Source organism: Callionymus lyra, chromosome 12 (genome assembly GCF_982586985.1).
Source record: "Callionymus lyra chromosome 12, fCalLyr1.hap1.1, whole genome shotgun sequence".
Taxonomy (NCBI): Eukaryota; Metazoa; Chordata; class Actinopteri; order Syngnathiformes; family Callionymidae; genus Callionymus; species Callionymus lyra.
The window spans coordinates 23775741-23847829 of NC_141829.1; the positions used below are offsets into that span (position 1 = coordinate 23775741).

At 38.0% G+C, this 72089-nt stretch overlaps 1 protein-coding gene across 1 annotated transcript; it reads right to left on the reverse strand.

The window, feature by feature from the left end:
• Positions 1-11605: 11605 nt before the first annotated feature.
• LOC148068732 (protocadherin-17-like) lies at positions 11606-34506 on the reverse strand. The gene is made up of 4 exons (XM_087804104.1): positions 30907-34506; positions 29626-29684; positions 29323-29492; positions 11606-12891 (listed from the first exon to the last, which is right to left on the reverse strand). Exons 1-4 carry the CDS (start codon positions 33373-33375, stop codon positions 12308-12310), a joined length of 3282 nt encoding a protein of 1093 aa, XP_087660230.1. The 5' UTR covers positions 33376-34506; the 3' UTR covers positions 11606-12307.
• Between the last annotated feature and the right edge of the window lie 37583 nt (positions 34507-72089).

A 72089-nucleotide genomic window follows, 5' to 3' on the forward strand; every position in this document is an offset into this window, starting at 1 on the left:
CTCATGCTATGAAGCCATTTGTCTATCTGTTCCAGTGAGGAGGAGTTCTATTAAAATGGGCTCTGAACATATTTTCTGTCACCAAATTAGACAAATGGAAATTAACATCCCTTTTTTTTCCCCTCCCCTCGGGCAGCGCTTGTCCCAACGTGAGTGACACCAGCTGCCTTCCCACGCACAAATATTCATAAATATATACAATCAGAAGGAAAATGGCAAGCCATGATTTGGCAATGTGTCTTCACGAGATGGATTTGAAAGTGATTTTCAGATGGTCAGAATTTTTTGACATCTTTTTAATGGCTCAAATTATAAGGCAGTCTGACTTAATGCAGCTCGTGAAATATGACCCCTTGAGATGTCTGTCACAGGCGGTCGGAGATTAGGCTAAAAACCATGAGACAATTATTCTTATTTTAAAGTCAAGATGTTATGCAATTAGTTTTCCGATTTATTTTTATTTTCCTAGACTCATTTGTTCGCATTTGAGTTGTTTTGAACTTACCAATTGACTTTTAAAACCTTGATTTATTACATTTAATTAACTTCATCAAATATAGCAAATATATTTTAACACATTTATTTTGGATTTCCCAGTTTATTCATGACTTCGAAGACTGTTAGTATTTTTATTATTATTTATATGTATTTGCTTCTTACTAATTATTCTGGTTTATCTTTGTAGTCCCTTTCTTCCCTTATCATTTACCATTTTTGGATCTTAGTAGATTTATGACTTGCAGACATTTAAGTTTATCATCTTTATTGAGAAATTCGTATTTATCGTTTTAAATGTAGTCCCATCATGTAATCTGGTTATTTTATCTTGGTTGATTAAAATAAAAAAATTTAAATCACTTTTCCAGAATTTGTCGATTTCTCTTTTAGCCAGTCGAGGTACATCCTTTACTCTGCAGCGTTTTTGAAGGTCCTGTAAGAACTGTGGCATTGTAAAGCTGCGCGAAATCCAGCAAACCAAAATATCCCGGGGTTATCCAAGCTCTCACTTTCATCGTGGCCACATAAATCTTGCTCAGAGGCTCCGGAAAAATCTCACAAGGTCAATTATTCTGGACAGTTTGTGTTGATATTTTTTGTCACCACATTGTTGTTGTTCAGAGTCCGCAGCTTCATCAGCTGTTTGGGGGTAACATTCTCTCCCCACGGAAACTGGTTCAACCAGGCCAATTTCCTTAATCCCATTTTCCCTCCAGCAGACGAAAACTGATTTAGTTGTAAATTGAATCCAATATTTTCTGGTGTTGCTGCTGACTCAGTCGACTCAGTCGTAGGCATCACTTTGATGTGATTGGGTAAAAATATATCCACTATGATTCGTCAGGCAGAAACCAGTGATGAGCCCTCATAGAGCAGCCTCGGGTCACATGCTTGCCTGACGTTTTAGCACATACATAGACTTCTATTTGTATAGATCATTGTGGAATAAAAAGGGAGGAAAAATGTACGAAAAGGATAATCCCTCTCTTCCCCCTTCCCACTGATAGAAGAAAAGCAAACCGTGTTTGTTGTAAGATCTGCTATCCACTGAAACACTATGAGCTAAGATTGACGTCAACAGTGTGTTTCGTTTGGATGACTTTTTCCCCAAAAAACAATAACTTCATTTCTTACATCTTGCGCCATGCTGCCTCTGGCAAAATATCAGTTTTATTTTTCTACAGATCAGACTTTGACCCTGGTGTGAAGAAAAGATGGTAATCTATTTGTTCTAGTTCTGTTTTCATAAATGCCAACAAATATAAAAACACAACTCTTCTGACTCACAGACATGTTTCAAATGTTGAAGTCTTTCTCTCCAAGATGCAGTAAGTCCCTCATCATGACAATGTTTTGAAGTCATTACTTTATAAAGTTCTCCCCCATCTGAAATATCGGCAAACGAGAGGTTACGAGAGCGGATTACATTATGATGTAATAATGGTCTCCATTCCTCCTCCAGCCAGCTGTAATCACGCCCACTTTGTTTATACATTGAGTCCTCTGAAGATGGAGATGTCAGGGACTAATGACGCGCTGTGAAAAACATGGATGCTTGACCATTCACAGCAGAGTGGGTGTGTGATTTGATCTCCAGTGGGCGGGGCTTAAGCATGTTTTCTAATGTAAATATTTAAATGAAAAGAGAGTTTTGTACAAACACATACATACTGATGAGTACGGTAGAGGTCCAAGATCTATTTAAGAGGCACTTAAATCAACACATAAGTTGACCTTTAGGAAACAGAGTTAAGTTAAGATAATCAAGGAACTTCTATCTGACTGTGGTGCCAAAATGTGCTGCCGTTGTTCACTCGACAATGTTTGAAGGTCACAAGATGTTTCAAATCATTGACGGTCTGCTGGTTTGGATCCTGTGCTTTCTCTGCTGTGGCTTGGGTTCAATTGCCGGTCAGGGGGAATCATCTTTGCTTTATGCACACAAAAACAAATTCAGAGCTCAATGAGAACACAATTCTTGAATCATAGTAACAGTTTTATGGATAGAATCCTGTTTTTAGAAGTCATGTGAAATGAGCTTCTTGGGGGAGGTATGTGTGAGTGTTGGCGCCACAGGTCAACAGGATCAACTGTGGACAGGTGGTTCTGTGTCGGAGTCTGGCCTGGACAGACTGCAGACTGTTGATCGTAAAAATATATTATCTTCCTGCTACGTCTCTGGCTCATTTTTGTTTTTTCAAAAATGATCTTTATCAAGACAAGTGTGCCTGTAACCTTCTATAATCTGTCTGTCATAAAGCCAGCTTTTTAAATTCACTATTTCATCCAATACAGGGTGATAAGTTGTCCTCAAAGATAACAGCCAAATATAAAAGATAACGTCCACATCTAAAACTGTTAAAATGCTATATATACATGTGCATCTGATTCGTGATCTGAAGATTTCATGAGCTGACTAATCGTTGTGAGAAGAGAGAAAAAATAGCCGCTGCTTTAATAGGTGTCTTGGGCTGACAACAGCACCGTGAGGCTAACAAAAATTAACACCTCTAAATTAGTGTTAGCTTGGATGTGAAGTAGCAGCTGTACCTGTGGGAGAACCAAATGTCAGGCTCGGAATTATCTGAAGGTTGTTGATGATGCTCTCCACCGTGCAGCATCCAGTCATTTGATCGCAGCTCAACTTCATACATATCTATTTGTGTATACTGACAGTGTAAAGTGGATCAGATTTAACACGAGCCCTGGTGGCTCCTGTGTCCAGATGACACTCTCATATCAGGTTTGTTTCCCGAGCTGTGCAAGTCGGTGTCAAACTCAAAACCCTGGAGTGCATGGGTCTGGCCCACCATGTCATTTTAAGTGGCCCGTCGAGGTTTAAAAACCCACCGTAAGCTTAAAAAACAATTAAAGGGCACAAGAAACATGTCTTAGCTTCCCAGGCTGGTGTTTAGCAAGCAGAGAGTAAACGTCAATATTTAATCTGGAATCTTTCAAAAACTAGATGGAAGGAAATTCAATAGTAAAGCAGATGTTTTTGCAACAAGGGAAAAAAAAGGGTTTTGAGGCAGAGTTGGAAACGCTTTTAATAAAAAATATGTTTGGCCAAATTGGCCAGCGATTGAGCCTTGGACCCTTTTCTTAGCTTTTATTGCGTTTATAATTCATAGAATGCTTAACCAATCTCTGACAGTATAGTCAAGAGTGTGTGATAACTATTGTTGTAGTTGAGACCAGTCTTGTTCATTGTCTGGGTCTTTTCTACGTCTAGATGGTAAATTGTCTTGGTATTGTCTCGTGTTCTCATCCCTGGATGTAATAGGAGTATCGACCAATATTTCTTTTGTTTCTTCCTGTTAAAATATTAATGAATAATATTGTTATGAACAAGCCATGTGACAAAAAAAGACAATACGCATGGTATTTTGCTGGTCATGTGATGATAACTAGTCAATAATTGAGCATTTAATGCATAATTGAAGACTAATTTAAATCGAATTTAAACGCCTCTTTATTGACCGAGACAAGACATGATTAAATATAAATATCTGGATTTCTTGTCCATTATTTAACATGTGATTATGGAGCGTTCAATGGCTACGGTGCATTCATGAGTGTGGAGCAAAGATACATTTTATAATTTTACAAAAAATAATGAAGTAAACAAACAAGACCATGATGTGGAATTTTATCGGTGTTTGTTAACGTCAATAAATTATAATTAAAAAAACTATTATTTATTGGATTTTGCCAAGAAAAAATCAGTTCCATTAAATTAAATACGACTCAAATGTCGTGACCTTTAGTTGAAACTAAAGTTCATTAAAAAGACAATGCATGGATACTAATAAGACAGCTGATAAGACAAAACTAGACTTAAACTTAACCCCCCACCCAAAAAAAAAACAAAAAACAAAAAAACAATAGTGTATTGATCTCAATCTTTTGGTTTTGCCTTGTCTTGGTTTAAACTCTCTGGTCTTGGTCGTTTCTTGGTACAGCTGATGTGTCCAGTGGTGACAATAACATGTTAACACTTTACCCCCTAAACAACTTCCAGTATTAAACTTAACTGAACAAACATATAAACATGACACTTTTGTTTTTGCTCCCATTTTTTATGAGATGAACTCAAAGAACGAAAATATTTTCTACATACACACGATGTATGGAACAACAACTGGCCTCAGGATATCTTCAGGGTATCTCTGTGCATTCACAATGGCATAAATAAAATTAACATGTGTTCTTCGCCCATAACATACGCCTGCCCATACAATAATCCCACCGTAACCATGGCCCACTTAATACATAACACTGACATAAAAAAAAACTGCTCACCGACACGACGCCACACACGCTGCCATCTGCCCTGGACAGTGAAAATTGGGATTCGTCTGTGAAGAGAACACCTCTCCAACATGCCAGACGCCATCGAACGTGAACATTTGCCCACTCAAGACGGTCAAGACGACGAACTGGAGTCAGGTCGAGACCCCGATGAGGGCGACAAGCATGCAGATGAGCTTCCGTGAGATGGTTTCTGACCATTTGTGCAGAGATGATTTGGTTATGCAAACCGATTGTTGCAGCAGCTGTCCGAGTGGCTGGTCTCAGACCATCTTGGAGATGAACATGCTGGATGTGGAGGTCCTGGGCTGGTGTGGTTACTCATTTTCCAAAACCACTCTGTGAACTCAACACTGCGAATACTTGCCCTTAGCTTAGATAAAACCACCTTTGAAATAAATGAAATTCCTCTTTCAGAAACTGTCTGAATATTTTTATTCATACCTTTATCGCGGAAATCTGCAAATTATTATACATGTTTTAAAGACGTAAAAGCCCTAACCTCTTTTATACTTTTATACACTTTTCTCAGAGAGGCATTAACATTTTCTCACAGTTTTCTCTTATTTAAACACTCTAAACTCTTTCAAACTTTCACAGATAAAAAAATATATAATATTAGTAAATGAAACCAAAGATAAAACCCTGTTTTCAAGCCCAAACATAAAAATAAAATAAAAATAAAATTAATATTCAATCTACAAGGTTTGACTTAATTACAGACAGAAACGACATACATTATTAGCAGTAACTCACGCATATTTCACAGTTCCTCTGATGATGCCTCTTTGTCCTGGCGCCGCTCCGTTGTAACTTCTTTTTCCTCTGAACTTTTAAAAGTTAAAATGCACCTACGTTTCATTCAATATTGTGAATAATATACTTGAAATACATACATTTTCATACTTGAAACAAGTGTTCCTAATAAAAACACCATGATAGAAGGATTTGCCATTTAAAGAATTAACTAGAGAAATTGTTTCACTGCCCAGGACCGGGAAAATTATTTGGAACAGACTCTGTTCTGTTTAATACTGGAAAAGTCAACAAAATGCAAGGACGCCCACATTTTTAAAAAATACGTAATTGATCTACTGTTGATGATCTGTTGATCATGTCTGGCTTGGTGACGTCACTCACTTGTAGAATTTATGTTATGATTGAGGAAAAAGGAAAAGGAAAAAAAAGGTGCGATAGGACGCTCGGATCTCAGTCGAATGAGAGAGGTCGAAGTGTCGACTCAGGGGCAGGTGAGTCATCATGTGCACTTTAGCTTCCACAACATCATGTTTTACATCCTACGTTAGCCTTTTTACCCTTGCTGTTTGTGTTTCTGCACTTCGAGTTCACTGTGTGTGCTCTCATGCTTTATGTGCTACCATAGCCATGGTGCAGGTGTTTTTTTCCAAGTGCAGAACAAAGTTATGGGTACTGTATTTTCCGCACTATTAGGCGCACCGGATTATAAGGCACACCTTCAATGAAAGGCCTATTTTAGAACTGTTTCCATAAAATGGGCGCACCGGATTATAAGGCGCATAGAATAAAATATATAGTCAAAAGTTTGACTGGGGTTGCGATATGCACCCACTAGATAAAGCTGTGCTAAAGGGAATGTCAACAAAACAGTCAGATAAAGTCAAACATTATTAAGCGTTAAGCGTATGACTAGTTGAGCGTGCAGCACAGTGATTATGAGTGTACAACAACCAAGACACACTCGCTAAAACCGATGGCAGTAATATCACTCCAGAGCCGTCCGCCATGATGTGACGTGCGTCGTAAATCCCACCCCGTGATGACGCAATGACGTAATCCCGCCCATGGCTTATCGGCTCAGCCGGCGCAGAGTCATGAAAGTGTTGTAATCAAGTCACCCACCAGGTAATATACATATATAAGGGGCACCGGATTATGTAGTTTTTGAGAAAATTAAAGGGTTTTAAGCGCGCCTTATATTGCAGAAAATACGGTAGTTGTTTATGTAAATCTGGCTAGCCGAACTCGTTCTGTACTCCCTTAGCTAGTCACAACGCAGAACACAATGCGCGTTCATACTGTACGCTGTAAAAATAGCATGCAAAATTACACTAAAAAAATCTGTGAAACAGCGAGCCCTCGACAGGTGAACCGCGTTGTAGCAAAGGGATCACTGTAACTCTTATCTCATGTGCAGGGGAATCTGTTCTATGTTTGGAAGGTTCTGCCGCAGAAGTGACATTTGTGTGTGTTGCAGTTTGCCACTCACATTGAAGTCTTCCATCCAAAGTTTAAGCATGATGGGTTATTACAGTGTGCGCTAAACATAATGATGTTCAACAATAATCCCACAGCCGTTTTATTTACCTCAACTGATTGGATTCGACAAAACGCACGATTGTTCCTCCGTTCATTTGCAGCAAATATGCAAATAAACATCCACATTTTCATTCCCGCGACGCCTAAAGGCACATGTGCAGCGTTCAATGACATCCCTCCGTCAAAATGAAACTCCCAACTGTTTATGTGTTTGTTATTTGTTTGCAGCTTCCAGCCGAGCGGAACCGTCTCCCGTAACATTTGACGAAGGTGGAAGACGAGCTCTTAATCGGATGTGTTATTGAATTAAAAGCTTAAGTACTCGGGTGAGCAAGTACATTTTTCACAAGTGAACGGAACAGTGCTCTCGCCTCTTTCGTCTGAAAGGAACATTTGTGTTAGTCAAACGTAGAAGAATGGAGGTATTACCAAGAATGGGTGTCATTGTGTGTAATTCCCTTCAGTGTGACAGTAATCATTCTGAAAGACATGTGCGCCGTATTCATCCGACGCTTAATCTGCACTCCTCAAAAGACTGTACATTTTTTTCATAAAGATGCTCTAAAGCAGCACAGAGTCAATTAGGCAAACATTTGCTTCAAAGCCTCATAATTATGTCGGGAATATTAGCGGCGCTGGTATCTTTAAGTGATGTGGAGTTAAAGGAAATTGAAGTGCTGCAGCAAATGGTTCAGCCCTTTTTCTACTTGACATTCCTCTCACCTGTCTTCATTCCAGCCTGTTCCCAAACCGCAGGACTGATGGAGATAAAATGATGTGCTGTTTCTGTCTGTATTTCAATGGGATGAGTTGCTGTGACCCACGCAATCTCCCTCTCAAAGACTATTTCAACTTATGCAGATGAGCCCATCAGAGCCGCACGCTGAGATGAGACATCTAGGTCTGGAATTGTGTCAATACCAGCATCAAAACAAATGCAAATCAAAATCCAAATTAATGTGTTTTCCCCTGAGGAGGAAGTGAGTCGTACTTATAGTCAGCCCTCTGTAGATGACAGGGATCTGTTATCCGGAGCTCATGAAAAACAAGGCACTCTCAAGCTTCTCGCTGAGCCGGGGCGCAGGAGTCGGCGTCTCCTGGTGCAGGAAAGTAAAAAAAAAGGCTGTTGTGAGACTTTGAAAGATAAAATTAGAAGCAAAAACCCAGTGTCTCCTCTTTGTCTCAGCCCGACGTTTATGTGTAAGCGCTTCCGCAAAGATGGGGAAGAGCAACAGCCAGCCGGCTGCACACGTCTGTCCACTGGAGCTAATAATGAGCAGCAGGTTATATCTGAAAGGAAATTAAGCCGCGGGTGGACTGCGGCTCCGCAGCCTCTTCTAATATGTCTGCAGGCCGTGGCCTTTTGTCACAGCGTTTTATTAAATAGCGACGAGTGCATCTAAACCGCAAATTAAACGCCTATTTCACCAGGAAGTGAGCAAATGAGGAACACGTTGTACCCTCGCTGGAAAAGGAATGCAGCTCATATCCATGCCGACGTGTCATAATTATGACGCCTCATTAACAACGTTGTTTATTTTTTACTTTTTTTATGCGAACATATGTTAAGTTTAAATGAGCTGTTTGTTCAGCGGGTGCTGCGTGAAAAACCCCCACTGGGACCGTTCAAATGTAATATTATCTCATTTAAGAATTCGGTGCTGCCGCAATTAATTCTGCCTCATTTAGATTTTTTTTCTTTTTCAAATCAGATCGCTATCATGTCGCTCAAGGTTGATGTGTACATTTCTAAATCGATGAGTGGATTAGTCAGATGTGGAGTTGTCCATGTGCAAGAGAAAAAAGATGAAACGATTAGAAGATGTTTGAATTCTGTATTTGATCGTGTATTAATATTCCTCCCCCTTGTTTTTTTTCAACTCTCTCTCTCTCTTTCAGTATGCTGTCTCATTAGCTGTGTCACTTATTCTGTTACTTAATTGCCATACGCTTTAATTATTTCAATTTCTCTATATAAACAAAGCATGTTTTCATGGCATGTTGTTTTCAGTAATTGAAGCATAGATGTTTTTAGCTGAGAATCATAGATTTTAAAAAGGATTACAACGCAATTTTTCATACAGTTAACACTGATTTCAATTTCTTAAAGTTTGCCACTTGTTTATCTTTACTTAGCTCATTGGTTCTTTCCATAAAATGAATTATAAAGAGGTCCAATAGGGCTGTATCAACCTGATTTTCTCCACAACACATCTAATGGTCCCAACCCCATTAATAAGGCAGATAAAAATCCTCTATGACCCTAAAGAAAGTCACACCTGAGAAGTAAAAACCGTTTTAGGTGACTATATTTTGAATATCATAATACAAATGACAAAGGTCTGCATAGCAAAAAAGGTGCCTACTTTCAAGAAACTAGAATATAAGACTATATTCAGGGATTTTACACCTTTGTTGTTAAGAACCAAATTCTGCATTTGTTCATTCATAGTTGAATGCCTTCAGTGAGAATCAATTATGTAAATGAACATGGAAAAAAAGGAAAAGCATTGAATGTGAAGGTGTGTCAACCTTTGGCCTGTACTGTATATATATATATATACAATTGCCAATAAGGGGGTAAAAATAGTAGTTAAAAGGCAACTAATGTGTTGATTTAAGTGTCTCTTAGATAGATCTTGAACCTCTATTGTACTCATCAGTATGAAAGGTATCAGTATCTAATATTTACATTAGAAAATGTGACTAAGCCCCGCCCACTGAAAACACACGTTTTTTCAGGTGATTGGTCAAGCATCAAGGTTTGTCACGCAGCTTCATCAATCCAGGAAGTCCGAACCTCCATATAAAGAAAGAGTATAAAGAAAGGAGGAGTGAAGACCATTATTGCATCATAATAGAATCCGCTCTTGTAACCTTCGCTAGGATTACAGACGGTGAAGAACTTTATAAAGTAATAACTTAAATATCGTCATGATGAGAGACTATTGCATCTTGGAGAAAAAATAGAAATATGTGAGTAAGTCAGGAGAGTTGGGTTCTCACTTTAAGTGGAGGTCTGCACTCTGAGTGCAATCCTAGTTTTCATTTATAACAGTTCAACCTTAATTTTATTCTATAACTCCTGTAGTTCCGTCTGGATTTAGGAAAGGCTTTAAGGTTTCACCCTTTACTTTTTATAGCGTCTAATGGCTGCTGACAACCATTTCCAGAAAACATGGAAAAAAAGAGAAAATTTAGCATTTATAAAAATCTGACATTCAAATCAATCTCTTATGACTGTGGTGACGGGTTGTTATTCGAGTTGCTTGAAAATCCATGAACACAACCGACTGAGACTCACATGGTGGTGTAGTGGTTAATTTAGAGGTGAATTAAACTCTTTATTTATGAAATAAGTTTCTATAGATTTGATATATGGGGTGTTTTTTAACCCTTGTGTTCCGGGGGCCATATGCGACCCTTTGACTGTATTTATGCGGCCCTTGTAATGTCAAAGTATGATCATGTATAAATGGTTCTAATGCATTAAAAAGTGTATTTTGTATTCATTATTCATTTACATTTTCACATAACACTTATTTACTTTTGCCCCTCCTTTTTGTGTTTAAATTTGAGTATATATTAATCCCTCAAAATATATATTTTTAAAGTTAGTTGAAGAAATGTTTTGAAAAAAACTCATATATACGAGAATAAAATTGCAGCTTATTTAGCTTAATAAATGTCACGGCCTAATGACGAATGTTATTTTTTTAAGGGATTTTCTCATCTTTCTTTTTGCTCTACGGCTCCTAAAAACATTTACAAAATTGAATGTGGCCCTTGAAGAATTTTAATTGCCTACCCCTGCTTAAACACTTTGTTTTCAGGCTACCGGGTCATATTGAACTTGAAATAACACAAGGGTAAAGTAGTGTGAGAACAAATCTTTCCAAAAGTTTATGCTTTTTCAAATAAATAAAAAAGTTCAAGGCAAAATCTTGTCGTTATATGTGTCATTATTTTATTTATTATGTATTTTTTTAAACATCTGTACTTTATGTTTAATCTAATGTTTATGTATGTTTAATCTTTGAGAACTTGCTGTTGGGGCAAATAATATTTAGAATAAAGGGGTGAATTATCTTATCTTTCATAGCAAACATGAGGCTCCCTTGACAGAACCACTCAGACGGATCTAACCAGCCTAACCATTGAGACATAAACGAATACATACACATATGCGTGTTGAATTGAGTTCTTAAAAAACAGTCCACTCCTCTGATTGGTGCACTAATGGAAAGTGCTTGTTTTTATTTATCATAGTTTCCATGTTTGTGTAAAATGTTGACTGCGATGTCACTTAAAGGTCAATCTTGATCCAGTCGACTGCTCGATGTGCTGGTGTACACACTGAAATTAAGAGTTGGCACATTAGTAGGCTCTACCGGGCACATTATTATAACCACCTTAAGCACCTCATGGACACAAATGCTCGTCGCACACATGACAACAAGACAGCTTCCGCAGGTAGAAAATAACCGCTGTCCGTGCACACAGTGTATACAAATTTAATAAAATACACAACAAGTACAGTAGCCCACATTCACGTGTAAGCTCAGCTTATTTTCACATAAACCGCAGAGAGGACAACGATAAAATACAAATACATTCTTAAAAAACTGTTTTATAGGAACCTTAAACGGTTTCATGGAGAGGGACTCGTTCCCTGTTGCACCACCATTAACAGTTCATAAGACACTTCACTGTAGTAGTCGACGTCACTGATATGTATCTCGGTAGTCTGTGAGTTCCAAACATGGTTCTTATTAACACACTCAGATGGGGACAGAAAGCTTCACTGTACAAAAGCAGACAGGACTCAGTAGCTCAACAGTAGCAAGTTGTTCTTCAGCCTCACAAAAATCGGAAATATGGTAAAATACAGACATCTAGTTGGACAGGTACGGTACACCATGAAAACACATGAAGTCGGGTCAGCACTTGATTGCCCTGCAAACCTTCACATAAGTCAAAGACAGGAATTTTTGTTCTCTTTTTTTTTTTCACCAAAACACTACAAGTCACATAAAAAAAAAAGAAAAATCAAAAACATACAAAGGACGTGATTTTTTTTTTTTTGGTTATACAATGTGTGTCTGGACACTGATGTGGGTCAAAAGAAACCGCCTCGTGGTCATTATTCTCCGACGGCGTCGTCACATTGCTGACGGGCGAGAGGATTTTTTTTTTTTTGTCAGTTTCCGGAGTCCCGGGGGTCCAGGGTGTACTCAGAGCCGCCGCCGCCGCACTCCTGGCTGATGACGGAGCTGTGAATGAGGCTGCTCGACAGGGACTTGGGCCTGAGCTCACAGGTCATGTAGGAGGGCTCCCCTAATTCAGTGTGCAATGGGGAGCACTGGCCGTCCGGAGGGCCGTAGGCACTGCTGTCTGAGGCCCCCTCCCTCTCCTTTTTGGCCTCTTGGCTGGCCGAGTCCTGGGGCGCGCCACTCTTGGTGGGGCTACCGGATGCAGACGGGCTCTCCTGTAGCGGTGGGCTCAGCGCACGCTGCGACTTTAAGTAAGGTTTGACGTTGGCCACTAGGATTGTACTTTCCCGCTGCTCCTTCCCAAACGTGCTGAGGGTTTTTCTGCTGCCGCGGCTGATGGTGCCATAAATCTCTGTCTCAACCATGGCGTCCATTCCCACAGGGATGAAAAGGTTGGTGCGATTATCGCCGCTGTCTGCTTGGCTTCCTACCCGTAACTTTGGCATCCAGCATCTGTCAGAGTGTCCCAGTGCACGACACTCATCTGTGCAGTGGACTGATTTGTCTTGCTCTGCAAGAGAACAGCCGAACATTTGTTACTGGACTCGGGACAGAATAAACAACTCAGGATGTATAAATAAGACATTTTGAAGGATGGACAACGTTAATAAAACACTCAAACACAATTTCCCTTCATATTCTAGGAATAAATTCGGCCTCTCTGCCAGTGTCAGTGCTTGATTATGTATTTATTAAAATGTTCAGAATCACAATGAGATGCATCGACTGGAACTGTGCCAGAGTTCAGAATTAGCAAAGTCATCCTCTGAATGATGAGATTTTTGCATTTCAGAAAAGCTATCATGGAGAATACTCGAAGCACTGACACACTCACACACATCACGCATCAGCCAGCAACATTTTTCTTCCCATTATCGAAACGCATGAGTGACTCAAAGTCTTCATGAAACATTTTCTCGCTGCAAACCAACAACCTGTGTAGGTGTTTCCTGGAAAACATCATCTGGTGCAGAGGAAGTAATGTGTTTTTCATTTACATTTGCAGCGGCAACAAAATAGCTGTGTGATTTACACAAGCACAGACGTTCGCTGGTTCTGATCCGAAGGAAGGTGAGAAGCGCCCAACAAGAATTGTCAGATGATTTACCGTGACTCAAGGCTATTCACTCGCCTTTTCTGATATTGTTTTGGCTTTTATGTTTTGGGTCACTCGTGTGATCATCTTCTAATTCATCCTTTTAATTCCCAGCACTCTAGGGTAGCAGGGTCTGAGGACCGCAACGATTTGTAGATCAAAAAGCAAAAGATAATGCAGTGTTTTCTGTCAAAGCTTAAAAGAAAAAACATGTTTTCATGCAGTCCTCCCACCTCTTTTTAAATCACAAAAAAAGTGTTCTAAAAAAAAAAAAAACATTTCATGGAATCTTTTCTCAACATAAACCTCACAATCTTGTCTGATCATCATCTTAACCCTTGTGTTGTCTCTGGGTCAAAGTTGTTCGGGTCGAGGTGACCCAATGGTAATTATATGGATTTGTTATATAACCATTATTCTCCAATTCAAATGTTGAAAATGTTGTTTCACATACACTTTACTTCTTTTCAGATCACTTTGCTTCTTACACCCCAGCTCGGGCTCTGAGGTCTGTGGATCAGAATCTACTGATGGTCCCTGAACACGGCTCAGGACCAGAGGAGAGAAATCTTTTCAGGCTGTTGCTCCTAAGCTTTGGAACGATCTTCCTCTCTTTGCGCTTGATGGATCTACTGACTCCTTTAAGAAACATCTTAAGACTTTTCTATTTGTTCAGGCTTTTCCTTGATTTTCTGGAACTCCTGTGTTGTTGTCAGTATTATCTTGATCTTTAAAGTATATACTTTTTTGAGTATTGTTTTAATTGATTAAGCGCTTTGTGACCCTGGTCTGGAAAAGCGCTATATAAATAAAAATTACTTACTTACTTCTTTATTTCTACATAGCATTTTCCGTCTAGTCAATACTATTAGGATTTCAATTCTTTCTCTTGTAATATATTATGTATTTTAAGTTTGAAGACAACTTTATAAAGGAAGGGGGCAATAGTTTAGACCTTAAACAAGTAAGGGGCCGCAGGTTGTTAACATTATATTATTTCAGTCTATAACTATCGACACTATCATAACTATCATAACAAGAAAATAAAAACTACATTTTCCCCAATGACTCAAGAAAAAATAGTCTATTAAACCTAATGGTAACATCAATATTTGTTGAAAGCTCTTGCTGGCCACATACGATGACTCCAATTTTGTCCCCGAGCCAGGGTTCGACACTTATGTCTTAAACATAAACATACATTGCCATTTCCATCTCTGGCCCTCCTTCTCTGATAAATAATAATTTTTGATTGTCGAGGGGAAAGAGCTCCTTGGCGCAGGTATGGCCTGCCTTAAGGCTTTTCTAGATATGAAAGAATACACGGCGGAAAGGGAAGTATAAGATCTGCCTCCTCCCCTCCCCGGGTGATGCAATCGACCTTCAGTTAGCGAATCAAGACGTACTTGAGTATAAACATTAACATACAGGCTTTAGAGCCCAGCTTTATCTTTGATTATCTGCCGCTGCCGAGCTACTGTGAGGACGACTCTGAAGTCAAATTAACTTTCGAGTGGTCCAGGCGGCAGATGTGGAATAACAAAACTCAATCACAACATTAGATTTCACTCCTTTAAGCGACGCATTTACCAACTGATTATACACATATGAAGGAAAGAAAACAACTCCTCGGCCTGGATGACAAGTACAACATTTCTGGACTACATCAGAGCCGTGAAAAAAAAAGTGGAGCGCCGTCTTGACACATACATAGAGCTAGATGAGTGACATGTGGAGTAAGCTGTTCGAAATAGACGTGTTATTCCATTGGAAGCCATTAAATGACCCTTCACACATACAGTTGACAGTGATGTGTAACCGCGCCATGATGACAGTCCAAGAGTCACTGGCAACATTTATTTGTCTAATTATAGATGTCACAATCACAGAAAAGTCTTCTTTTTCAATGGGAAATCTTTTTTTTTTAAAATAATTTTATGCGCTTTGTTTAAAAGATGCTGCGTTAAAGTGAGACCCTGACCCTGAAATGACTACGGATGCTGTTCGCAAGGTTGCTAATGCTACCTTGAATAAAAATTAAACCCAAGCGATGAGAGACAAATGGAGCTTTATGAATCACCCAATCCTACGCCGTCTCATCTGTATCATGCGACCGCAATCAGGTGCTGTTCTCTTGTCCACGGACACCCACACCTACTTGCATCAATTTGGATAAAATGTGATAATTATTCCATTACTTTAGAGAGATGTAGCGTGGGATCAACAACATTGTCCTGCCGTTTGTTCGAGGGGATTTTATTCAGCAGCTGCATGACATGCCTTCTTTCGAACAACAGGACAGAGGGAGCGAGAGAGGACGAAATAAAAAAACATTTACTAAGAATGGGACAAGATGATCATGCCCGAGGCAGAGTTTGTTCATAATGTGTTATAACAACAGTGAGGGGGCAACAATTAAAGGACCTCCAGCCACAGTCGGATTGTGTCGGTTTGTTTGCTTATGATTCTTTAATTAGTGGAGTCCCAAATGAAGATTCAAATGCAGACATTAACTCCCAACGAAGGCGTTGTGACCCACTTTTGTTGTCGCCCGAGTCTCACCTACCATCGTGATCCACAGATCTGTTGAAGGATTTGTTTCTTCTTTGGTTGACAGAGCTAGTTTTACCACTTTACTCTTTCCTACACTTTACCAGGAAACTGTATCAGATACAAGTGTAAATGCTTAAAGATTAACGCTTAATCAATCAAACATCAAAATTGAAGTTTCATTGACAAGAGGTCTTGGCGTTAAATCAGTATTGTAAAATAACTTTTCCTCTAGAGACAGATGACACAGGATCAATAGAGACTTCAATGGTTTTGATTAATGCACAATTTCTGACAGAAAAATGTACGTATTGATACCGAAATCAACATTTTAATTGTTTTTTCATGATGATTTACCAAATGTAGTTCACAAATGTAATGATATCCTTTTGTTGTGCCTTCTTGTAATTGCAAAAACATGACAATTTCGGATCACCTCGATCATGGGAAAACACAAGGGGGGTTATCTCAGGGTCATGGTAACCCGTAGGCCCAGAAAAAAAAGGTAATTGTTTTATCCCTTGTGTTGCTTTTTGGTCATGATGAATTACTTCCATCCCAACATTTCCATCAGCTTGAGCTTTTTTCTTTGGGTCACCTTGACCCTGAGATAACACAAGACTAAAAAAAGTCAGATTCCGAATTTATTGTGAAGTCAAGTATACCTGTTAGATTAAGCTTTTTTTTTCCAGTTTTTGTCGAAACAATTGTAAGAAAAAATAATGAATCCAAGGACATCGCCTTTTAACAACAAAGTCTCTTTCGAAGTGGAATTTTGTACTATCTTGAAATTATTTACCCAGCAAAAAAATCGTTATATTTAGTTGCAGTTATATAATTAAATCATCAATATTCTGATATGTTCGGATGTCATTCATGGGAAGCAGGACAAAATGAATTCATATTGATATTGGCTGATATGAAAAAGTATATATATTGATAGGATTAGGGGGGATTGGTAGCTTGGCTGAGGTCTGTACTCTCTGTGAGTGCTTTTCTAGCTCATGATTTTGATTACAGTCTTTTAATGCTCGCTGTAAAATCTCAGACCAGAGCTGTTGTTAAAGCAAGTGTTCATGATGCCTATAGAAATTGATGTGGCAAAATCGTCTTATTTGTTAACATGAAATTGGCCCTTACAAGAAAACGATCTATGTACAGGGAAAATTCTTTGTAGTGTGAAAGCAGGGGGCATGTTCTTATTTCTGGAGAGGCCGCCGACTGAACTATATGTACATGAAAATATGTTGCTCATACCAACTGTATACGTTCATTCGGAAATCCATACACAAATCTGTACGTTAACACTAAATGAATGGTGGCCATTTAGCAATAATTTGTTCATCATCCGAGTTTGAACTTGTGTTTAACACCATCAGTAATGCTGGTCAGTATAGTATGAATGTATTTCAGGACAACTGCTCCATTAAATGTATTATAAAATGATTTGTCAGAGTTAATGACTGTCTCTATAGAACCTATTTATGACATTTTAATAACGGCTGTCAAATGGCAGGGATTCGCGATTCTGCTTTGACTCTGTTACACGATCATCTGACAGTGTCATTACTCTCCATTAAAACTCAATTATTGGTTATCGTTTGACTGCTGAAGAGGACACCTATGCTGTTTATCACCAAGTAAAAACCAATCATTTGACAGAGTAATGATCCTTAATTACACCTGTGTGATGATTTGATTACCTATTGTAGCCTTGGTTTGCAGTGTAAGCCCTCACAGAAAACTGTAATTACATTTACTACATCTTTGCTTAATTGGCGTCAGTTTATTCGTTTTTGAGTTATTTTGCTAATGAAGTAGAAAGATGACCTTGTATTCCATTTGCTCAAGACTGTTAAGGGTTGCTAATATCTTGTTTTTTTGGATGAATTCTGACGTAGGTTGTTGAAATTAGTTCATAAAAGGGTTAGAATGTCATTTACCAGAGGGTTTGGTAATTTTTTGTAGGAATGTTGCAGATAATAACAGCGTAGAGCTTCAGCCACGCCATCTTTCACACCTTGTCTTCGAATGGAGAGTTTGTACTTCAGACGCCCACTCTGATGTCTGTCTGACATTAGTCTGGAACTTCAGCTTGTAAATGATACTTGAGTTTGCTCCAAATCATGTCATTACCCTTGAGGGACACTAGCGTGAAGATCCTACATCGCACAGACCCTCTTCACCTTATATGAGACGGACCACTGCAGCATTGCCACTGACCACTGCAGCATTGCCACTGACCACTGCAGCAGTGCTACTGACCTCTTCAGCAGTGCCACTGTCCACAACATCAATGCCACTTCACACCACAGCAATGTTAGTGACCTCTGTTAGCCTCTGTTAATGAACCACGGTTGTCGTGCCAATCTATGGTCTCTGCCATCTTAAAAAATGTTGTCTTGTAATCGGGTGTTGAAAACCATCTATTTATTCGAGGTTGTGGCCGCTAACACATGCTGAATTTTGCAAGTTCATGGTAAAAAACAGACTTTGTATTTTAGATCCTTGCCCTTAAAGATGATGATGCCACTCATTTAAATTCTTTATTAGCTATTAAATGCTTTAGTTTTCTTAAAGTATTTTAAAACGATGTGCCCCTGTGTAAAAGAGGCAAAGCTACAGCAATGTTAGCGACCTCTACAGCAGTGCCATTAACCTCTACAGCAGTGCCACTGACAACTAAAGTTGCACAGAGGCACGTGGGGGAACCAGGAGCTCAAAGCAAGAGTCAAAGCTGTCTGGCAGAGAAAAGTTGGCAAGTGGATACGGTGCTACCCACATTCTCGCCTTTGCCGCTCGATCCACAAATGTTTCTGACAGACATGGCATCCTTTAAAAGCCAAATAAATAGATGCATACCAAGTTCTGCCAAGGTGAACTGACTGAAGTGTTTATTCCAATGAAAATGTATCTTCTTTTAGTCTTAAGTTTGTTGAAAAACTGTATCACCCATTTTAGACATGTAGTAAAGCACATTAAAGCAGCTTTATGCGATTTTAAGTCGAGCGACGCCAGTGGACTAAAGTGGTAGTGTTTCGCCCGACAGGAGACCACATTTCCCATGAGCACTCGGATCCAGCCTTACACCCCAGCTTGGTCTCTTAGGTCTGTGGATCAGAATCTGCTGATGGTTCCGTGCACACGCATATGGACGAGAGGAGAGAAATTCTTCAAGGCTGGTGCTCCTAAGCTTTGGAATGATCTTCCTCTCCCTCTGTGTTTGATGATCTACTGACTCCATAAGAAAAGAAACATCTTAAGACATTCTTATTTGTGCAGGCTATTCCCTGGTTTTCTGGGACACCTGTGTTTGTCTTATGTGTCTTGGCCTTTTGAAATATATCATTTAACTGTGTATTGTTTTTGATTGTTAAAGCGCTTTGTGACCCTGGTCTAGAAAGGCGCTTTAGAAATAATCACTACTTACTTACTTACAATCTAACCTGATTTCAATAAACACATTACGTTCCTTCAACATCAGTCTTACACTTATTGGAAGTCTCTAGTCTGAAGTCTTTCATTTTTGGCATGAATAGTCTATGCATCCTTATCTTATCTTAAATAGTAGCATCTTTTTTAGGTCACCCACACGAACATTAATCTACTTTGATTTCGGGCCCACAATCCGGCGGGCTACATTAAATCACACAAATCTGGGTAGGCAGCACATGTCAACTGTTAAAGAACCACCGTTTTCATGCCAATCTGTGGTCTTGGCAACCTTGAAAATGCTGTTCTTTAGAGGTTGCAGAACAGACTTTGTTTATAAAATGTTAAAGGTCACTAGGCCACTAATCATAGTTATTTGAATTTCAATTAGTTGTATGGTTTTCTGAAACTTCCATTTTTTTTTTTTTTTTTTTATCCATTAAAAAACTGTCTGTCATTTTGGCAACAACAAAATGCTTGGAACATTGCAAATGCAATTAAAAACTGTTATCAATGTACAATGAATTTTGGTAAAAATCATGATATTCTTGAAAAACAAAATGTAATAGTTCAGCCCAGCCGCCCACCCAACCTTTCACTAGATTCACTATAAACTATCTATTATTGGAGATTCTATTTAGACGGCTGCAAGGTTTCCATCGGACAACACTGTGACGGCCAAGGACAGGTTTAAACCCACATAGTGTGTAAGAAATAGCATTTCATAAAACATTATTCTTGTGTACATCGACATGGACACCAGACATTTGCAAGTGATTCAATCTATTTTATTGAAACCAGGAATAAAACTTGATAAATGAAGTAACTTTATAAATCCGAGGAACATTATAGTCTATAAAACTATATGATAAAGTATCACCTGCAGTCTAAAATCTATACACCATTAAAAAGTGTCCTAAATTTAAGTAATATAAAGGTGCTCTACATAAAGCTTTCAAACCCCACTGAGGAAAACTATTATTAATAAACTTGAATCATGTTTTGAGAGCTTAGGCGAAAAGCACTATTTCTGAATCCATTCAGGAGTACAAAGAGTTCGCCACGTGACTATTAATCTAGTTTGCAGGGCCACGATCTAAGATTATCTCTTCCTGTCATGTTACATGTAATAGGATTTTGATTGTTACATTCTTTGCATAACAACGTTCATGTGGAAGCTGTTCCACGATGAAGATCAAGAGAGAAATATGCATTTGAGTTCAAAATGCATTGTACATCAAAAGGAAGGACTAAAAGGTAGCTTTGATTTGGTAGAAACTCAACTCACATCCCACATCTCCACGTACATTTTCTTTTGAAGCATCGACAACCCAGATTACAGCTCTTTGCCCCCCTGCATTTGTCATCCACAAATGTCATCTCTGCTGCCCGTGTTTCGACAAACACAGAAAGAGGCGCAAAGAGGAAGCAGGAAACGCTGAATTCATTTCCGTGGCACCCATCAGCACCGCGGAGCAACTGCCCTCTGATGCTGATGCATTTGGATGTTTGGGCTTTCGCTAAAATCACGCAGGCTTTCGTCATCGTTCTACTTTTTTCTCACATTTATAACAAAGCTCACAGTCAGTACAAATCAGCACAAGGTCAACATCACCTGACTGAATACGCGCCCCGAAATTTGTTGAAGACCACAGCTTTTGACAATTAATCCAAATAACCGCAGGCTTCCATCATAAGCCGTCTTGCAAATTTGAAGGCTGAAGAATTATTAAAATATTAACATAAATAGGAAGAGCTCTCGTTTCAATATATACAGAGCATGCATTCTAATTTCTATCTTTTCCCCATCAATTCTCTTTTCCGACTCCCTTCAGGGGTCCCCAAAACTAATTAATCTTCTCAACCTCTCAGATCTTTCACACCAACTCCTTGAATGTTCTTTCCACAGTTTCCATATTATGTACACTTTATTTAATCACGTTCAATTGAAAAGTATACAAGGGCAATCCAAGCGTTTTGACACTTTTTAAGGTGCGTCTGTGAACTTTTCACTCACTGGTCCGGCTGGAAACATCTCAACATTAAGGAGCCTACTTCAATTAGGATCCACTGATGTTGTGCCTTTTACACAAGTGCAGTTCCTCAAATCTTGAGAATACCCTCAAGATCACTTGGAAGGTGCGTTCAAAGCAAACGTGATTTGGCAACACTTGTGTTAGTTGCACCTGGGCAGTCGTTTCATTCTGGAGACAAAATCACTTTAATCTCTTTCAAGTTGCTAAAGAAAAGTATGTCATTCAGCCAAGAAGGCTGATCAGAAAACCAGAACTGTACTTTTAGCTAATGACAAGATTTTTGCTCGAGGTGCAATCGCCTCACAGCAAGAAGGTTGCCGGTTTACTTCCATGTCTAGATGGAAGGAACTTGTGACCTTTCTGTGTGGAGGTTGATTGGGAACTTGGGGAAATTGTCCATAGATATGAGTGTGTGTGTAAATGGTTGTATGTCCTGGTGTCCTGTCCAGGGTGTCCCCTGTCTCTCACTCGTAGAAACTTGGATAGGCTCCAGCCCCCCCGCAACCCCCATAAGAGAATAAGCGGCATAAAGTGAACAAATATTTGGAAGTTGTCGTTCCTAAAATATTCTTCAGAAGAGCTTAAAGGTGACTGTATTCCTTTGTCTTTTTATTGAACAACTGTCCTTCTTTACATACAGTATGTCAATCAAAAAATAGTGTTGTTTATTTTCCCCAAAGTTTATACAACCTAATACAACAGAAACGCCAGGAACTAGTTGTGGACATTATGGTCAGAGTCCACTAGATGGCGGTCTCTGCACTATTTTCCATTGTTTTGAACAACTGTAATGAAACATCACATCATTGTTAAACTGATGGCGCCACCTACTGACCTCTAAATGACATGACACTGTTTCATGAAGCTTCTTCAGCCCATCCCTACTAGGAACCCTCGCTGATGGCTGAAAGTCCCGAAGAAATGCAACAGTTGTAAAAACTAAAATGGAAAAAGAAGTATGTGATAAAGTGATAAATGCTTAGTTAAATCTGAAAAAGGAAAAGACTGTCTGGATCCCACCAAATTATTCTACAATTCCACAAAGTTCTGCTTGAACAAAACAGAGCAGAACATAAATAAAAAATTAAAAAATCAAATGAATAAATAAAAAGTAAATCCATAAAAAAATGAATAACATAAAGATCCATATCAAAAACGCATCAATATCCGTCTGTAAACATTATTGAATTTTCTTAAAATGTTCCAGAAGGTTGTTTTCTGGTAAATTAACTTATTATCTCCAGAGCGAAATTGGCTGTCATTCCATTCAACCCTTTAGAGATTGCATAGATATATTTTTTTCCCATGACTGAACTCTGAGCAACTCTTAACCGCCGACAGACAAACGTAACAATAAATAAATAATATATTAGGTTTCAAGATGCGTAAGATGGATGTGATCAACAAGTTCCACTCTGCCTAATCTAAATCTAAATCTCCAAAAGTGTAAGAAAATAATGCAAAAGTGAATGAAGTTAAAGCTCTGCTGGGCCACAAAGAATGAATTAGATCCCAGAACAGTTGAGAACCACTGGTCTAGATGCATGTGAGCCAATAAAAGATGGACAGATTAGTAGCTGGATGGATGGTAGATTGATGGTCGAAAAGATAAAACAGTGTTTCAATCGTAAGCTGTTTTTTTTATATTTTTATCTCAATCTCTACGTGACGCGATATAAATGTGTTAAATATCAGCTGCAGAACGCCAGCGTTATACATTTCTTTGATAAAGTCAATTGCATTTATACGTTACACATCCACCAAGCCATGACAGTGTCAAAATAACTGTGATCTTCCTCCCGGGGAACAATGAGATGTTGTCAAAGACAAAGAATCTGCCCGCCATTATAAATAGAATGAGAAAAAGCCTAGCAACAAACTCAGTGCATCTGGTGCCTGTAAGAGGATAAATATTCAGAGTGCATGGCAGCGGAGGGTGCACAGGTGCATATATTACCTGTATCAAAGCAGGCAGCAGACTAAAGGGATGGTAAAGGTAAAGACATAAAAGCAATATTGCTTAACCCAGCAGCTTTTGTGTTGGTGCATTAGGAGCCCGGCAAATTCTGCTATTCTCTAATGTAGATATCCATTTTACCTTGTTAAAATATCCGCCGAGCCCAGACTCTGCCAACGATAGTGTCTTATGTATATTTATACGGGTGTGAGCGGAGAGAGGGAGCACTCATTTCTCTAATTAAAATGCAGATTATGTCACCATTCCGGTGACCATCGCTAAAACACCAGCTAATTGAGTCCCCCACATATACATCTCTCCGACGTAAAGGCTTTAGTCCTCTTCATTAATATTTAAGGCGGCTCCCCACTTCTTTAGTATTTCCCTCATCTTACACAGCTCTGTGAATTAACCGACATCCCTGTCAAGCAGCCGTCAGCCCTACAGATGTAAATATTCTGTCTGCATCTGCCATCTCTTTTAATATTTCTTCTCGTGATTGGCCTCAGAACTCCAACTGAATCAGATTCTGAAATGTGCTGCAGAAAAGAAAGTGATTGAATTTACACCTCCCACGGAGTCAAGTGTGGTCTGCCTCGGAGTGCGCACACACGTGCGCGCGCACACGCACGCCCGCCGAGGAAGAAAGAGAGACAGTCACAACCGAGGTGCCATCCCTGCCCTCCTGAGTGAGCCACAAACAAACAGTTCACAGCAATGTAAATGGCGTGGAAAGTAGTGTGCGGGGACCCGATGACCAGAAGCAGTTTCTTCTCCAGCTTACACCAGGAAATGAAAGACATCAACACTCCACTCTCGTCCACCATTATCTTTTATCTCACCTGTGAGAGAAGATCTCATATTTTCTGTTTGTCTCCGCAAGAGCTAAATATACCAACCCCTACCAGGTCGGCCAGGTTTCAGCAGTCATCCACGATTATGCTCCTGCTGGTGCTGACGCTCCGACAATGAATTAGATTGAAAAAAAAAATGTTTTAAACTATTTTTAGTTCGACCCTAAAATACGACAATAGATGAATGACTGAGAGACGCAGAAATACCTTATTTACTGCTGTTAATGTCAGTCCGCCTGTCTGTCTCTGTCACGCTTTTAAACGTGCAGGAATTCAGTGTTTCAATAACGATGTGATAAAAAAAGAAAAAAAAGAAGTGCATGCTGGTACACTTTGCGATGCATGAGTTTTGTTTGATGACTAAATCAGCAAGGAGATGTTTGAACGTTCTACCTTCAGCCGGTGGACCCTTTCATCCTCTCAGACTACCATTTACCATCCAGTGCTGCAGTCGTGTCATCTTTGCGACAGGGTTGGAGGTGTGAAAAAATGTACTACACAGCCATCCTAGTAGCAGCTGCAGCTTATATTGATTCATCTGTCCATCCTTAACATTTGCCCGTGTCGAGTGTAACCCCAGGCTGCTGTACCTCCACTTAAAGTGACCATCGAGTGAGAGAGTACTTTTTCGTTTTCCTTCTGTAAGCCGCAGAATGTTTGGCTCAAAATCGTACACATAGTGTGACCTATAGGGCCAGCGTTTAAAATAAGGAACTGAATATTGAATAATATAAACAATAATATCAACAATTATACCGAGACATCCAATATGAGGAAAAACTGATGTCAAAAGAATTGAAAATGAAAAGATAAGATGCTTGGTAAATATATATTTGGTAAAAAAAACATGCTAAAATTATTCACACCTGTGTGACCGAGTTTGACACACTTGTTTTAGGACACTATTTCATTTTTAACGATAGAATGCAAGGAAGTCTTGGATGAAAATGGAGTGCATTTTCGGCTTTTCGCTGAAAAACAAGTTGATGTCACAACACAAAACCAGATAAGTTATTCAGCTCCGAGAATGCAGATGCAGATGTCTTCTTGCATTTACACACAATAATAAATCAACCCAAGAGTGTAAAATATATTTGAACAAAATGCAAAACCCTCTGTAAATGAACAGTACTCACTTCTATGAACAAAATAACTAAAATAAAACACATTTCTAACACCTGTTTTATTTTTTCATTTGTAATTTTTTTATTTGTTTTAATTTATTTTTGTGTTATCTCACTAATTATTATTTAGAAAATGTCTTCTTTTTTTTTTTTACTTATCAAACCCCTCAAAACGTTCCCACAGCAATTTATATTGTGCATTGTTGAAATGTAAATGGAAAATATATATTTTCAGAATGTTGGGTTTGAACTATTGAAACACTTGAAGCAATTGCATTGCCTTGATTTTTGTGAGTTAAGTACACAGTAATAGCCATAAATAGAATAGTACCAATTAATACCGCAATGATAATAAAAATACAGTTGTTTTTTTTTTGATTGCATCCCCCATTTTTAGAGATATGGACGTCCGTTGGTCCTGAGTTACAGGTCAGTAATGGTTAAAAAAAAAAGACTCAGAGAGTTAAATAAAGCTGAGATGTCGGACAAAGAATGTTTTGGAGAGGATTGAAATACTGAGAGTTGGTGAGTCATTAGAGGACTAAGATTGGTCAGGCAGGAAAAACGGAAGAGGAATTGGTTTTGCAACCCCTGATAGGAAATAACGAAAGACAAAAAAAAAGAAGAAAGGCTTCTAATGTGGATAATAAGTACACAGCAATGTCGATAAATTAATACACAATACAGTGAATGGTTCCTAGTTACAACATAAGCCTTTTCCACCGAATTTTCTTTTTCTTCTCTCACTTTATCCCCCCAAAAAAGTAAAAATAAAAAAATGAATCAAACATTATCACAAAATATACCTTCAACAAGAAGTTAAGTGGTGTTTGCAAGGTGAAAACTATTCACTACACACTTCACTCCAAATGGTCTACGAAAAGAGTTTGGTTGTGTACTAACACACAGGTGAACCAGCCATTTTAAAACTGTTCGCTCTAGGGGCCGGTTTCAAAAAGAGGCCAAAAATCTATGCAGGAATTGATCAGCTGTGTTGTGGGTTAAGATTCCACAAATCTAATCTTTGTCCAATAGAACCTTTCACGACTGGTCTTGAAAGCAGAAAGAGGTGCTAATAACACAACACACACGTATGCTAGGCCTGAACGATTTCAAGACACATTTTAATTCCCTGGCAGATTTTGTCACTTTCTTCAAATCAATTGCAAAGTTCAAAATAAAAAGTAACCTTTAGATGTGTACTGTCCACTGTTAGTTTGATACAAAATAAAATGTAAGAATTAATTTAAAAAGAGTTAAGTAGAAACATGCAGGTATATTTTATAAAACTGAAGAACTGAAAGTGCCTCTTTCATAACCAAACCATAGGTGATGTGTTATTTACTAGCTGAATAAATACAACTATCAACATCTGTCAAATTACAAATGCACTTTAAAAAAGTATATAAGTGATTTTAGTAGCAACACACAGAAAACACATTTTGGGAAAAATAAAAGTTGGCATGACGTCAAATACTCTACGTATTGATTTACGACTATAGCGTACATAAATAGTTATACCTGTTTCTTGAAATTCCTATTAGAATATTTTAGTTGTAAATATTTCATTTAATAAAAGTGTTTGGATCAAATCCCTCGAAGAAACCACACCATAATAACAAAATTCAATAGTGGAGAAATGGTATTGCCTCTGACTTCACGCAGAAACAATTTAAATAGGAAGGTAATTTAACGCTTGTGTTATCTCAGGGTCAAGGTGACGCGGAGGCCTCAACACAAATGTGTTTGTGGTATCCCTTGTGTTGTCTCTGGGTCAAGGTTCACCTCCCTGGATTCCATAAATACATATGTAGTGATGGAGGTTGTTCACCTTGACCCACAGACAACATAAGGGATACCTCAAACATATCCGGCCTTCGGGTCACCTTGACCCTGACATAACACTAGGGTTAAACTTAGTAGCGTATTATCTATGAGAGAAGCTACACAGTCTGATGTCATGATAAGACAGCCACGTTAATTGTTGTAAAATAAAAAATCACTGTTAAAAAAAGGTACCGTTGAAGATGGAATTATTGTCGATCGGAATACAATAAATCTTTCAGCCTTAACGTATTCCAAGACACAGTTTAAATCAGCTACCACTGTAAAAGCAGATGCAGTTCTCGGTTAGTGTGAGGTAGAAAATCTATCCCGCATTCCTCAAGTTGAAAAAACGTGCGCTGATGCATTCTCAAACCATCAAGAAGATACACACTTAAACGACGAGCGAGGCACTTTGATTAAATTTCCTTAATTAGCCATTTATCAATTATCTCCATGGCTTCACCCACTGTATCTTTAAACCAGTGTCGCAGGTGAATTCAACATGCGCTAATATTAGCAGACATTAAACATTACTTAAAGATGTAAAACTACATGTTGCCTAAAGATATAATTACACACCGTTCGAATGGTAAATGATGATCCGCCATGATTAGCATTCACCGCGAATTAATGAAAAGCACAAAGAATTCACAATACAATTATCCGTCTCGTAATTAGGTGACCAACTCTGACAACAATTTTATGCTTCACCGACCACATGAACGCCACGGCTGTTCATCAGGAATCCCAAAATCACTTCGATTAGAGAAGGTTGGTGGATTAGAAAATTGTGAGAAAATACAGGATGCGGGTCTTGGTTTTAAGGTAAGTTTAAATGTTTGCACGTTCGGAACAAGCATAATAAAAACTAAAATAGCTGTGATGTGATGATTACGTTTGGCCTGTACACCAGCTAAATCTCTACAGAGGTTAATTGATGACTCTATATTGTCCACAGCTATAAATGATCTTGTCCTACCTACAGGCTCCACCCACATGTACGCTGGTCCGTGCGTCATTCATATACAACCCAACCATGTGCTTCATTTTCAGCTGTACGTGTCAGTGACTATAATAAACCAGCATTAAAAGAACATCTTGAGGGAGACTTTAATAAGAAGCATCAAAGAGGGTAACAATGGGAACACTTAAGAGATACCTAAAGGATTTCCTCCTTAGATATCAGATTGTTTTCATTATAAAAAAACATTCTTTGTAAAGCAGTTGCGACACAGTTGGTGCGCACAATGATGTCTCAGCTCTTGATTGTAGAAGAAGGATAAACATGCACTTGTAAGCTGTTGAACATGCATCAAGAGAGTGAGTTCTGCTTCTATGTAATGTGCCAGAACTACATCACACATTTAAATTGCAAGATTTTAGACATATTGAAAGGCTTACAACTGGCAGTAGATATTAATAACATCACAGAAAACACATTTTTTATACTTTAATCCAAACACACATCTAGCTTGCCATCTTTCCTTGGGTTCTTTTTTTTTCAGTTTACTAAATGAGTCCTTCAATTAATCAGTTAAATTGATTTCCTAAAAAGCCTTGTGAGCAACATTTATGCATTTCAAAACACTACTGCCACACTCCAGTTAGTCTTTTCAAATTTAGTTTTGAGGAATTTATTGACAGTTGAACCTATTTTTAATTCATTTTTTAATGAAAATGTGCCATTGCATTGCAAAGCATGAGTCTTGCTATTGATACATGTTGATCAATATAAAGCTAAAAAAACTTTCTGTTAATTAAACTTGAGCAGGCCCCACAAGATGATCCCAAGGGCCAGATCTGGCACACATCATTATAACAGTATTTTAGCTGTTAATGTTAGTAAGCGTGTGATTAGTATGTTGCATTACAAACATTATTGTTTTAACGCTCTTGCTTATCTTACTTGCCAGGTTTATTAACTCAGCGTTCATGTTAATAAACACAACACGCTGCATTCAGCAGCCACTTTAAAACAACAATGAGGCATAAACTATTAACATGGTGTGGTGGCCGGAATCATTTAGGCATCTCCAGGATGTCAGCGAAAGAGTGCGTCCACTCACCCTGCTCAAAAGGCTGCCCATTAACTGCTGTTGCTTTCATCTTGAGGGCCTCTCTGGCAGATGTGTCGCAGTGTGAGCCTTTATTAGTATCCTGGTCACTATCAGCCTGGTCACTATCACCATGGCCACTGTCTCGGAGGCTGGCTCGTTCTGCATCCTTAAATGTGGAGCTGCAGCAGAAACAGAGAGAGAGAAAAAAAAAGAAGCGCAAGATGCCGTTACTGCTGTGTTTCGACAGTCACGGTGCTTGGAACCGTGGAAGTTAAGTGCAGTGGTCAGGACGATTTTGAATCAGGCTCTTACCTTTGAGCAAACGGCTGCTTGTTGCCGGCATAATTGGGCTCGGAGGAAAAATTTTCAGTCTGAAATTTTAAAAAGAAGAGTTGTTTTTAGAAAAACAAGAAGTTATTACTCAGAGTTCAACAGTTTCATCCAGAATCATCGAGAGTTTCACAACTTTAATCATGACACCTGAAGTTATGAGATTTTTTCATTAAACACCTGCCGTCCACATCAGGGCAGACACAAAAGGCGAAAAACCATTGACTGCCTAAGTGACCTTCTTCTCCTAGCACCTTGAGAACAACCTGTTGTGACCTTTCAAATCTCAGGCTTCAGGTCAAAATTTGGCCTTCAACGCTATTAAATGTGGCAAAAGAGCTTTACATGTATAAATTTAACTCAGCATTTAATTTCATTTAAATCATCTTAAATCCAGTACAAGTAGAGATTAATCATGTTTAGAAACAACCAGAAAAACAAGTTGAGTCAGAAAGAAGTCGGTGTATGGGTTTCCAGGGAAGTTGAATTAATTAAAATATAATTCCAAAAATCCAAAGAAATCCTTGTGTAGTAGAAGCTTGATTTCTTTTTTGCATTTCAATTAACTATGTGGTGTAAACCAACAAAGAACAAAATCAGTTTCTGCTGCACATTCTGTACTGGAGCCATCATCTGAGTCATCATCACCAAATGATGCTGTTGTTTGACTGCCCTACATATTTACATCAGACCTAAACAAACAAGCACTCCAGTGCTGTCAAATTAACATTGTAAGCTGACTTGAGCAATCATCCATTAAATGTCTCTAAGCAAGGCTGATCGCTATGAACAGCCTGGAATGGTTGGCCATATTTGTGGGGAGTGGAAATTGTAAGGATACACTGTGTGCATCTCGCGCTGTGGTGTGCATTGGTTCGGTAATGTGATCGGACAAGCTGCTCAAACACCTGTCCAATCCCACATTTCAGCCACGGTTTTGTTTTCACTGCATCGCAGTGGCCTGGTGGGGTCACACCAGCTCTGCTCAAGACTCACACTGTTCTAACTGAGAGGACTCTCTGCCCATGTGAACCACCTGTTTCTCTTTGAAAGAATAGCACGTCTGACACAAACCTGGCTCGGCTCTTCTATTGTGCAGATCACACGGGAGTATTACTTAGAGGAAGAGAAATGGCCCACGCTGACAGCGTGTTTTATATTCACCTTAAAGATTATTTTTTAGATTTGGCCCGGGCAAAGCAGCGGCAGCAGATAAGCAGGAATGCAGGTCAGATAAAGAATGCAGAGCAACATCCTCCTTACCTGAATCACTGACATCCGATTCGCGGGAGTGTCTGTGCTTAGCCCGCCGAAGCTGGAGTGGCAGCCAGCCCGGGGGACTGTCAAGCTGTTTGGGGTGGTTTTCAGGTACATGACCTCTGACCTGGGCAGTGTGAGCGGAAGAGGGCTCTGGTAGTCAAAACAAATTGGTGATGTGATGAGTGAGGGGCTGCTCACCACATTCATCCGGCTGGCAGAATCTCTTTCCTCCATCTCACTTTGTACCAGCATGATGTCACTCTTGTTGATCCTTTTCTTTTTACCCTTCCCCACAGGAGGATTAGAGTACTCAGCCATGCGGCAGTTATAATTCCCATTCTCCTTATCTTGATGCTTGGACTTGACAGCGATGGCGGCCATAACTGCTAAGAGCATGACAGAGATAATGCAGAGGGTAACTATGAGGGGCAGGGAAACATCCCAGTGCTGCTGCTCCCCGCTCACACTGGAGCCCCCGCCTGCCGCCACTTCGGAGTTCGCCTTAATGATCAGCTTAGCCACGGCAGATAAGGGCGGCTTTCCATGGTCAGTTACCTTAACCACCAGCTCAACCACGGGGTTGACCTCCTCCCATAGAGCATGGGTGGTTCTGACCTCTCCTCCCACCGGATCCATCTCAAACAGGTGGTCATCGTTCCCCTCTGAGATCTCGTAAGTCAAGTGTCCACTTTCCCCGTGATCGTGATCAACTGCCTTCACCGTCGCCACTATGTATCCGATTCCTACGTTCCTAGGCACCGGGATTTCCGCAGTATCATTCAGCAGGAGTGGCAAAATAATTACCGGGAGATTGTCGTTGACGTCCAGGATGTTGACCCTGACGGTCGAGGTGCTCTCCATATGAGGGGAGCCGCCATCTTTCGCCTGAACTCTGAACTCGAATGATTTCGTCTGCTCGTAGTTGAAGGAGCGCGAGGCGTATATGGCTCCGTTGGTAGGATTGACAGACACATACGTGTACACGGAAACGTCACCTACATGTGAAGGCAGAATGGAGTACGACACTGTTCCATTTCTGCCTACATCTGGGTCATGCGCAAGAACGGAGCCCATGTACTCTCCTGGGATGTTGTTCTCAGGCACCTGTAGGACATACACTGCCTTTGCAAAACGAGGCGCATTGTCATTCTCGTCCAGGATTTTCACAGTAAACGACTTTGTGTAGTTCAAAGAAGGGACACCATTGTCTCTGGCGACAATGGTCACATTGTACTCATCCTTCACTTCTCTGTCCAGGGGTCTGTCCGTGAGCAACGTGTAAAAATTATCGTTATTCTCCTGCAGTCTGAACGGTACGTTTCCTATGACTCTGCACTGGATTTGACCATTCCGTCCAGAATCTTTATCAGTCACTCTGACAAGTGCTATGACAGATTCTGGGGGCGCTGCCTCGCTGATGGCTCCCTGCCGGACAGAGACGAAACTTATTATTGGCGTGTTGTCATTTTTGTCAAGCACTTTGACAGTAATTTTGCAGTGCCCCGGTATGGGGTTTGGCCCCAGATCCTTAGCCTGCACATCAAACTCTATAATTGGATTCTCTTCATAGTCGATTTCTCCCTGGACTTTCACGACGCCAGTATTAGGGTCAATGGAGAACAAATCTTGTATTCTCTCAGATGCATATCCAGTGAAAGAGTAGACCACCTGCCCGTTGCTTCCTTCATCCTGATCAGTGGCATTCAGATCAATGAGCACTTTTCCTGGGGGCGAATTTTCTGGAATTTCTATGACATATGAGGATTTCTCGAAGACCGGGCTATTGTCATTCGAATCAGTCACCCTGACGTTGATTTGCATGGAGCCTGATCTTGGATACTCGCCACCGTCTATTGCTGTGAGGAGAAGCGTGTGATGACTCTGATCCTCCCGATCCAGGGGTCTCTGAACCACCAGCTCTGGATACACAGTCCCGTCACCCCTCACTTTTAAATCCAGGGAAAATGTATTATAATCATCTCTTGTCACTTGATAGGTCTTTATCCCATTCTCTCCGGAATCTGAGTCATGAGCGATTGTGAGAGGGAATCGTGTCCCAGCAGCAGCGTTCTCCGAGATATCAATGTTCACATGATCAGAAGGGAAACTGGGTGAGTTGTCGTTAATGTCCTGTATGTCAATCTTGATCATACATATTTCTTTGTCATTGGCGAACACCTCCAGAGAGAGCTGGCACTTTGGGTTGCGCCAGCACAACGTCTCCCTGTCGATCCTTTGTTTGGTGAAGATAAGTCCACTCTCCGGGTCAACATCCACCAGGTGTGGTGCTGAATTCTCCAGCACCCTGAAGTTTGATTTCTTCCCTCGTTCCATGATTCCATAGCCGGCGTCTTTCGCTATGTTCCCTATCACCGTGCCAGGTCCTTGCTCCTCCGGGACAGAGTAACTCAGGTTTTTCAATGTCAGGGCTTGAACCCACAACAGGAGGAAGATTGGCACAGACAGACGCATCCCTGAAACTGTGGTTGTAGCAGACAGACAGGGCTGGGGGGGGCAGGGGGAAAAAGAAAATCCTTGGATTTCAACCTGTTGATTACAGCAAAACCTTCACCAAACCAGGCGCGTGGTCGACTCTGATCTCGCTCCGGTTTGATTTCTTGAGTCCTTGTCCCTCTTTTACATCTGCATTTCAACCTCCTTCACAGATGAAGAACTCTTTCTGTAAACAAAGATGACCGCACGGCGACACCTAATGCATGAATTAAAGATCAAATCCAACATAGTGCACCAGAGATTTTTTATTTTCTTCCTCTTGACAGGGGTCGGGGGGGCTTAATGAATAATCGATGAGTATAAAGTATTAATATACCCTGCTGCATCCAAGGTTAAAGCATCACAATCTCCGTTGGTGAAGGTTAGACCGCAGCCTACAGAAGCGCATTGCCCTCATGCGACATCTCCAGCAAACACTGACAAGCCCGTTCAAAACTGCAGCATCGCCCGGCGTTACCATTCACGATGCATTCACTTTTTTTTCCTCCCTCTTGTGCGACACACTGTTGCACACGGACTCCGCTTCCCCTGCTGCCAGCACGTAGCCCAAAGTGGAATAAGAGACATAGAGCCGTCACTCCGGCACAACCTTTTGTGTCCCCTTCATCCAGGCGCGTCTACGGCTGCGACTTTTGCCCGTTGATGTGTCCTGTGATCAGCCCAGTAATCCCATAATCCAGTCCGATTGGGTCCACTCCTTTCCCGCTCCTCTTTCGGACAATCCGCACCGTTTTTTTTAAGAGAGATTAAAAGCGCGTGGAAAAAAAAGAAGATTCAAAAGAAAATGTTGTCGCTTTTTTTTTTTCTTCTCCTCTCTTTCTCTGCGCTCCCTCCGCGTCAACTGTTGAAACCCTTCCCAGTGAGATGTGACTGGATTCCTCCTCCCTTTATATCCTCGCCTCCTGCTGCATTCAACATACTTTCTGGTCGTATTCCAGCTTTAAAAAAAAAAATGAGTGAGCGGTGACAGATCCTGCTATAAGGAGGGTGTTATTTTTTCCAATAGGTCTGGGAAGATCGCATGAAGAAGGGCTGTTCTAGTGCTACGTGATTCACTTACTGATGCGAGCGCACAGAGCAGCAGCATCAGGAGGATGGAGAGAGAGAGAGAGAGAGAGAGATGGAGAGAGAGATGGAGAGAGAGAGTAACAAAACCTGCTGGAGGATATTGTCGCTGATACGTGTGGATCTGAAGTGGGGATTATGATTGAGCAACAATATCCTGACATGATGCAGGATGAATTCAAATTCGACTTAATATGTATATATTGAGTTGAATCACCCACTGGTTGCTCTTTTATCTGTTCAGAATGGCTCAAGGTTTCTCGATGAAGCACAAATGCAATCATTTTATATACAACTTTGATACATTTTGGTTCATTCGGTTATTCTGGGAAACAAGTGTCTTTCCTACCCAGTCAATTTGACGAAAACATGTATTTAAAAAGGTCAAAACTGTTAACAGAAGTGTTGGAAATAAAAACAATGAGCATATTATTGTAATTTTAAAAATAAATCTACCCTGTTTAGTCAATAGATAATTCTGCACAGAATTAGCACCTTACATAGTCATGTATGATTTAATTATAAACCTTGTTATTACTATTATTCCATTTATTATTTTAAGATAAGTAAGTAAGTAAGTAATATTTATAGAGCACTTAAACAATCAAAACAATACTCAATAAAATATATACTTAAATGATTAAATAGCTTTACTAATCCTACAGTGGGAAGAGAACACATAAAAAAACATACAGAAGAACATACAAATATAAAAATAAAAGTTGTATACAGAATAAAAATTATAAACATAAAATTATAAGATATTATAAAAACTGTACATATATGAAATTATATAGGAGTGAAGAAATAAGTCGCAAATCACAGCAGCCTATATAACAGTGACAATAACATTATTTGTTTTTGTTTTTATAGATACAATTGGTATTTTAGATTTTTACTTGAAAAAAATGAATTAATAATTAGAAAACGTTTATTATCAATAATGTAAAAAACAAATCAGGAGTTTTATTTGGTGTTGTGGAAATAAATATGAAATAAGAATCAATAATAAAGTGACTCTCAAACAAAAGTGGAATAAAGTACAGGTACATTTAAAACTGAACTAGTTAAACTAAATACAATAAAATGAATACGATAATAAAGTGTCTTATAAACTTTACAGAAAAGTAGATTTGTGCTTGTACATACCCTGTTACACTTCTGGCTGTTAAAAAGTTATTTTTTCTTCAAGTGGCAACACTGACAGCAAAATAAATGTAAAAAAAGGAATGTAACTTAAAGAATAAAGTGCTAAAAAGCTAGCTAAGCAGGTGTCTTATAATGCTAGCTGCAGTGAGGTGAAGTTGACTAGCCCGTAAACCATAAGTATCTTATCTTGAAGATTGTTCATCGTGTGAATCAACATTCAAATAAAAACATTCTATCCATAACAGGAAATGATTGAGTGTTGTGGAATAAATGTATTTATCAAATAGAGAGCATTTTTACAGGGTTGTAAAGATTAATTAATCTGCTCGATGAAAAAAATCACCTTGGTCACAATATAAAGATATTAATAGGGATTTACGTCTGAGAAATAAAAATCTATACTTGCGAGTCATATGTCTTACTTGTTAATTATGCATTAAAAAGGGTCATCATTCATTCATCGGTTGGTGTTTTTATCTGCATTACTTGACGAAATGGCTCTAATGAAATCCAAGTTTATTATTTTGTAAAAAACTTTGATGTATTTTCATCATTTGACATTGAAGAGTTAGTGCCTTCTTTAAAGCCGTGAAATATTGGGAACATCAGACAGATGTGGGCCCTGTACCGCCTGAAACATGCGTCTCATTATTCATCTTTTCTCTGCCCTTAAATCATCACTCCATCTCTTCAGGGAAGGATGTCTTAACCTCCAACTGAAAAGCACCTTGAGATAACTTCTGCGGGGGAACGGCGCTACATAAATATGACAAACTTGTCTCGGGGAGATTTAAACACGATCTTTCCACTGATTGTCCGTGGTCAGGTCGTGGGGGCAGCTGCTGAAGTAGAGAGGCCTTGACTTCCTAGGAACTTCCTTTAGCTCTTCAAAGGATGGATCGATTAAGTTCAGTTGGACGTGCGTTGGAGAACTTTGCTTGTCTCTTGACGCTCACAAGTCCTTCACTCCAGCATGGACAATACCTCAAGATACATACATCCCTTGAGTTCAACCAATAAAATGTACTTAATTCAATATCATATTAATATTTTACTGACTATCATGGTGAAGCTTTCTTTTTGTTTACTCCCCTTTTCAACAGTTTATATCATGTGTCTCTCTTTCACTGTAAAGGCTTTTATAAAGTTGAAGGTCAAACGTCACGTAAAAATAACTTTGAATAGTCCTTTTTTTTATTATCAAACCCTCTAGCAAAGTACAAAAAAAAAACCTTCAGAATTTCCGTTTGTCTGATTCCAAAGGTCAAAGCTACCTTGTGTCTGTGTTTTCCCGTTGAATTAGACTTTCATCATATCACACCACACTGATGCAGCATCTCTCAAGACAATCGTTCTAAAGCATAATGGTAGAATTTAAGGATTATTATATAGATAATATTTTGATATCAAAGTTTATTAGTTACAGTATTCATTCCTTAAGCACTTGAACAGTTTCAAAAGGACCGGTATTGAATAATTGCCTTACCTTGACTAATATCACAACTTAGATTGAAAAATGTAGAGAATTAAGAAATTATGATTATCCAGTTCATATAATTAACATTATAAAAAGTATATAAATCAAGTGTTTATATAACAATATTAAGTCTTGAGGTCATTACATTGATGTCACATAGCGTATCTCTTAACCCTTTTTTAGTCAAGGGGACCCTGAGGCCCGAAAAAAACAAATGTTTTTGTGGTATTCCTTGTGTTGTCCCTGGATCAAGGTAAACAACCTCCACTACAGCATATGTATTTTTGGAAGCCAGGGAGGTCATTCACTTTGACCCTGAGATAACACAATGGTACCTCACATATTAAACCTGTTTAGTGATTATTTTCTAATAATCTGCATTAAGTAGATTAGTGAAGGTTTTAGGGGCATGGACAACTTGATCAGGTTGAGAGATAGGGAACATAAGAGGAAAGAAGACCCCCATGTAAAGTCTAATGTGTACATATTCTATAAAAATTGAAGGCATATGTATGACGTACTAAAGTCATGGAGATATACAAAATTTCAGCTCATTTCATTTAATGTAAAGGGACGTAAAGTAGGGCAGAAGACAACCATAAAATATTATTATTATTTTTTATTATTTGTCATTCATATGTTAGAACTAGACACAGTCCAGTCTTAAGGTCATTAGATTGACGCCTCTGAGCTAGGATTAGCTGTCTTACTATCTTTCAAAATATTCACATGTTAAACCTTGTGTAGCAAATGTTTTCCAATAACCAAATGTAAATAGATTATTGACCTTACAATGAAGGTTTAGGGGGGGACACAAAAACATCAGGTCAAGAGAAAGGGGACACAAGTGCAGCACAAGACCCCCATGAAAACACATTATATATAAATGTAATTAATTGTAAACCATATGTATATAATATCAAAATCAGGGAGATTTACAAAATTTGGGTTGGACTTTTTTTTAAATCATCCTTTGTCATTTCCATTTAATTGTTTGTATAACTAGACACAGTCCAGTCGTGAGCTTATTAAATTGACGTCACAGGAATCTCTGAGCTACTATTAGCTGTTTTTCTATCATTGAAAATGCATACATGGTAAACCTGTTTATATTTTGGTGAATATTTTCCAAATTAATTATTTTTTCTCATACTTGATTTAATTATGAAACATGTAATTAATCCCCGTGGAGCTCTCTTTCGGGAAATTAGATTCCAGTTCACAGCAGACATAAAAAAAAAACAAGAACAAAGTCAAAAAGAAATATCGCAAAGAGAAGGTTACAAAAGGAAAAAGGATACAAAGATTAACATGGAATAGAATATATCATACTTTCATTCTGCTCCTGCCCCCTAATTCAGAATTATAAAGGAACGAATGAGTCCCTGAGTCTATTAGTGTTGCATCTGGGGAGGAGCATTCGTGCTCCATCTGCTTCTCTGCTCTCTGATGACATTGTTCAGACGATTTTAGGACTAACTTGACCTCACTTTGATGGTACCATCATAGTTCTGTGCATCAACAGTTTTAAATCTGACAGAAACATTTATTAAAAAAAAGCTTAATACCTAAAAGATACATTTTCATCCTGAAACAACATAAGCGAGACATAAATTGCAGGTTTTTCGAAGGAAATAGAAGAAAATATTGCTATCGAACGTCTTCACAACAAAGGAAGTTTGTTTCTGCAGTTACTTTATGAAAAACTTATCCAAATCAGTTGACAAGTTAAAATATTTGTGAGCACGTTTTGGTCACGACTCTTCCTTTGCGATCGTTCCAAGAACTAATGTTTATTTGCGTCGTCAATTTGACACTGGTGTTGTTTGTCTGCGGATGTTTGATTTACAGAACATCTCCAAAAACATGAGCGTATCACTTTTATCGCGGATGAATCTATTCTTGATCATCCACATTTATTATTCATTATTCATGTGGCGGCACATTTGTTCTTCCAAAAGTCAGACTCCGCAGTTGAAATATCACGACTGTTGGTCTAACCGGCCGTCGCAGCTTTCAATGAGCACCTGAATAAATCTCCCATATTCCATATTGAAGGGCAAGAAAGGAAATGGATTGACATTTATTCCTCTCCACATATCAACAATATGACATTTGCATTTTTATTGTCACTTGACCAGATCTCGGTGATGCACGTTGGACTCCTGTGCGAGAGCCGTGTCAACATTAGGCCAAGATCAGTGTGGGGCCGCTCTGTTGCCAGGATCTGAAACACTCTATTTTTCTTATTTTACTTCACCGAACAGAACATGAAAATCAAACGGTTTCATTATATATTGGTTTTTAAAATGCATGGTGATGGGGCGGCACTGTGAGAGGTGGTAATGTTGCAGCCTTTCCACATGTACGACGTGATCTAAAAATGAAAATATTGATCGCTAATGTCTCAACAGTGAAATTGGATCCTTGAAAGTTTATCTGCATGCATGTATGAATGTGTTGGTGCTTCAATGTAGTTCATGACATTGGTCTCCGAATGGAAAGTACTCACGTTATTGTCTTAGTTCTAGTCTTTTCTTTGTTGTTGGAGAGAAAGCACTTTAAGAGCACCTTGAGGATTTGAAAACAGTTAAAGAATATGGGATCAGTCATCAGTAATGGACATGATGGGGATGAAGGAGGTGACGAAGGGATTGCAGAGGCTTTCCTGGAAGTATAATTGGTTCTTATTATGTAACAACAATGGCATTATATCACAAAAAACGAAATCATCTACAGTATATAAATAAAAAAGTAGGTGTGTGTGTGTGTCGTTGCCTGATCTTCATTTCTTATAAACTCCTAAATCGCTCAACATAATGTCTTGAAAAGTAACATGTAGACATCTGGCCTCTCAGTAAAGGTTTAAAGTTTTTAAGGTTTTAGGGAGGAGGGCATCTAGATCAGGTTTAGAGATAAGGGTCACAAGGGGGGCAGAAGACCCACATGAAAACTCAAATATGTCCATATTTAATTACATTTAGCAGAATAAACCCAAGAAAATGACATCCAATTTTGATGAGATTTAAACCACATTTAATACATATTTAATAATAATGATTTCCATAATTTCAACTCATTTTGTTAAATATTAGGTCCATAACTCTCCTACTATCATCTCTCCTCCTGCTCTCTCTTTAGAGTTGTCGGGATTATTTGTCTTTTTATTTTATTATTTTTTATTTTTACTTTATCCATTTACATTTTTTACATCCTTTCTGTGACTTACAGTATATGTCGTATATGTCAATAGAAATCACTTAAATATATATACATGACATCGATAAAGTTTATCTATCCATCTATGTCATTTTTATTTAGTGATTTCTATTCTTTTGGGTGTCGTCAAACCCTTACCAAAACAAATTTAAATGTCTTACTTGCATCGCCAGGTATTTCAGCTGTTAACACTTGTATTATCTCAGGGTCAAGGTGACCCGAAGGTCATAAAACAAATGTGTTTGAGGTATCCCTTGTTTTGTCTCTGGGTCATGTTGAATGACCTTCACCAGTGCATGTGTATTCCTGGAAGCCAGGGAGGTCATTCACCTTGATCCTGACACAACACAAGGGATACCACAAACACATTTGGATTCGGCTTTCGGGTCACTTTGAACCTGAGATAACACAAGTGTTAAAGTTTATAAACAACGTAAATAACTATCAAGGAATACAGTAGATTTATAATATGTTAATATCATGAGGCAGTTGATTTTATGTATTATGTTGTATTATAATACAGATAAAAATACCACTAATGCCAGTCTTCATTAAATTAGTAGATCAGAGATATAGATAATAAATCAGAGAGTGACATCTAGTGAAAAAAGTAAAATTAAGAAACTGTATCATGATGTAGCTGATGCTGTATCATGAGGCCTCATAGAAGTAGTGTATATATTACTTTTCTGCATGCAATTAAATAAATTTTATTTAAAACATGAAATAAGTTAATTAATGTAAAATTGTCAGATGCAAAACATTTCTGCTAAGTTAGCTGATGCTCAATTTATGAGGGACAGATGAATACAGGCAGGGGGACGAATAAAGACCCCATGGCCTGGAGACCCAAGAGGCATAGAAGAATAATTGATAATCGATAATGATGAGTCTAGATTAAAAGAGAAGAATAACAGTGGGAATAGGAAGGAAGTACATATGTTCAGGGAGACGGTGTATGGACCAGGAATGTTGGAGATGAAGAAGAGGAGGACAAACAAAGAGCTTCATGATGGATGAGAACACAAAGGAGTGACTAAAGGGCGATCAATAGAGGTGAAGGACTTGCTGATAATTAGCTAGTAGTAATTTAACTCTCACAACAGAAGGGGGCGACGGTTGTTACCGCTCCTCTTGTATAATATAGCACTTGTTTAATACATTAACAAATGTCATGGAAATAAAACCAACCGACCCACAGTTTCAAACCACTGGAGATGCTCATTAGCTTTTTAATTCCACACGTTCTCTTCCACTGTTTGCAACTTTATTAAGCATTTAAAAGCAAATATTTATTGTATTCATGAATACATTTGATTTTTACTCAGTCCGGCCCAATTAAACATCCTCCCACTTGTACATCACCTCATCCACGCACAGATACTCCTCACGCTAATGCACTCCAATACGCTGCACCTTAATCATTATTATGTCCCTAAAGCGCTTTTTAGGCTCATTGTTTTTGGACTATTGATCACGCGTCGATTAAATATAATATATGTGCATTACTTTGCGTGGTAACATGGCTTGAAGGATTTCCATATTTAAAGTTCAGACATTGATAAAAAAGTTATTTACTAAGTAGCAAAAACACTGTTTATACTTTAACTATTTCTGCTGTGAAATGAGGAAGGAAAACATTTGGAAGTTGACAGTGATTTTACCTTTGTTCCAAAATTGCACCTTTCTAGGTTCAATTACTTTCTCTTTAGAGGCAAAGCTTGAAATAAATTCATGAATTTATTAAGACTTTTTTTCTGTGTTTTTTTTTTTTACATAAATTCAATTCATATTTTCTTTCTTTTGTCCACTTAATCCTCACCTCTGTCCATATCCCATCTGTGACCCCAATGTTCATGGTTTTATAAAGCTATGGCTCTCTTGACGTTGTCTAATTGTGCTGTTGGTGTTGTTTGATGCCCACCAGGAGCTCAGCCTTCTTAGTACATACAGTATGTGGTATTAGATGTGCTGCTGCTGGTCGAGTCTGTAGTCAGACATTGTTGTGAAGGAATATATTTAATTTAGGTCATGTCAACACAGATTAGTTTGACCATCTTCATGCGGGTCTCATGAGTAAACTATAGAGCTCAGCATGCAAAAATGTTGGACTCATCACAAGTAATTGTCTGATGAATTGATGAATGTCTATTTTCCTTTGTTTTCAACAACTGTTCTAATGAAACATCATTTTTAAACTGATGGCGCCACCTAATGACCTCTAAACAACATGACACTGGTTCACGAAGCTTCATCAGACCATCACTACTGACTGTATTCACTGTCCATATAATTTTCATCATTTTACTCTATTAAAAATCTTGTCTTAATTCAATCTTTAATTTAAAATCATGTCATTATTACCAGAATCACTATCAATAGTTTTTTTCTTCCAAAATTCTTAGCCTCTTTCTTTCGGCTTTGTCACAGTATGGTCTAGAAAGGCAAATAATGACTTACTTACTAAAATAAATTAAATGTAGTTGCTCACCCTAGCTCTACATAGAGACCAGCAACAGCAAGTAATCAATTGTTTGAAGAGAAATACATGTTAAATATAAATCTCAAATATATTTATACATATATATTATGCTCAACAATTGTATCAGAATGACCACTTCTCTCTAGGTTCCAAACATGACCACTTATAGGGGAAAAAGGGTAGGAAACCTTGATCTGACGTCATGAGTACTGGACAGGGTTTTTAAATCTCAACATGCTGATCCACTGTCCAAATACGCCAGTTCATTCAGGACTAGAAAAGACCTTGAACTAGTGTTAAAGGAAGTGATGGTCCGATGAAGCTTCATGACACAGTGTCATGTTGTTTAGAGGTCGGTAGGTGGCGCCATCAGTTTAGAAATGATGTGTTGTTTCATTAGAACAGTAGTTCAAAATAAAGGAAAATAGTGCACACACCGCCATCTAGTGGACTCTGACAATAATGACACTGCTTCATGAAGCTTCATCAGACCATCACTACCTTAAACAGGCTTAAACGCAGATGTCTGGATGGTCTAAGGTGGTCTTAGTCATTTTGATTGATGGTTGATTTAATCCTTTTTTTGGGGTCTGGGGGACAAGTATCTGTCCATCAACTCTACTGAGACTCTATTATGTAATTTTCAAACTATATTGATTCACCACAATCAGTTTAACGAGTTAGTATAAAAGCTAATGTAAAAGCTAATACACTAGGAAAATAATTAAATAATATATAATATCAAACCTCACTGACTTGCCTCCTGACAGGATCCTTGGTCTTTTTGTCCCGATAGAATACACATGTTCAGTCATGAAACATAGCAATACCAGCACCTCCATGGTTGGTTTGTCAAGGTTCTCTGTGGCTAACGCACCTCTGTTTTATAACTTCAAGCTCAGATGACGAGCGCTGCTCGAAACGCTCTGATGCTGCCGTTTCTAACGCCCCCCAAATGAACGCCCATGTCTCTTTTCTAGTCCGTTGCGCCTCTTTATTGACTTGTAAACCATTAGCTTGACGCGACTAAATAATTATTCATTTGGTTCGGCCCATCACTGTGTTAGAAATGCCGGCTTCTTTCCTGATGGACTTCACTTGCTTACAAGATTCTTTAATGCATTTATTTATCCATCTATATCCTACTTGTGACACCAAAACCGACCGGGTTTGTGCGCCATAGCGCTGGCCGGTCTCACGAGAATGTGGACTCGATGAGCGAGGAGCAGAAGTTCAGCAGCGTTGAGCGAGAAGCAGAAGTCGTGCCACAAAGCGTTTCAAAAAATGATCACAGAGCGGACATGTAATAGGAGGGCTTGGTGTGGTCTCACTCTCCATTTCAATTCTCACTCTCGCCCGGAATCTTAATCAACCTTGATTTGTCCCAGAGTTCATTTCCTTTGTCTGAAGCAAGGCTGCTTTCCTCCAGTGGGGAGCGTCAACTTTGGCTGGCCCGGTGCTGCCTGCATAAATTGTCCATTTCTGCAGGTGAGAGATAAGAGCAAAAAGGGAAACTAATTATCATTCAGTGTATGTTAAAACCTCGGGAAAATGGCTGCTATTGACAATTGTCCCTCTATTGTCACAGTCATACTATTTAATTTGATCTGAACACCAAACTCAGCCTCATTTCCATACTAAATAGGCCACATCCTTCTGGGTGGCTCCGGCTGCTGTTTTGTCGAAGCTGACAACTTTGTCATGGATGAACCTCTAATGAGAGCGTTTTCAACCGCCCGGCTTGAACCTTCATCCTCACTTCGTTGCCCGTTAAAACACTTGGATGCACCGGTTGTTTCATGAAAAATTGATTTTTACAAGCTAGCCCATTATTCCATTAAATCATACCTGTTGTTGCTCCACAGAGGCTGAAATGACAAACAGTGGCTGCGATTATTTAAACGCAAACACAATATCTCTGCGTCTCGTCCATGAGATTAACTGGCTACTCGCTCCAAAGCATGATTGGAGGTGATATGAAATTGTTCATCATTCTGTCTTTACATTTGCTGCCTGTTGCGCCGCGGCGCTGTCGGCATGGTGGAATACTGATGGTGGTGGACGGATCAGTATTAGTCACAGAACTGGGCGGCAGAGTAAATAAAGGCAGGGAGGATTGAGATGTGTGCTGGAGAAGATAACAACAAGCAGAGAAAATAAATACAAAAATGCCTTATTCAAAATATTTTCCATTGATTATTCCGTGTTTAAATGAAATCCATCAAAATGCTTTAAAACACAGAATAGTCTAAGTCTACATAAGACTACATGCTTTGAATATATTCAAAATCAATTAATTTTACATTTAAATTTAAATTATTATCATTAATACACATATTTTGTAACGATAATGAAGGTAGAAGAAAAAAATATGGCTAGCCAATTTTAATAGTCAACAATATGATTTATTATTATCTTTTTCTTTCCATTTCAAATCAGAAAGAGTGTACGTCATTCCATTAAATAAATAAAAAAATATTATAATGATATATATGTACTTGTATTTGAACTTTCTGCATTCTTTCTTTTTCTTTCTTTCTTTCTTTCTTTCTTAAAAAAACACAAAACGATGGATCCAGTCTGATTCAGTGGGAAAGAAATGGGTTATCCGACATAAACAATATTGCTTTTGTTGCGTATTTTCTGATGAAAATCGTGAAGAAAACGATAATGAGACTTGTTTTAATGAAAAAAAAATGCATAGAAGAATGAATAACAACAACTAACCAAGTGAGTTCAGCAATAACCCAGTAAACTCATGTCCTAACACATTAAACTCCAAAATGCCATTTATCTTTCAGAGTATGTGAAGAGAACTCTCTGTTGATAACATGGGACTCAATGGGAATTGTATGAGAACGGAGATGAGTTGCCGAAGTAAATACAACTTCAAATTGTCTGATAATGAAAATGGCTGCAGAAACTATTTCCAGCTGCCTCAGAGTGCACGGCATTATTTGGCTGAAATTGAATCTCTCTTGTAGTCCAACCATAAACCTGAGGTCAGGAGAGAAATAACAGGAGCGGTCACGTACTTCGTTTAATTGCTTAACCACTGTGATCTTTAATTAATGTTGGATTCATCATCAGGGTTTAAATTATAAACCTCACAGCCTCGGACTTCTGAGCCTCTACACCAGGGTTTTAGTCCGGGGCGTGTCATGAGGGGCTTGTGCATGCACGGCCAAAGCAGCAGGTCTGCGAGTGCATGAAGCTCCATGTATCTCAGCAGCCTTGTTATCATGACACATGTAGAATACATTATTTTTTGTTATAGAGCAGCTGTGGTTTTGCATGTAAATTTAAATCCTCGAGGGTCAAAACGCCATTTCTCCTACATTTCAATTCCGATACTTACGAGTCTGGAAGTGCCTGCCAGAGCACACGGGTTAAACCGTTGCTGCGTTTTTTTTTCTTCTGGGGTGTGAAGTGGCGACGGGTATTTCAGTTTTTTGGCAAGTGCTCTGGAAATAATCATCAATTTTAAATCCATTTTTATCCCAAGTTTAATCAGTGCTTGATTAAAAACAAGCATGTTCTACGCTGATCCCAACCAAAATGGAGAGAAATGATGGTGGAGGAAACAGCACGTGGAAGAGAACAATTCACATTCCACTCACATCCAACATGGTGCAGGAAGCATGAACCAGTGATGAACAATCTCTTGAACGCTGCTCTGACAGTAAATTATTCCAAACATGGGTACAGGAAGCAGTTCCAACCGACTGCTGTTAAATTCATCTAAGTTACTATAAATCAAAATTCTCTTTTTTTTTTTTTTTATCGACTCACAAATACAGGATGATATTTTTCATATTTCCTCATAGTTTTTAAACCAATCTTTTAAAACAAAATACAATTGAAGTAACATTTTTCCTAACCTCGCAGCAAGCCGGTCATAGGTTCAAATCCAGCCCGAGGCAGTCCTGATTTTTGAGTGCGAGGAGATCCTTTCGGTTTGCCAGTCTCTTTGTGCTTGCCGGGTTTCAGATTTCCTCCCACAGTCTGAGAGGTTAATTGATGAGTTTTAATTAGTTGACTTAATCACACAGTTTTTCAATATCTAAACATACACTGTGCTGTGCATCCAGAAGACAAAACAACAACAATCAAAGACATGTTAACCTGTTTCCTTTCAAAATACTTTCATACAAAAGATTAAGGCTTTTTCTCGGTAAAGCACATTTTTTTAATATCCACTTTCCTTGCAACTGTTTGCTTCTTGGGATTTGTTGTTTACAATAATGAGCTCATATTAGAGAACAGCCTGTGAAAAGATAAACACTGTCACTAGCTTTAAACGCAACTCTAAGACTCTAAGGCTGTCTTAAACATTTCAAGCTCTCACCGGCCGGAATAACACGAAGGTCCGGATTTGAACCCCACACCTTGGGTTTGATACGTATTATCCTAATCAAGATGAAGTAAGTCACTCATCACGACGAACTGTTTTGAAGTTATTACTTTATAAAGTTCTTCCCCGTCTGAAATCTCAGCGAATGAGAGGTTATGAGAGCGGAGTTCATTATGACGTAATAATGGCTTCACTCCTCTTCCAGCCAACTGTAATTATACCCTGCTTTTGTTTATACAACGAGTCTCTTGGAGATGGAAACGTCACGGATTGATGACGCACATTAACAAACCTTGATGCTTGACCATTCACAGCCGAGACGGTGTGGTTATGGTAAACAAGATTTAATCTCCAGAAAAACCTTTTCTAATGTAAATGTTTCAATGAAAAGAGAGTTTTGTACAAACAGACACATACTGATGAGTACAATAGAGTCCAACATCTATTTAAGACACATTTAAATCAACATATTAGTTAAACCTTAAGTATGGCACTAACTAATAAATAAATATAAAAAATAAAAAAAAGTTGTCAAAGTAATTTTCCTCTTTATTAACAAGTATTTATTCATTTCCCATTTCAAAACATGTCAAATCCCTGAACAAATGGATAATTGAATTCATGAATTCAATCTGTTGTACAAAACATTTATCAATCAGTATACTCATTTATATTTCAATATAGTATTTAAAAAAAAAAAAGTGCTACCCATATTAACAATTACAGGAACTAGATAACAATTTTTTGGAGACATATTGTATTATTTACTACACACATAGAGCATCAGGTATAGACGTTTATGTACATTTACATTTTGCAAGACTTCAGAAAACAGTGTCGGTCAAGAATGCAAAAAGTGATGTTGTTGAAGGTTTTTTAAATATATTTTGGATCGTTAAATATAACTTCAAAATAACATTTAAAGTAAATTGAACATTTCAAGAACAAGAACTTGATAAATAATGTAAAGACGTGTTCAGAGTGTCCTCCATCTCTGCCCTAACTAGCTGGGATTACTCATACTAAGACATATTTTTCAGGACAAAAGCTGCAGCATGAGGTGTGCTTTAGAAGCTTCGCTGGTGTCACTCGCTTAAAATTCAGGGATTCACTTGAAGAGGATCAGACCTTTCTTTTTTCAGCTCAAACTGACGAGAAACAAAAAAGACACTCAGATGGAAGTCACCAAGGTGACATCGAACAGTTATCCCAAAGCATCTTGTTTGGCTCTCTTTCATGCCAAGAGGCATCCCAGAATGCACGGTCAGAGGTCGGAGCAGGAGACAAAGATGGATTCTTTGTTGGTGTCACAAGTCGTACTCTGGTCATATGATCAAAGTTGAAACCATTGTGATAGTTTGTGTAGCTTCAGTTCGGCACACCGGAGTTTTCTTCTCAGGCTACTTTGGTGCTTAACTGCGATCGACCGCCGAGCAAAGCGATAATACAAACAATCATAAATATTCAAGCTGATCTATACCATTTAACATTTGCCTGAGTGGCTTCTGTTATGGAACGTGTTTCGCAAATTAGTCATATAATTGTAAATAGCCTGAGCCCAGAACATTACAGTATTGCAGCTGTAAGGAAAAAAAAAATTCCCGCCTGGAGATCCATCGATTATTCATTGCAGTAATGACCTCGTGTCCTAACTTGTTAGCACTTCGCTTCAGAGGCTCCAGGACACTTCGTCGGCTTGAGTAGAACAACGCACGTACAATACACTGGCATGAATAATTCCAAAGTCTGTCCAGGATCAAAGGAATATCGTAATGCACTTTTAAGATCATCTAAATTTTAATCAAGAGGGACGAGGGTTTGACAATGGAAGCCAGGTAAGAGCAGCCTGTGTAGACAAAGTGCTTCACTAGAAGCCTTTCCTTGACACACACATCTGGGCACAGAGTTTTAAATCACAGACAGCGGCTGTAGGGAAAGCGGCATTGATAAAATGGCAGAAAAGCTAAACAAGAGACAGAAGCAATCAGAGCATCGACTGGGAAGTTGTCAAAAGCATTGACCTGGAATACAAAGACGGTTGGAAAACAAAGGTCATTTATGTCTTCAGCCTAGACAACGTTGCTGCTTTAAAAAAGATCTATACGTCCAAAACAGCCAGTGGAAGAAAATATTTCACATACATAACTGAGTCATTAAGGTTTTTAACTACCTTAATAAATAGTCTCATTGGGAGCGGGTGAACATAATTGTATAATAAATGTAGATTACTATGTGCATTTTATATCCCAACTATAAAATAAAACTTAATGTAACCCTTTGTTATTTGTTCCTGTCTTTTTAAACTATTTAATTACCTTATAATATAATATAGTTTATGTTTGACAAATTAATTAATTTTGCTTTCCTTAAAATAACAAAGTAAACACTATGAATAAGTGAATGAATTTTGTGTTCTTGAGAGAGCTTTTTGTGTTAATTTTCAGTGTCTGGTTTGGCTTAATGTCAAGTCTTACAACAGCAAATTGGCTTAAGTTGTGACTCAGACTTAGGCTTGACGGATGTCACCACCGTCTAGAAAGGCGCTTTACAAATGACTATTACTTACTTACTTACTTACTTACTTACTTAAGGCATGTGTTTTTTTAATGCCGTTTAAAAAAAGACAACAATAACAATTTGCAGTCAGCCTCAAGTGGGCACTCAACGAACTGCAGCCAATTCTGCAACACATTAGATACACTTTTGTTGCCTTGCTAATTTGGAGTGAATTTAACATTTAAAGATTTGTTGACACAAGGAGGTTGATCTACAAATAGCCAATGGTCTTCATATGTGTTTGATATCCACAAATCAAAACTTATTATTTGTATTTTGTATTTTAGTCAAATATTGCAAAACAAAAATGTTATATTTGTGAGACAGAAAATGTTGTTTGTGAAGTAAGATTCAGATTCAGCATTAACAAACAACTACCACCAGGGACGTGCGCTGAGGTTCATGGTTAGTGAGGCACTGACCCCTTTAGTGTCAGTTTAACAAGGATATGAACCCAAAAGGGTAACCTATTCAATTGGCTACTGGTTATTTCATATGTCAACAGCATTCTTCACACACACACATGCACACACGCGATTTTAAATGATTTTATTAGACTGATGTCCTCACCTCTATGCCAGTTATATCTGTAATCCTTGAAAATATCATATGAAGATGGTTTTACAAATATATGATTTAATTACAAATGTCTCAACAAGTCTATATTGAATTGTTGTGATATATTGTGGGAATGTTAGTCTACATCCTACAGATCTATTGCAGTTTTTAATTGTGGATAAATATTGATTTATATCTTCATAAACGGTCATATTTGACATTAACGTAAGAGTCATAGCTGAAATATTTTAATGTATTTAAAATTACATTTTCAAAATCTTGAACCTGCCATATTTAATGATCCAAGACCTTTCAATTGGTTGAAAATCTAAATCTAAATTAGTTTTAAACAATCAATAGATATAGAAAAAAATTAATGAACTTATCAATCATTTTAAAAAGGATTGGCAAACATGGATTTAAACGGTATAGAATTATATGAATGTGATAATAAACGGAACGTTTATTTCCCCCTACTGTTTGGAATTTATTTTAAAGTTTAGCGAGAAATCTCCATATTTAAATTTGGCTCAAGAGTGAAGAATTTCGAGCGACGGTTAGCTTGACAGCATTATGATCTGAGCGTTGTAATTGTATTAAAATGTTAAGTCACGATGACTCGATCACATGTTGTTGTCAGTAAGACTAGTAGTGATGCTGTGTTGAAAGATCATAGAACCGCCTTATGTTGCTTCTGATTGGTTAATATTGCCTGATGACTTCTCTGATTGGCTAGATTTACATAAAAAGGACCAACGTCTATTATCCTGAAAAAGAAAATTGAGTATTAAATGGATCAATATTAGCATGAGAAAACAAATAATATATTATTTAAGGCCAAAATGAAGTTTTTAAATATTCTATTGTATTTTTTTTAGTATTATCTCTTTTTTATACGTTTGAAATTAAAACCTTTTCTGGTCTTACCTTTATCTGTAGATAGAGTCCATGCGCCTTTCCTTCGCCACACCAACCTGTTACTTTGTTGTAAAAGTCCACCTTTTCACTGCGGTTGTATTTCCGATCAGCAAAACTAAATAAGACCCTTACAAACATTTTAATTACAAACTTTAATGGTTAAAGGAATTAGCCAGACTGTGGAAAATCAAGGCAAATAAACGTCTGTGAGCATTATATTGACGACATTCAGAGATACTGCAACCGGCGCGTCAATTGCATGTATCAACGCAGTTTGTGATGGATTGCGCATTGAGTGCCTACCCTGACCGCATGTCCCTGCTCACCACTGAATCCTCTGGTGTATTTTTGAGACATTCTTTTTACAAAATCTGCAAATGAATGACTTCCACAAATACACAACGGCCACTAGATAGCATTATCCCTATGGAGCCTCGGACATGACAAAAAAAAAAATAGTAGACACAAATAACTTTAAATTCTTGAATGTATCTATTTCAATCTACTTCAATTTTGTCACTAGCCTGTCACTAACTTAATCTTGATTCATGAGGTCGCTGGTGCAGCCAGCACATTGTGTTACCATTTTTATGTGGTTATTTAATACATTTTTGTACTCTATGTACTATGAGCTTCTTTTTTTTATTCAGTCAAGGCACACGATGTAATGTCTCTATTTTATTTTCCGACTATAAATCAAACTAGGGTTTCAGGCCCAGAAAGACTGTTAACCCCCTACTTTACCTCCTTACACCCCTTTTTTTTTATCTGGGTAGTGTTTCGTTTTCTCTACCGATCTGTGGGAAGTGTGAGCAGAATTGTTGTTTCTGATCCATAAAAAGAGCACATCCCTGAGAATCATCATCATCTGACCAACATCCTGATCGTCTCCCTCTTTTACTCTCGACCACCTGGGCGTCCTCATCATCACCATCATCATAACTTTTGTAAGGCGCTGAGTTCCTAGTTTATGAGCTACAGCGGGAAGAAGCCGTCTCTGGCTGTGGCTCAGACAGGAATAGACGACATGGGCGGAACATGGAGCCACCACTGCGACACATGCCCTGTCTGATCAGCGTGTGTTTGTGATGAAAGGCCGAAACATCCTGAGAAGCACAAATAATGATGTGTCGTATTGGACATTGAGCAACAACACATTATCACCCGGGGAGAGACGCCCCCATCCTTACCTAAGTCCAAATCACACAGCTGTGAAAGTATCAAGGGATGTTTAGCAGTCAGTCCTAGTTTAGATAATTAAGTCTTGACAGAAAATTGATCATTAAAGTCATGTTTTTTTTCAGCCACCATCGGAAAGATCTCTGACAGTCACGATTAAAGATCAGTAAATCAAAAAAAGTCAGATTTATTGTCCGGTTTGTCACATTGTTTTTGGATTTCAACAATGCCCCAAACCGACATTGCTTCCTGCACCATGTGCCGAGTTGCCTCGGGAAAAATATCACACCCCTGCTGCCCTTCTGCTAGAGAAGTCCAAGAATTTGGTGCACATCAAATCTCTCAGCAAAAATACTTTGACCTGAATATGAGTCATGTAAGACAACACAATACCTTTTTAAAAACTGCAGTGCTCATTTTATGTTAAAATTATGTCTAAAATAGAGATTAAAAAACAATTACCAGACTAGAATGGACAGCAGTTAATAAACAATGGTAAAAAAAACTGAAGAAACATGAAAAATAATCAAATAAAAGTTTGATAGATGAGGCACGCATGTTTGTCCGTCCTCTAACTCGAGAGTTTAATCGGGATCATCTTGGGTCTCGCAAACACAGCTGAGTGCTCAGCAAACGTGTCATTGTAAAAGCAAAAGTACAAAAAGAACAGACAAATGCAATCTGGAAGAAACCACTTTGTGAATGTGTTCCTGGAAAAAGAAAACGGCGTCGAAGGACAGCTCAAGGACAACGTGTTATAATTTGCATAAGGATGTCAAACATTTAAGAATCATCATCATAACAGTGTATAAAATTGATTGAATATTTCGTCCTTTCAACTTTTGGTGGAACTTTTTCAATTGACGGAAGTTTCCAGGAGTCAAAACGAGGACATCGTTTCACAGCGTTATAATTGTTTTTAACGTAATTGAATTGTTTGGTATTCATTGAAAACAGTGATGAAAATTAAATCAGTTTTCATAATTTGTAGGCGATATTTGTGCTTGTGGGCATGTTTCTGAACTTGGACACACATTTGCTTCTCACTCTGCCCTGCAGATTCAGCGAGGATTTTTAATAACGTAAAAGTCAGTTGTGTTCCCATCACCCAAGCTCAGTGAGAACTAATAGAAGAATTAAAGTTTGTATAGAAAATGATAAATCACAATGATTCACATTTCAATAAACCAGTTTTCTTTGTAGAGGACAGATGGCGGTCTAGACAAATAAATAAATAAATGTGACTTTTGTTGCTTTTTTTAAAGATCCTTTCATATACAAGTGAGTTTGGTTAAAAGGCAACATTCGCTTTTTCACTTTTATGACATAAAATTTTACAATCTGTTTGAAAAAAAAAGGAAAACCTGTTGCTAGCGTTTCAATTTTGAGTATTTTCCCATGAATCAGTTGTGTTGAACTTTCATAACAAGTGGCGTGGCTAACAACGACAAGTGAGGGCGTATTAGCAGTCGTAGCTTCACTCTAACTGGGTAAAGATCCATCAACCTATCATTATTCAGCCAGTTACCTCTGGGTCAAGGTGACCCAATGTTTGAGGTATACTTTGCGTTGTCAAGGGATATCACAATCACATTTGTTTTCGTGTCACCTTGAGCCAGAGACAACACAAAGGTTTACCACAAACATTTTAAGTACTTACTTAGTCTAAAAAATATTCTCTAAGGTTTATCCTTCTTTGACTTTTATTGTGACAATTAACATGATCTCCATGTTCCTATTTATGCTTTGAAATTCAAATAAAGATGTATTGTGTTTTTTTGGTACTTTTTCCATTTCATTTATTTAGTTTCAAAAAAATAATTGTTGATCAACAGGTTTACAAAACACAATTAACGTTGGAAAAGGGGACAAAACAGGGTAAAAATAATATTTGATGTAAAAGGGTTGGCAGTTATTGGAAGGTAAGAAAATTATACAAAGAAAAATAACCTACGGAAAGTGGTCCCTGTCTGCAGACACTTTTCCTCCACTGCTGATCTCTTTTCAAATGCAGTATTCCTTGTTGCTCAAAGCGGAGCCGCACAGAAAACCAAATCTACCTTTAACCTCTCAGCCATGTAACAACCTCTCTACATCCTGCTGTTTTCGCACTTGCAGCTCGTGCGCAGCATGAGCCACGATAGGATGAAGCCAATTATTGCCACTCGGCTGCGTGTTTGTTTGTGGCGCCCTAAGAAATCAAACCTGGTGTTGTAACCTGAACAAAATTGTGTCCTTAGATCTAGACTCCATGTGGACAGATACACTCCAGATACGCTTCTAGACAATGTTTTTTTTTTTTACAAACAATGACTACATCTCATTTATTCTATATTCAACCAAAGTTTTAATTCTCATTTATCATCTCTGTATTTATCTTTCTTTTAGCTGGACCACAAAAGGTCTGAACCTCTGAACCCCCTTTTTTAGATTCCATCATTCACCTCCACTGTAGTCAATCCATCATCACTGTTTGGTATTCGGCTGCATGGGCCACCCGTTCTTCAATCCCTTGGAGACCGGCAGAACATTCAGCAGTGCAGGCAAGATCCCCCGCGCAGAAGGTCACCCCTTTTCCCTGACCACACCGAGAAATGCTACTTTACTATTTGTATTCTTACTTGAAACTTCTGGAATTGGAAACAACACTAGATGGCGCTCTATTCTAGCTTTGAATCATTACTTTTTAAAGCTAAGGGCTCCACCTACTGAGCTCTGAAGACGAGGATACTGTTCCATGAAGCTCCACTTTTCCATCAATAATCAGATAAATGATTTACAAATGTATGGCATATTTTATAGAACGATGAATAGCAAATGAAACCGAAATTCAGGATACAACATCAATTTAATAAAGACATGAAATCTGTTTATTTTTTGGACCTCCAAATATGCCCCACTATACATATATTGAATATGATTATATAGATACTGTATATATTGAATATAAAAATAAATCATAAAAATAAAATAACATATTAATAATAAACAGTTTTCAGCATTAGATCTTTGTTTTTTATTGAATTACACAAAATTCATTTTATAATCCTGAAGAACGAAAAAAAAATAGAATAGAATAGAGGAATGAAAGGAACTAGAAGCAAGATAGAATACTAAAGAGAAGCCTCACCCACAGTAGGGGTCACTGCAATCATGATCAGGCTTAGACCGGCAAGTTAATATCCCAGGGGTCCGTTATATACTGGGGCTTTTATCAGGGGCCATCGAGACAATTGGACAAATTGACCAGGAATACAAAGCATAGTAATTAGTAAACTTAATAAAATGGGGATACAGAATTTGGCTATTGTTGTAATTTTGACTGTCCTTTATTTTATATTGTCCTTTATATTAATCTTATTTAAGTGTATAACATTTTTATAACTAAGATCTATTGAAAAAGCAAGTCAATATAATAAAAAGTCAATTAATAGCCTTTCAAATTTGTTTGGATTGATTTTGACTGAGGAAGAAAAAGAGAAAACCATGAATAAATAACTTTCACAAGTTATAATAAGAGTTGAACTAGTAATGAATAAAGGAAAAGTAGTTCTCTATTAGCTGACAGAATATAGCAGTTAACTAAATATGGTTCCTGAATGACGTTTTTATTTCGATACCAATTTAAAAAAAACAAAAAAAAAAAAACAGGAAACTGGAAGGGAAATTAGACACAGTACAAATCTCAAGTTTAGGTCTGGTAAATTACCAATCGACTTACGCAGATGTCTGTCCTTGGGACTAGAGTCTAGTTGGCACCATCAAGAGATTGTTTTGTCTTTCTCAGTGTGAGTGTAGGCTTGACCTGACCTGAAGAATAGCTGGGCATGTGGATTTTAATGCAAGGCAATGATTATTTAATATTAATTAAATATGAAAGATTTTCAGTTAATCAAGTGATTATTTAACATTTGTCTGTTAAATCTAGATGATCGATATGGTAATTTCCCTACATTACGTAAGTTAAAGTATGGATTCTTGCAGGCCGTATTTATACAGTATATATATAGCAAAAGAGCCGCAAACTTTCCCCAGATCTCTGGTTTCGAGACTGAGTGGGCAGAAGAGACGGAGATGAAGATGCTGAAGGACAAGATCAGAAAGCTATGTTATATCGTAGATGGAGGACAAAGAAGACATCCAATAAGGTTGAAGAATGAGTAGGATGTTGAAGATGTTTCTTATATATCCTACTAAGTGAAAGACTTTAACGTTAAACCCACAGTCTCTTGTACAAAGCGGAGAATGTAATTTTAAAACAGAATAAAGGCGCAACATTTGTGTTAGAAGACCTGAAATCTGTCTTAATTTTCAATTTTAAATAGAAGGTAATACAAAAAAATGAAGTAAATCAGCATTGTTTAAGTGAGATATTCATCAGAGAGCATAGAAACCAAAAAACAAATCCGTAAGATGATTTATTTTTGTCTCAAACTCAGCCCTGAGTAATTAAAGAGTTGATTCGTGCCACGAAGGATGAGTATTTTATCTGGATAAATATAACGTGTGCCACTTTATTTTTGGACCTGTGTCTAAATTTCACTGAGATGAATCTGGTGCAGATGAAGGTTGTGCCAGATGTCTCGTCTGCACTTCAGCTCAAGTGTCCCACATACAATGCTGAAGCATCGGCGGTGCCATCGCTCGGCGGAGTGGTAGAGAAGCAGCAGGTTAGAAAAAAAAACCCTCCCTGGAGAAATGATTCCAGGTATTGCAGAGCCGAAGAGGTGAGTGAAGTGAATACAATTTCAAAGGGGAAATAATGGAGGTCGTAGTGTTTGATGTTTCAATGCTGCCCACGGAATAAGGTTGTTTAATGATGGGATCAATCACATGTTCTTGGTACTGAATCTAAATCCAGACAGGTATTGTTGAGGTTTTAATAAACAGATCCAGGTCAATCATTTCATGTTCTCGCTGTAAGTTAAAAATAAACCAACCAGCGAGACTCAATTATTGGATGTGAGAATTTGTCAAGTCCAGAACCATAGTTGGGTCCAAAGGTGTTAGAAATACACTACGTAGAAGACTCAACTGGAAGCGATCTGACCTGAGAATTGAGAATTTCTATATCAGTCCTTCTGTTTTGATATCTGTTGGATCATCGGGTCTGACCATTGTTGAATAGATTTTCATTTTCCTTGGTGACGTCCATTGACGTTTTCTGACGCATCTTATTCATTTTAAATTCCTCTTGCTTCTGTTTTGCAATGTGCTTTTGAAATGACTGTCAAGGTTTTATCGTTCATCCAAAATTCAAACACCATTTAAAACCATAAGGAGTGAAACTTTGTGTGAGCTAAAGCATGTTTATTAAGTTAGAAAGTGAGTGTAAAAGTAAGTCAGAAGACGGTTTGTTTCACAAGTTTGAGTCTCTCTCGCTCTCTGCAGACATATTAGATTAATATCAGTTCAATGTTTGAAGTTCTACCAAAGCACCTACAAATGCCAGCTGCCTCATTTATAAATCAGAACGAAAGAAAAGGAGGCGTACAGAGTAATCAAAGGAAATACTGTACATAGACAAAAAAAAAAGGTTTTTATAAAGTAGATTTATAAAAGAGTGCGCACACACATCCTACTCCTTGCTTTGGTTTTTAATGACACATGAAATAACACAAGGGTTAAAGGTGAGTAACACAAACAATGTGGATTGGTGGACACATCATCCGTATCAGCCACTAGGTGTCATGAGTGAGCTGCACGTGTACAAGAAAAAAGACGAAGAAGATATATAAGTATAACAGTATATAAGCCTGATAAAATGTAAGCAAGTTAGTACGATCGATGTTGACATTAAAATCAAGGAGGTGAATCATGTTTTTGTAACATAGTAACTGCCTGTTTTACAGATGATATAAATGATTCATGTGTGAGTGCGAGTTTCCCTGATTTAACAATATGAAGTTAACATGAATTTACACCTCATGTTATAAGTAAGTAAGTGATTTTCATTTGTGAAAGCTTTCGCAGGCCAGGGTCAAAAAGTGCATACATTATGTGTTGTTTGCGTGTCATATTATTTATACTCACATTTATCGACTCACATGTTTTATTTGTTTCTCTTCACTTCTGCTCCTGGCTCACACTGTCCCAGATTTGTGTGTGCACGGCAGATGCAGAGTTTGCTTGGTGCTTCAAAAACATCCTCATAATAAAAGCACACATCTCGCCCAAGGGTTGCACTCTCTGAGTACTCTGCTTCTTATTTGAATGAGTGGATCTGCAGTCAGAAGATTTCTTAGCAGAGCCAGGAACTTTGTAAGTGACTTGAATGTTTTGATACTCTGAACTGAAAAAATAAAATAGAATTTTATTTGAAACTTTGCTAACTTACTTGAGACAAATTAATCACTTTAGTTTTTAATTCTTTTTTTTTTTCTTTTTTTATTGGAACATGATTAATTCATTTGGTATAAAAAATGTTCCGCTGGAGACAAATTGATACAAGTGACAAGTAACAAGTGATAATAAAAAACAAAGTCTTCTTGATTAATGTTGTACTTTTGTATTTAAGTTGTTTTTCTCAGATAAAGCATCACTCAAAATAATATCCCCAGATTACATTGATAAAATATAAACTAAATATGTGTTTGACTAATTTTGGGAAATTAAAACATCGATATATAATGTTTCAAACTGATGATCTCTACATCATAGTAATGAGTATTAACAACTAAATAATCCTAAACTACAACTGCTTCATAATAAATATTTCAAGAACCACTAGCTGCACATGTTCTGCTTAGAGATGTTGAAAAACAATCTTTTTGAGTTTATCTTTAAATGACATTTGTTCATGACACTAAATTCACACGCTTAATTTTAGTACTTCATTTTTGAAATTGTCTAATTATCTGCTTAAATTCGCCTTGTTTTGTTTGCCTCACCTAAACCAAGAGAATAATTATTCTCTCTGTCTGCTTGAAAAACGTGAACCACTGGTCTACACATTGATGGAGCAGCTTTTAACTTTGGTATTTGGAGAGAATCAAAGGATTTGACAAAATGCCTCATAGCTGTGTGGTTGCGTGCTGTTACACAAACATCACTGTTTAGATGTTCTAGAAACCAAGAATACACCGTGGACTTTCATGACTTCACACTGCACGGCACCGACACCTGTTTAATGTAATCACAATTATCAAATATTTTCTGAAGCAATCACTGTCCCAAAAAATAGGTTCAAATTGTTCACAAAGAACATTTAAACACTCAAAAGAGGAAGCAGAAAAGTGGAGGACACTATTGGAAAAAAAGTCAAGGACGACAGTTTCAATCACCACCAAAAATAAGACAAGCTGGTTATTTTTCTTTTTACTGGACAACTCCAGGATATCAATATCGAAAAATACTTAATAAAAAATTTGTGTAGATGTAAGATGTAAAAACCCATTCACATTCTGACTCACTCACATGTTTCAAATGTAAAAAATAGTAAGTCTCTCATCAGGATGATGTTTTAAAGTTATAACTTTATAATGTTGTCCGTCATCTGAAATCTCAGCCAATGAGAGGATACTAGAGCAAAGTCCATTATAACGTAATAATGGCTACATTCCTCCTCCAGGAGTATTCATGCTCTGCTTTGTTTTGTACAACGAGTCCAGGAGGTGGAGACTTCTGGGTGATAAACATTGATGCTTGACCAATCACAGCAGAGTGGGTGTGATTATTGTAAACCAGATTTCATCTCCAGAAAAGAACAGTGTTTTCAATGGGCGGGGCTTAAATCAACACATTTAGTTGCAATTGAATGCAACTCATGATGCATTCAAGGTGTTGAGAATCTCTCTTGCTTAAATGATCGTTCGGTGACATCAGCTCAGCAGTATAACTTTTATGAACTGTATTCATGTTGACAGTTGTCACCATCGTTCAGCTCTGCTTCAACGTCTGCTTTGATAATATTCCATACATAGATAGGTGTGTTTGATCATTCCTTCAAGGAGATGTTTATTTTGTCTAATTATTTTCCTGTTATTTTGTGTTTGCTAATGAAGCGACAGATGACAGCTGATTAGTCTAATTAACTGTGATAAGACAAATATCTGATTTCTTTATTTGGATTTATTTTTATATTCAATGCATCTTCATATTTCATACTTAGTTGGTTGACTGTCTAAACCATGACAGATTGTTATTATCATATCAATGGAGTATGAAAATAGTGAGGGACAGAGCAAATTAAAGTATCGTGTCGCATTTAGAAAACAACAATAATCATCACTGTGGTATAAAAACACGTGCCTTCTATTTCATAACTAGATTCTCGTAAACATTCTCATGTATATAGGATTAATTTCAGTTCATCTTCACATCCCTCAGATCATTATCACGTTTGCAAAGTGCAAAATTACCTCCAATCCACGCTTCTTCTGTGGTTAGTTATTGAGATGATGCTGAATTCTTCCCATAAAATGTCAAAAAATAAGTGTACTGCTGTTTGTACATTTTACAAACCAAATATGCGATCATACATATCTTTTCAGGATCATCCACAGCTAACTGACACAACTTCTCATTCACCTCTGCAGCGTCACAGTGTTAGTCAGTGCAGAAGCCCAGCATCAATTCACTTCAATGGGGAAACAAATAAAAAGTGGGTGTTAACACTGCAGCCAAACTAGACGCTCATTAATGCCTGGTTTTTGTCCCACCTATCGGACGCTGAGTGTCTCTGGGAATCTACGAAGCAGTGAGCATTATTTAAAGTCTTTATGCAACTTTTTCCTTTTTGTTGAAAACGGCCACGGATGAATATAGTATCTATTTCGGGTGTTTTGGTTCGACTGTAGCTGCTGGTGTTCTTTGATTCGGAGAAACTGAGGTCAGAACTGCATTGGCTTAGAAAAGTGTCAGCTTAAATTGGCACTGAAAAAGAAATATTGGCTGAAAAAATATTTAAAAACACACATTGAGCTGTAGCTTAAATATATTCATTTGATGTGTTTTGTCTTTTGGCTGCTGGTTTTTCTATGTGAATGTTTATATATAAATATATATATACACAAAAAGACAACTTTGTTCATGTAGCTGGGAGTGCAATTTATATTCTAGTCTCAAAGCATCTGTTTTATGAAAGATGAAGAGGAAAACGAATGATGGCGTCTGTGTACATTTACTCTAAACAGCAGGATGTTTCGTCTTCCACGATGCACAATTAGGGGAAACATGAAACTATTATTTACCCTGTGATATACCGGGAGCTTGAATAACCAACTGTTTTGCAATCATCGACACAAACTATCATCTGCGGAGCTAACAGCGAGTTTTTTTCTGAACAGACATGCTAGCCAACTGAGACCTTCTCCTAGATCTTCTTTAACCCCTGTTGTAACTCAGGGTCAAGGTGACCCAGTGGCACGAAAACAAATGTGTTTGAGGTATCCCCTTCACAACACAAAGTATACTCAAACACATTTGTATTCAGGCCTGTCGGGTCATCCTGACGCTGAGATAACACAAGGGTTAAGCGTTATCTTGATTTTACTCACTAGAAGGTATAGACTCGATTTTTTTGTTTTTCCTTTCTTTCCTATCATCGGTAAAATTGATGCTTTAATACAAGCTTCTTTATCTGCTACATAAATACAATTGTGTTTTTTCTTTATTCATCTTAAATGGCACCGAATGTGCTGATTTAAGTGTGTCTTAATCAGCACATTAGGACCTCTTATGGACCTGTATCATAGGACCTCTATCTAGGACCTCTATCATACTCATCAGTATGTTTCTTTTTGCACAAAAATGTCATTTAATAAAGATATTTACATTAGAAAATACGCTTAAGCCCCGCCCACTTAAAATGCGCTGTTTTGGCTGAGAAGTCCAAGCAACCACACCCACTCTGCTCTGATTGGTCACAAAAACACAAGTTGCATTCAAGGACTCACGTAAATTTCAAACTCACCCCTGAAACTCCCGTTTTCTAGATTAAAAACAAATATTAAAAATAAGGTTTGCTGCTTAATGTACACATTACAAAAACACCTAAGGGCAGAAGTAACTCTCACCACGTTAACATAAATATTTATTTTGTTTCACGATTAACATGTAGGTACTTAGCTGATTTAGGGCTTCTAAGGGAGGACACCTCCACCAGAGTGACGTCAGAATGTTTAATATAAACCGTCATGATGAATGACCTACTGCATTTTGAAGAGGACGACTTCAACATTTACAACATGTGAATAAGTCAAGAGAGTTGGGTTTTCAGATTAGGTGCCCTTTAACTATACCTTTTTATTTCGTTTGAATCAGGTTGCCGTCTATGGCTCAACACAATGGCAAACAATTGGGTCAAGGCTGTTGAGGCATAGCCTGGCTCCGCTGGTCATGGAGGGGACACTGGTCCGTATGAATAAATGAATTCATTTTATGATGTAGGCTGAAAATGAGCTCCTCCTCCGCCACTGAATCATACAAGTGGCCACAACCACTTTGTGTCAAAACAGGGCTGAAAAAAACATTTTATTTAATTCTCATAATATCTAATATTATGTGTTTATCCAAGAAAAAACCCGCAAACTATATTATAAAATCAATTTACTGGCACTTTAGGCAAAGATGAGCCAATAATACAAGATACAAATACACACACACACACACACACCCCACACACACACACATGCAGAGCAGGAGAAGGATGTTAGCAACATTGATCAGGGGAGTCTCACTCAAATGATCGTATTACATTTTAAAATGTTTCCCTTTTTTTTTTTCTTATCACTACGGTAGAGGTAGCCTGAGCAGACACAAGATTAAATGTTTGTTTTGTTGCAGTGGGACTTAATAAGGTTCAGCGCTTTCCTCGTGATATTGTCTCGATTCATCAGGACAAATAAAAATAGCTAATTGCAGCCGATAACCGTATCATTTTCAGGCGCTCTGTGCGGCCAGATGGAATTTTAGCACCCAAACTGAAGCAATAATATTTAAGGCGGCACATTCCGTCTCTCCCTCTTGCCATCACGGTGATGAGTGAACTCAAGGTCAAACTGGAGTTTATCCTCTGATATCACCTGACAGTCCAGACAAGAGGAATGCTCCGTCAAGGTGACATTACTTTGGTGCCCGCCGTGCATCTGCTTCTTTCATTTCCTGCGAGCTAAAATTTACACCGCATCATCTGACAGGAGGAGTTAACATTCGGAATATGACCCAGCCTGTGATCCTCCCGCCGTAAACAAAAGAAAACCTGTCTCCGCCTTTTACAATCCTTGACAAACGTGGAGAAAAACAATAAACAAAACACACTTTTTCTTCTGTGTGGAGTCAAAAGCCCTTGAAAACTGCTTCATGGATTTGAGGGTATTACAGTGCAGGGGTTTTGCAGCTTTACCATAAACTCATTTTCTGTATTCAGTGTTGGATTAGTGGAAGGTGCAAGACCGGCAGTGAACCAGCGGCATAATTAGATGAAATGAGTGATTATAGATGGCTACAATAACAGCATGATTTAGTCATGACTTTGCCTTCTTCTTCCAGCGTCGGTGCTTTATCTGGAGCTGAGGCGAGTTATTTAGTATGCAATGGATCAATCACCGTCCTCCAAAGTCATTTAAATTAACTTCTTTGCTAGATATCGTTGGAGCAGAGTGGCAGCGAAGAGCCTATCAGAAAATGAAAGGACATGACGTTGTTTGTCTGAATGTGAAATGCCACAAAATTGGGCAAAGAAAATCAGCAGCAGAGGTGTTGAACGATACGACCGACTCACAGATCAACACGAGGAGAAAAAAAACACAAACTGTGTCAAGAGACAAACACAAGACATCCTGACGTCATGTTGTTTTAAAAAACGACGATACTTTTGAAATGACAAATTAAATAATTTGACAAATATTGTCCATATTTTGCCTTAATTCCCTTCTTGTCAAGTCTAATAAACATGTAGTTTGATTTTAATTTAAAACTCTCATCCTCCACTTTTCTGCACTTTTCCATATACTTCTATATCAGAGACAGTTACTTAAATTAATCAAAGATATTAATGCAAAGGGGATGGAGGTCAAATATTGCTAATTTCCCCAGAAATAAATACCTAGAAAACGTTTTTATTTTTTTTTCGAAAAGTAGTATTTCATTTATTTATAAATATATACCATTTATTAGAGGCTTTGCGATTAATCATTCCCAACAGTTTATCAGTTTCATGTTATTTGAATTTCACAAGTTTAATTACATATATTTATGTCCCGGGAGTAAAACAGGAGACACATGACCTCCCCTGAAGATAAAAATATATAAAATTTCAGTGAAATTCCTACCATGTTTAATGTTTAATACTAATTCAATAATTCCAGCTCCTTTCAGCAATTGTAAAGTTCTTTAATCCACCTGAACTGCTCTACTCCCCCTCTCTCTCGAAAGTTATTTGTTTTTTTTAATGTAATTTTATACGATCCATTTATATGTTTGTCATTTCTATGTAAGGAATTTTCTATTCATTTTCTTCAGACCCCTGTTTCAGACAGTGGTACTTCTACTAAGAATAGACAGAACCACAGCTAAAGTGATATTTCATGTAGTCAAATCCTAAATGTCAACCTAGTACTTAACTAAAAGAGATATTTTTTAGAGTCTAAGGTTATAAAACACACAACCAAGGCTTAGGAATGGTAATTTGATTTATTCACAAAGCTTATTTCCCACAATTTCACTCCACTAATGGATGAAGTCAAATCTGACCTCCAGAAATGAAAGACTCTAATCCTCTTCTTATTAAGAAAAAGAAAATAATGAATCAAAGATTTGTTTTAACACTCCCAAATATTTAGACTTTTTGATCAATCAGATCAAATGGCTGTTGGTTTTGTTTGGGGTTGGAGGTCTCCAAGAACCGGAGCTCATTACTCCAAAGAAGTACTCTTAATGGAGGTCTCTACTTCCGATTTTTGGGTAACTCACATCCAAAACTATCTGTTATGGTATTGATCCCTTGATACAAATTTGAATTATGTTTGTCTTCTTTCTCCATGCAGTTATCTTTTCCTCACTGGCTCATTGACTGGTGTCAAGACTCCCATAGTACGCAACACTGTTGAAATTTGATATCAATTTCGTCAACACTTACAGCCTTTCCTTTGGGTCTGATACAAAATAATAATTGGTTTCCTCCCTCTTACTTAGATAAGCATTCTTCCACTAGTATAGCAGGGGAATACACAACTGTTTTTTTTTTCAAGTTACAATAATGTAATGTTAAAGTTTGAGCTCCCTTCAAATAATCTTTTCAGATATATTTAAGTTAGAAAAATGGATTCGAAACACTTTCCTAAATTTCCCTTATTAACTCCTCAACAAGTCAGTGAAATTCTGCTGCACATTTGAAATGCAATAACAAATGTATCATTTCTGAAATATACAATAACATTTTGGTTCTTAATTAGTCGAGTTCAAAAACAAGAGCTTCGTGGGAAGAGGAGTTGGAAACACAGGAAAACTGGTGAGAGGAAGTGATCACTAATGTGTGGTCAGGATCTTCATGTGCACGTCTAGGCCTTTTAAGGTCATATATAATTAAACAATTTTCTGAAAGAGACCTCCTGAGGGACCAGTAAAGTTCTATATATCTATCTATCTATCTATATCAGAATCAGAAACTTTCAATGACAATGTTGCAAACACACCATTGGAATTGTGTTGCGATGTCAGTACAAAATAAAAATAATAATAATAAAATAATAAGATCCAAAATAAGCAACAGAAAAACAGATTCAAGCGCCAAGGCAGGGTTGACGTTTGCAAAGCAAACCATGTCAATTTACATTTTTTGGGAACTCCCCCAAATAATATACAAATTAAACCAAATTAAAGCCAATTAGAAGCCAAATCAATACCTTGTCAAGCTGTTTGCAGTCACTTACTTTTGCGTTACGAAAAAAATAATTATTTATATATTTGGGGTGGGGGGTGTATATATATTACAAGTTATACTCCCAGTATCCTTAGTAAATACTTTTGGTGGATTGATGAGGCCTCATGAGGCAGCTGATGCTGTATCATGATACAGTTCAAAAGGCCACTAGATGGCACTCTCAGTGAAAATGATGCCAGGTTTTAATGAATGAACAGACCAGAGCCAAAGATTATAAAACAGACAAGCAAAATGACACTTTATAATGCTGTATCATGAAGCTTCATCCACCCAACAATACTAAATACCTATTATGAGTCTATAACAATAGCAGCTCTAAGACATTCAACCCTCCCCCTGTGTATACTTATTATTATCTACTGGTTAAATTGTTTGTGTGGTTTTTGTCAGCCTCCAAGCTTGTCTCCTGATCTTTGGACCACAAAGTATTGCACTGACACATTAGTTGATACAATTATATTTTCAAAACACATTATTATGTTCATGATATATTCATTAAATTAACAAATTGTCCTAAAAATATGATTTTAAAAGTAGATAAATATAATGATTAGGTTCTATCAATTTGTACCAGAACACAAGATAATAAATAAACTGTAATTACCTATTTTTACAAACCCTTATAAATCAAATATAACATGGTATATGACTGTGCTGGTAATGGATTCCAGACAACAACCATCAAAAATGATTGACAATATATCCGTCTACTTTTTCCTGTCTTTTTAAAAATTAAAGTAAAACAAAAACTTTTCACAGTATCAAACGCTGCTGCCAATCCAGCTCAGCGTGGGATGCTGTGTTTTCGGTGCCGATCGACTTCCACACTCTCCGCACAATAGATCAGCTGGATGCCGTGGTCACCCAGACTGTGCCAGGATTTGAGCTTTTTAGCAAACACAGGCTCTAATTTACCGCCGCTTAATGAGAAGAGAGATTGAACCCCTGGGCTGATCCTGGCCCGGCTCGCAATTCAGAGGACACCAAAGTGAATGTATGATCCTCGCGAAATAAAAACAAGCAAACGGCAATATGCCGCGTGTCTAATTTGCAGATGAAGCATCAAATTAAAACGTCAGTGACTGGTTGCAGGATGCGGTCACAGCAGTGTTCTCCTGATTGAATTTGTGTATGGAATGATGCCATTTCCAAGGAAGGTGCAATTTGCTCGACGTTATTACTGCCACAACACCGTGTTATTGGGTTGAACAGTTTTCCGTCATGTTAATGTTGGGTAGGAAGGAAAGACAAGCGTGCCACTTAGCGGGGCGCGAATAACCCACATAGCTCACTACCAATTAGTATTAGGTTGTACTGTCAAGTGACAGCAAACATATTCATAAATACCGCCGCGACATGAAAAAGGAGGGAAGCCACCCACAGAAGCGAAATCTGTCAGTCCCGTACAGATGTGGTGACATCAGCAGAGCTTTTCCAATTACTTCAAGGTTAGCCGTGATCCGCTAATAACGTCTGGGAGCTGGAGAAACAAAAACATTGTTAGCTAATTACATGAGCAAGCCATTTAGACTGATTGATGCAACATATTATCCACTGCTCCCTTTCTCTCCCTCGACCCTCTCCCTTTATTCATTCCTGTCTCCCTCTGCCTAATTTTCTCCTCCTTATAGAGGCGAGTAGCATCCCGGCTTTGTTCCATTTGGCAGCTGTCTCATCGAAGGCCAGCGCCGACACGCCGCGCGTTGGGCGGTAAAGCAAAATCAACTAGTGAACAACTGGCTCCGATTCATCATCATCAGCCGCGAGACCAAAGCTGGAGTGCAAACCGACATGACACGCGGATTGAGAAGTAGAGGAGTTATCTCGGCCCGCCGAGGACCACGACCATCTGCGGTGGGACCGCGTTTTAATACAGTGACGACGTAAATAAACACGCATCTGTTTGACAAGATGGAGCGCTCGCTTGCTGGATTGTTTTTAAGTTACCGCTCGCAAATGGCTGGATGTGAGATCGCTTATATTTATTATAATTATTATTGCCTCTTCTGTCACTGCACTACAATAGCGTGTTCACTTATGCATGGAGGCGCATTTGTTATTTATGTAGTGGTAACAGATCTTCCTGCCTACCAGGCTGCTGGAGATTTGTTTTGTATTATACATGATCATAAATATGCTCAACAGCATTCTGAATTAATAATCCCCGCAGTCCGACGTGAATGTAATTTACTGTTGCTTATCATCCGCTCTCTAGATGTTGAGCAACTTAAAGAACGCACATTAAATATAAACGCAAATCACCTCGCTTGTCGCACGCATTTTCTTACTTGAACTCCTGTTCACTTTATGGCCTTGTTCAGTTTTGAACTCCTGGTCTCTTACCTGATCTTTTTCTCACTGACGTTTCAGGAATAATCTGCAAGTGTAAGGCCAGCTATGATAACACGACCTGTAGTCAAGACCAGAAGTCAAGATGAAGACTTTTTTAAGAATAAGACCGAAGCCATAACTTGTAGTAAGAGGCTTCCTTCTGTCTGGCTTCAACTGCACATGCAGTGTACATGTTACATTTGATCATAGAGGCAGTTGCAATACTGGGGCAGGACTAGTGGGACCAACAGATTGTGATGAATTTTGACCAAGAGGTCAAGACAACTAACCAACCATTTAACTAAACATGCGGCTCTCATTAGGTCAAAGTATGAGATTTGATCATGTAGAAACGCTTCAGACAGGATAAATGATGTGTAATCTTTCTGCTGAAGTTGCGCTGTATAACCAGAGTCTTCAAACACCTCTGAGCTAATCGTGTTAAAGCCAGTCGTTAGACAAATAATATTTACTCTGCTAGACCCACTTCAAATACATAACATTATCAAAACGGATAAATCACAGAACTTCATTCACCATATGTTTTTTTATACATATATAAGGCACACTTGAAAAACCTTAAGCCTTATGTATTGATTGTGGTTTTATTTATTGACCTCAAACCAATGTAATGTGCTACATGACACTCACAAATTATTCAAAATGTTGGTAAACTATGAAGCCACACTGGATTCACTGTAGTATTACTCTGCAGATCTCTGTATTATTATCACTCGACGAGTCACCGCAGAACTACTCAGAGAATCACCGTAGTACTATTACTTTGCAAGTTACCGTAATATTACTCAGCAAATCGCCGTATTATTATTACTCGACCAGTCACCGTAGTATTACTCAGAGAATCGCCGTATTATTATCACTCCACGGGTCACTAAAGTATTACTCAGTGATCACTGTAGTAATATTACTTTGCGAGTTACCGTAGCATTACTCAGCTAATCTCTGTATTATTATTACTCAACGAGTCACCGTAGTATTACTCAGCAAATCACCGTATTATTATTACTCGACCAGTCACCGTAGTATTACTCAGAGAATCGCCGTATTATTATCACTCCACGGGTCACCATAGTATTACTCAGTGATCACTGTAGTAATATTACTTTGCGAGTTACCGTAGCATTACTCAGCTAATCTCTGTATTATTATTACTCAACGAGTCACCGTAGTATTACTCAGCAAATCGCCCTATTATTATTACTCGACCAGTCACCGTAGTATTACTCAGAGAATCGCCGTATTATTATCACTCCAAGGGTCACCATAGTATTACTCAGTGATCACTGTAGTAATATTACTCTGCGAGTTACCGTAGCATTACTCAGCGAATCACTGTATTAGTATAACTCTGCGAGTCACCATAATGTTACAGTGAGACTCATTGTAGTATTACTTGCTCAGTCACGCAAAGCCTCACTAATTTTGCAATTTATAAATATTTTTAACCCTTTTTTATTAATAGACACTTGTGTATGTATGAATACACTTGTTGAACCTTTCGTACCTTTAAACCAATCATTATTTTTAGCATAATTACACTTGGTCTTTTGCATTTAAGGTTTTATTTCCCTTCTGTTTTTGATATTAGCTGTTGGCCCCTTAGAACACTCATAGTACTACCTGGACCTCTTGAGAATTTGAACTTCCCGCCTATGGTTAGGAAAGACCACGACCAAGTTAGTAGAAGAACTCAAATGAAACTAATGATGGCTCCTTATAATATCTTAAGTCCTCAAGTCACAACTTGAACTGTAATTTTGCAATATGAAAAAATACCACAGGCCTAAACAGATGTGCCTGTGAAATGAAAATATTTGTTTTAACATAGAAGTTGTTAGCAGAGTTGTCAAAGACCCAGCAAATTTAAATGACGTGTGTTGCAGGATCAGCATCTTAAAGGTGCCATGAAAACTGTTGGTTCTAAAATAACTCATAGAAACAGTGAGCAGTGTAAAAATATGTTTACTTTTTATGACCATTTTACATTTACACTATAACCAATGACATATTTTGTTTTTAATATTAATTGACTTTGTTGGTAATTTAAATAAATTTCCTTCACAAAGTTGAAAATGATTCCTTGAGCTACACTCGTAATTTTCAAAGGTTCATGATTTATGTAACTTGTTGTCTCTCTGTAGGTTTGGTGTCAATGAGAGATATTCAATCGATACATCTATCTAATATTTGCATCACCATCATCATCTCTGTAATCATTATCTAGGATATATTATGTCTTATCATCTTCTTTCAGAATCTTTTGTCATTGATTCTGCCTCCCTTCCTCCTCCTCCTCATTTGACAGCCTTGCTAAATGTTTCTCATACAGGAATATTGACATTAAGCCAGAATCATCTCCAATGATAGCCAAATTAAATGCGCTTGGCTCTGATGAAATTGCATTTCAGCCACATCACAGTAAAAAAAATAAAAAAATACAGCCCGCAGATGTAAATGATGTTTGTCAGAGCTATAATGCTTTTGAGGTTACACAGCATGATGTTTCCCCCTAGTGGTGCAACCAACAAAATAAAGCCACGGAGACCTCGTGTCTACTTTCATGTGCACAAATCACCCCTTTAATTCAAATGCACACTTCTCAGAAGAAGCAAGTTGATCAGTTAAAAGAAGAAAACGTACATATTATTTTGGTAGATTTTTTTTAAAGAGAGGTGAGATGTGTTCCTGCCTCTAAGCTGCAGACATGAATCACCCTGAAATCATGAATAATAAAACAACTCCAAAAAGAAATACAATTCACGGTTTTAACGCCCGTAAACACAAAAAGAACATGATGGGTTTACCGTTTTTTTGTGTTGAACATTCACTGTCTTGTTTCAATTTGATGGAATGATGAAATTGGAGCTCTTGTTACGAATCGTTATATATTGAATTTATTATCGTGCTTAGAATAGTGAATGGGATATGTTAAGGTGCTTGTTTGTTTTATTTTTGTATTTTGATAACAATTTAAATTCATTTATTGATTAAATATGTGTAAAAATAATTTTGTTTTGGCAGTCTGAGGTCGAGAATTAATTTTGCCTTTTTTTCAGAGACCTTTAAACGGGATATGCCGGGGAAATGACGGTTTGGTTTGGCTGTAAACGTTTCTGCTTCTTAGCTAACAAGATCATTCGATCAAAATCAGTGCTCGACTTATAGTAGGTGTTCACGTAAAAGTCTGAGCTATGTTGGACTAAGACAACAACTTTTGTCATGTTATTTCCTTCATTTTCTGCTTCTTGTTGTAGATGTCAGGGTCTATCCCACCTAGATCGAGTGACACACCAGAGTCCACGCTACAGTTTAGGTTTTAGAGTCATCCATTAACCCTAACCCCTTCATCCAGATCAATCTCTTTTTTTTAAAGTAATACACACTATTTGTTATCCCCAATGACGGGAGAGTGATTTACAAATAAAGTTTGATTGATTAGTTGATCTATAGTTTGGTTGATTGGTGCCTGTTGTTGCAGCAT

Coding starts and splice junctions, on each gene's coding strand:
- LOC148068732 (XM_087804104.1), bottom strand. CDS start 33,375: ATGCGTCTGTCTGTGCCAATCTTCCTCCTGTTGTGGGTTCAAGCCCTG. Junction 29,685..30,906: donor ATCGGATGTCAGTGATTCAG/GTAAGGAGGATG, acceptor TTAAAATTTCAG/ACTGAAAATTTTTCCTCCGA. Junction 29,493..29,625: donor AAGCAGCCGTTTGCTCAAAG/GTAAGAGCCTGA, acceptor TTTCTGCTGCAG/CTCCACATTTAAGGATGCAG.